This window comes from Prunus avium, chromosome 5 (genome assembly GCF_965620075.1).
Source record: "Prunus avium chromosome 5, drPruAviu1.hap1.1, whole genome shotgun sequence".
NCBI classification, from domain to species: domain Eukaryota; kingdom Viridiplantae; phylum Streptophyta; class Magnoliopsida; order Rosales; family Rosaceae; genus Prunus; species Prunus avium.
The window spans coordinates 14,199,246-14,270,495 of NC_142288.1; the positions used below are offsets into that span (position 1 = coordinate 14,199,246).

The 71,250-nt window shown below is 37.8% G+C and overlaps 3 protein-coding genes and 2 pseudogenes across 3 annotated transcripts; all 5 read right to left on the reverse strand.

Annotated features, from left to right (window-relative positions):
* Positions 1-8,650: 8,650 nt before the first annotated feature.
* CUC3 (NAC (No Apical Meristem) domain transcriptional regulator superfamily protein) lies at positions 8,651-11,595 on the reverse strand. Its single transcript, XM_021969657.2, has 3 exons — positions 11,009-11,595; positions 10,236-10,516; positions 8,651-9,673 (listed from the first exon to the last, which is right to left on the reverse strand). The coding sequence occupies exons 1-3, from the start codon at positions 11,211-11,213 to the stop codon at positions 8,852-8,854; spliced, it is 1,308 nt and encodes a 435-aa protein (XP_021825349.1). The 5' UTR covers positions 11,214-11,595; the 3' UTR covers positions 8,651-8,851.
* Positions 11,596-21,369: 9,774 nt separating this feature from the next.
* LOC148294369 (secreted RxLR effector protein 161 pseudogene) lies at positions 21,370-22,358 on the reverse strand (annotated as a pseudogene).
* A 6,416-nt stretch (positions 22,359-28,774) lies between these two features.
* Positions 28,775-29,533, reverse strand: LOC148294370 (uncharacterized). Its single transcript, XM_088253723.1, has one exon. The coding sequence runs from the start codon at positions 29,531-29,533 to the stop codon at positions 28,775-28,777; it is 759 nt and encodes a 252-aa protein (XP_088109849.1).
* A 651-nt stretch (positions 29,534-30,184) lies between these two features.
* On the reverse strand, positions 30,185-38,080 carry LOC110747979 (putative inorganic phosphate transporter 1-8 pseudogene; annotated as a pseudogene).
* Positions 38,081-67,839: 29,759 nt separating this feature from the next.
* LOC110755092 (putative inorganic phosphate transporter 1-9) lies at positions 67,840-70,381 on the reverse strand. Its single transcript, XM_021956253.2, has 2 exons — positions 69,424-70,381; positions 67,840-68,942 (listed from the first exon to the last, which is right to left on the reverse strand). The coding sequence occupies exons 1-2, from the start codon at positions 70,143-70,145 to the stop codon at positions 68,141-68,143; spliced, it is 1,524 nt and encodes a 507-aa protein (XP_021811945.2). The 5' UTR covers positions 70,146-70,381; the 3' UTR covers positions 67,840-68,140.
* Between the last annotated feature and the right edge of the window lie 869 nt (positions 70,382-71,250).

The window sequence follows — 71,250 nt, forward strand, 5'->3', positions numbered from 1 at the left end:
TTTATTTTCCTAGGAAATTTTGGGTTGAAATCAAAATTGTGAGGTATAAGGTCACATATTGGATGCTATATTGAAGCATGAATCGATTGAGTGAGAACCGTACTGTTATTGGTTGGCATGGTCTGGACTGGATTAGTTTCACTTCAAAATCGTGGTTGAATCAATTACAATAAAACGGTTTGATTTGGTTCAATTTTGAAAAAAAATCACGGAGGAAAACAAACCAAACCAATTTAAGACGGTTTTGTTCGGCCGGTTTGGGCCAAAGCCAAATTCTCTTTCTTTTTGCATTTTTTCAACATTGTTAACCCAATTACAACAACAAAAAATTCACAATTTGCTACATTTTTTTTTTTTTTCATTTTCTAGCGTATCAAGCCATCCTAAAATCAACATGCCATAAAACTTCAAATTTTAATAACAAATATAACCACGATTCAAATATCAATAACTCCAAGGGTCTATAAAATTTCAATTTCACATCATATTTAGTTATCATACAAGTAGACGGTTCAGTTCGATTTAGATAGGTTTACAAAGGTCAAAATCGAACCAAATCAAACCATATACAGTCTAGTTTAGTTTTTAAACCGTTTGACTTTTTCTTGGTCAAAACCAAACGAAACTGGTAACTACGGTTTGGATGCCCACCCTTACGTATTGTGACTTTGGATGGCAAGGAAACGTAATCAAGATAATATATATGGTGAGTTGTTGATTTCATTTTAATTTGGTTTGGCCTTTTAATATTTCTTATACCTCACAATTTCGATTTGAACTTAAGATTTCCCCCAATTTATTAAACCCTAATAGCACAATATACCCTAACTCATTGAGTTAGATGAAGAAAATTGAAGATATTTCCTATAAAAAAAACCAAAAAAAAACTGCACTTAACAGAAAACAACTGAATGTCCATAAATTGTAAACTTTGGGAAACACAATGAACAATTTGGTTAAATTTTTTTCTCAATGACCAAAATGAATTTTTGTGTAATATCCATCGACCGAAAAAGTATTTAATTCAATATAATAATATAATTGATTTCTTCATGTCAATGCCGCTTTTTCTTTTTGTCAATAATTTCATTTCAATATTAATGTACACAAATTTACACCACACTACATCAAAATATAAAACCTTTGAATAGATGCTCGGAAAAGAATATGTCTACACCTTATAAACGAAAAGTGTACTCATATCCAAGTACAACCACTTTGCAATGTAGTCATGGCCGATTCTAACTTTTGGGTGGCCGGGGATATAAATTAAAATGAGGCCCTTCTCCTTTGTATACAAGCAAGATTTAACAAGAAATAAAGAAAAAAATTCTACAAATCTTTCCAAAACTTACTCCAAAGAGGATGATACATTGCAAATCTACAAAGAAAAAATTATAGTTAAATCATGCAGTTCATAATACATATCTTTAATCACACCTTAGCTACATGTCCTTTATCTTTATCTTTTTTTTTTTGTCAATAAAGCTTCATTATGCACCCACAAAAGGCCAACAAAACAAGAATAATAGAGCCACCAACCAAAGAAAAACATAAAATCCAGATCGCCAGTGAATAAATTTGGAGAAATTTATATGAATTTGATGTAGCATATGGTTTTTGCAATAAAGATTTTATAAATAATGTCTTCACAAACAAAATGTCTGGTATGTAATTGCAAGAACAGTAAAAAAAAATAAAAAAAATTTAAAGGATAGAAATCAGATTACCTTTAGAGAACTTACATATACCAAGATCACAAAAAAAATAAGTGGTGAATTTTTGGTTGAGAGATCAAAGAAAAAGATTGAGGAGTCCAAGAGGAGCTCGAGAAGATTTTTTTATGGAGGTACGAGCGTGGTTTGAGAGGAACGAGAAGAGAGATTACTACAAACAAAATTTTCTTCTCGTTCATCTGAGACCACGCGCGTGGTATGTTGGTTCATTGATATTAGAGGCTCTGGGCAAAAATGAAAATGAGGCCTTTTTTGTTTAACACTTACCTCATTTTGAACAAAAAATATAATAAAAAGTTTCAAACATAGATGGTAAGTAAGTTAGTTTAAGTATAAAATAAAAAAAAGGCCCATTATATGAAAAATAAAGAAAAATGCCCAAAAAAGTTCAAAATAAAGCCAAAAAAGCATTAGTTTCACATATAAAGGCCTTTTTTTTTTTGCTAGTATACTTATTGGACTGGAGGTGTGTAAGAAGCCACAATTTTTTGGGGGACCTGTGCCGTCGCCCAGCCGTGTGGGTCGGGCTTGAACTATCGTTTGTATTAAAAAAAAATCCATACCTAATCTAAAAACAAGGCTTTATTTAAGGTAGAAAGACATTTAACGACAATTTTACTCTCTTTCAAAATTACTACAAATGAAATAAATATTTTATTTATGTAAGGGTGTTTTGCGAATATGATAAGGTGTGTTGAGTACACGTTTATTTGTTTTTTTAATTTTAAATTTCACTCTTAGGAGTGTTTTCCATCTGGACTCAAACTAGTAGAATCATTTGCCCTTACGCCAATAAATGTCACGAGTTCAATTTTGTCCTCCCTTTCCTCTTAATGAATTCAAAAAATTGCAAATGAGAGTGGTGAATGTTGTGAATTTTAGATAACTTGAAAAATGGAGATTATAAAGATTAGTCTAAACACAAATTATACTCGCAAGTGCACAAGATCAATCGTAATATAATATGGCAAATATGAGGTCATTCCCACGAGGATTGAGTTCAACTTCCAATTAGTCTAACCTAATTAATTTACTTCACAAAATACTTTAACTACTCTAAGGGGGGTGTATCCAATTCTAACTTTTAATGACTTTTAATGAGTTTACAAGTCTGAAGGTATTCAATTGTGACTTTTAAATAGTCTTTAAAAGTTTAGTTGTATTCAATTGTGAGTTTTAAAGAGTATTTAAAAGTTTTGAGGTATCCAAAATGTTAATGACTTTTTAAAACTTTGTTAAATAAATGACTTTTCAATACTTTTAAAGCTAATTCTTACTACCAAAAGTCTTGCTAATTTACACCAGACTTTATAAAAGTATTGAAAAGCTAAAAAGATTGAAACAAAACGTCTCATATGCTATACTATTAGCATATCATCAAGCTATGAAGCTTCAAGTAGATTTTATTGCTGCTCAACCAATTTCTATCAGCAATCTGTAGTTCCTTTGTCTCGGGTGCATGACTTTAGCAACCGCAATCTTACAATACTTTGTGACTTTGATTTGGCATGCACTGCTTTTGATTCTGCTGCCATATTGGCTGAGATTGCAATCATATCAGCCTTTTCAAACCCAACTTGCTCGGATGCCATCAACAGACTTAAGGAGCACATGGGATGTTCTTTCAACCCAATACACTGAACAATTTGAACAATGTGTAGAAAGCATTGTGGCCAGTGAGAGAGGTTTGATCAAAACTAATTATTAAGACTTGATTAGTCTAAACAAGAAATTAAACACGTAGCATACTCACGTAAACACAAAAGGGTTTGTGAAAAAATGATTTAATTACCAACGAAATTAAAAGACAAAACAAGTAGAAAGTCATGAAACACAAGAATGAGAAATTCAAATTGATAGAAGCACTAGGACAATGAATTCACCACTAGTAATCCAATCTAGCCTCTTGTTCACTTACCTATTAACTAACCATTTGATGTCGCAACTTAGTTTTCATTTTTCATGAATTACCTATGGTATTTAGGCTAACATGCAATTTGCCTATGGTATTTAGGTCAAATATCAACACATAGAAACTCATTAAGATCAGTGAAAACCTCCAACAAGCATGTAAACCCTAGGAGTATGGTATTTACCCTAGACGAATTAAAAATCCTAATCACAAGAAGCAAGCCTCAAATTAAGTATGGTATTTACTCTAATTTGCATCCGATTAACTCAATTAAAAGTCTAGATGGTGATCAAGCATCAAGGTAATCAACCAAGTTATTAAGCACAGTGATTAAGAATCCAACATCAAACAGCAATCAATAAATAAGTAAAATAAGAAAACTAGATTATCATACTAGGTCTACATAGGGCAAAAGAAAATTAGTTACACATAATCATAGAATTCGACATAAACAAAAACATAAGGAAGAAACAATAAAACTTAGTCAATTGCGGTACTCTTCTGACGTCTCCAATTTCTCCTAGACTTTGCGTGTGTAACCCTCAAAGGAGTTGTTTCTCATGCTTAAATAAAACACCACACGTCTGTTCCTACCCTAACTAGGCTTTTATAGCAGGCCAAAAATAAAGAAAACCTAATTAAAACATAAATCCAAAATGGGTAAGTAATTGACTAAACCTAATTAAAACATAAATCCAAAATGGGTAAGTAATTGACTCCTCTTCCTCTTGGACTGGGATAACACGTCAGTTACTTTGCACGCACGTTTGGGGTTGTTCCTCCACCAAGAAAATTAGGGAAAAATATGTAAATTGTAGATTTTTGTCTTATCTTTCTAGCCATATATCGTACGCCTTGAGGAAAAATCAGGAAAGTCTTCAAATAATCATTCTTCCACAGCAGCACAGTTTTGAAGGGATTGCATCTTATGCTGACTTAACTTCAAAGACTGCTCTCATTGGCTGCTCCGAAAATTCTAGAAAAATTCCACAATCATCTTCAAGATCTTAGCTTTCATCTCCAACTAGTATTGTACTAAAACTCCACCAAAAAGTCATATTTCCGTTGAAAACAAATTACTTGCTATGGAAAGCTGAAAATTGACAAAATAAAGTAAGAAGTCCTTTTTAAATCAAATTCTCCTACGAAAACTAAGTATAAAGAGTACATAAATGTGTAAATTTATGGACTTATCAGTGAATATTGTTAAAAATTCCTAATATTTTGTAACAAACCTAAATGTTGTGCCTTGGAAATCTAATATTACCAATGGCCTCCGAAGTACTGTTGATGTTGGCTTACTTTAAAGATGGGGAAGGATTGATGGAAATGGGCAGTCAAACGAGTTGCAGATGTGTTGATTGGGTTTTGGTGCTCGAGCGGTAGAGGGAAGTTTTTCGTCCAAGCGCAGGCACTCGAGCACCTGCTCGAGCGGCAGAACTCAGACTTGAGGGAAATCATGCGTTTGAGCGAGACACGCGAATCTAGCGCGTATCCATGTCGTATCTGGACATATTTTCTCCTAGTTTTAGGGTCCTTTAAGTTTTCTATTCCTTGTATAATTGTACTAAAGCCCTATGACATATAAATAGGGACTTTAGCGCTAGGTTTTGATAACGTGAGAAAGCTAAGGCATCAAATTGGGTTTGAGTCAAGGGTGAGAGAAAAGAGAGCTAGGGTTTGTGAGAGAGCAAAGGGAGTTCTCCATTGTAACTAATGGGGTTCTTTCATACTAGTAAATTTCTTGGGGATCACCAAGAGGACATAGACACAATGTTGAACCTTTATAAATTCTTGTGTTCTTTGTGTGCTTGTTTACTTTTCAGTTTGTGTGTGCTTTATCTTTGTGTGGCTTGTGTGTGATAGTTGCGTAGTCCATCAATGATAAAGTCTTGTAGTGTTTTCGCACAATAAATACTACACGGGACAGCCCAAATTGTTCATGTTATAGATTTTAAAGTGTCATTCTTGCAAAAGTTAGCTAGCTCAAACAAAAAAAAAAAGTTTGCCATTTGATATGATCATGATTGCCTTAGTGTTCACTTTGTTTTGTTGGAAATTGTTTTAATGTTTATTAGAAATATTGTATTCCTCTATCTATTTATTCGCAATTAGATAACTAAATAGTAAGTAAATTTGGTAAATTTTTGTAGAGTTGATCACATATATAGATGTCCTTACATATATATATATATATATAAGGATGCCTATTTAAGAAGCTCTATAGTCATTGGGGTGTAACTCAGTTAGTTGAACTCTTTCACCTCCATCCATATAAGTAGAGGTTTGAAACCTTGAAGCACAGGATGAATATTTGTGTAAACCCCCCTCCCTTAATCGTTTGTACTAAAAATAAAAATGAAAGCTCCCTCATCTTTTAATTTTTAAATTACATTTTTTTAAAGAATAAACGACTTATTGATAAACAAAGAAAAGTACATTTTAAAGAAAAGTTCATTTATTATTAAAATCAAATTCTTAAATTTATGTTACATATTGTTAGAAAGAATGTATATCTTGTTACATATATAGTTTTCTCATAACTAGCCTTTAGTCTAGTGGTATTTGTCTCCAATTGATTGGAGAATGTCTCATGTTATAGTTTTTAGATATTCTGTCAAAGATTATATATGCAAAAAAATACTTGAATTCAAAACCATATGAGCACTCAATTAGATGGTTGTTATTATAGCATTTTCTTGAAGCACCATGTTAGTCTATTTTATTGATCCCAATTAGATGCCTTAATGATTTTCAATTTGCATGATTTTTTAAAGATTTGAAAAATAGACGGTTTGAATTGTTCAAATTTTTTTTGTAGAAGACCCTAAAAGATATCCCTCAAATAAAATTATTTAATAAATCCCTTAATAATAAAAGGTAATATGTGAAATCCTCCTTCCTGTCAATGTTAATGTTAAAAAAAGAGATATCTGAATTTCTTCTCAACCATTTGTCCAAGAGAAGGTAATATTTTCTCTACTTGTCAGTATTAGATTAAGATGATTTGCATCACAAATTTTATAATAGGGTAGTCAACAAAGAGACGAATTAAAAGAAAAAGGAAAGAGGGTTAGGTATGCAGAGGTTGTAGGGAGCCTTTTTAGCATAAGAAAACAAAACAAAACAAATTTTAATTGCAATAAATCTGAAGCAATGCATCATTATAAAATATCAATTTTATGAAAGACCAAATAAAAAAAGAAAAAAAAAAGATTATTATATATCAAAGAGGAAAGAAGATTAAGAAGGGATCTACCTTTCAAAGGGCATAATGGTTCTGAGTTTGTAATGGGTGACCATTAGCTGAAAATTTACATGCAATGCAACGTGGTGACTCGTGAGATTGAGAGGAGTACTTGTCCCTCCACCACCGCACTCCACACATATGCTTGCATGTGTGTGTGCTCTGTCTTGAATCTAATTCCAGTAGAGTTCTGTAGTCTCTGTATTTGTGTTCAAACTTGAAACCAATTACTAAACAAATGGGCGTTGAATATATGCCACGTTGTGTCTAAGTTAGGCACATGGGACCCAGATTTGGAATTGTTCCACTTCTGCATTGACTCAGAGGTTGCTCTTTGGAGTTTGGTAGCAAATCCACATCCCCATCCCCAGAATCAACAAGTTCATATAAACCTTTTTCCACACGGATTTACGTTTCCATAAAATAATCATGGTTTCAGACGCCATGTTACTGCTGCTTTTTTTTTTGGGTACAACACGTGTTGCAACTTTGAAGTTAAAATTGTTTCTTATATGAAAATGTCATGTTTGTTATAAAATAGATAGAACATCAACCTACCATTAACTATTAGGGTGAGATTGTATTTGCTTTTCTGGTATTATATTGATAGAATTTTCTCAGATTTCTCACTCACTTTTTCTATTCAGATTGGTGTCTCTAGCTTCATCAGATGAGGATTCCTTCTATAGGCAAAATTTACAACTACCGCAATGAATTTGATAAGCAATTCGCCGACTGTAGTAAACATTTTCTACACTTTATCTTAACTCTAGTCTTTTCACTTTCACCTACAATACACAAAAGTCTTCATCCTAATAATTTTGGGCCATCCACGTATTTACAATACTCCCCCTTAGATGTCCACTAGTCCCTTGATTGGTTACCTCATTAAAACCTTGATAGGAAAAATCTAGTGAAAAAAAAAAACTAGGCAAAGGAAAAAAAGTACAACTTCATTTGGGACTTGATACAATGTTGGACGTGATTATGTTGCCTCGTTAAAACCTTGTTAGGAAAAATCTAGTGTGTCGATGACTATTGTAGTGCTAAGTGGATGAGCCTTATCTATGCCAAATTGCTTCAATACTTTTTCAGTATAAGTTAATTGATGTACCAAAATTCCACTAGCACTATACTCAATATGTAAGCCGAGACAATACTTTGTCTTCCCAAATTTTTGCATAAACAAATATCTTTTTGCTTTTTTGGTAAATTGTGGTGATACAATTATTAAGTTTGATGGTTGCCTTGCTTTCGACCCAAAAAAAAAAGATGGTTGCCCCTATATCACATGTCAGAGTAATATGTGATCCGTGATTCACATGCTTGGAATCTTGGATCCATGATCCATGTATGCCTTCAACATACCCATTTGTCAATTGTCAAACATTCGGTGTGCAACTAAAACATGTGAATGATGTTTCCTTAATCAACAATCCATGACTTGAGCGCATATAATGCTCTGCTTAATTCGCATATATATGCAGCTTCCTTTGTCTCCCACCCTTAACAAGGAAAGAGACAAAAACCTTCCTATGCCACTGAGTGACTGAGAGAGAGAGAAGGAGAGCATGCATTCAAAGTTCAAAGCAAAAGGGACTCAATACCAATCATACATAAAGATATTCAATCCCATTCCATTCATGGCATCGTCACATCAAACAGAACAGAACAGAACAGAACTTGCCCTCTCTGCCCATTCTCCACCTCTCTCTACAGGGTTTTGAATAACTCCAGTTAATTAGCTCCCCATTGATAATTAAAGTTAGTTAATTATTCTATTAATTAGGGTACTAGAAATATTCAACAGTTAATACATAGATTTGATTGAAAACTACAAGTACAGCTAGCTAGCTACATCACATACATACACAATAGCTATAGATGGAGTCGAGTCGAAGGAGCACACTATACGTAGTAAAGATAAAGGTCAAAAGTAGATGGAACTGGAACATGTTACTTAGCATCCATGATGTAATCCAAAGGCCAAGATTCTCCGGTTACTTTGATGGGAGGAAGGTCTAGCACGGTCTGAAAGCCGGCCCTGTTGAAAGCAGTTGAAGGACACGTGTCATGCTCATGAACAGTTGTAGCAGTACCGGCGGCATCTGAGAAGCCCAACACACTATAATCCAAACAATCAAAAAGCAAAGGATCATTTGGATGATTATTGTATTGATGGCAGGGGGTGTTTGGCTGATGATGATGATTCTTTTCCATCAAGTTCAACAAGTTCAAGTCACAATTATTATTATAATTATTATTAATAGCTGGTGTTTGAAAATGGGAAAAGTAGTTGGGCTCTGTCTTGCACTGTTTGGGAATAGTATTATTGCAATCTTGGTCATGGGAAGAGAAGAGGGATTTGAAGAGGAGGGATTGCAAAGGTGATGGGTTTTTTTCATTTGTTAATGATGCTGAGTTGTTGTTGTTGGTTGGTGAAAAGGAGGGTTGGGTTTGGAAGGCATTTATTGGGAAGGAGGAAAAGAGGTGGGGTTGGGAGACAACTGGGTTGATGAGGCTTTTGAGGTCATTTTCTTGGTGCTGAAACAGAAAAGGAGGAAGAGGAGGAGGAGATTGCATTTGCATTGGGTTGTGAGATTGATGAGGACATTGTCCTTGTTGCAAGAATGTAGGTTTTACTGCTGTTGGAGATTCCAGCAATGGAGGCAGGCAATTGCAATTGGATGAAGCAGCTTCAACTTCTACTCGATCAAGTTGTAGTGGGTTTTTTTTGTCCCCTGTTTTGTGATTTATTCTGCATATCACCCATTCATCCTGCATAATTCAATTTAGTAAACAAAATACTTGTGAGGAATTAGGGTTCTAATTATAGTATATAAAATCAAATATTTTTGAAGCACATGATCTACTGACCTAGATAGGTAGGGTAGGGATTGTTAAATCAATCAGATGATGACATGAATTAAAAAAGAAGATCCAAAGGTTAAAAATCAAAGTGAAAATGGTCTAGTCGGCATACTGAATAATACTGACTATACAAGAAAAGTCAACCCCAGAAAGTGACAAAAGAGAGGGTGAAATTTAGCAGTTGCAGCAGGTAAAATTCCAAAAGCTAGGTAGATAGGTTGATTGGATTCCCACGTACGTATATTAAAGGGTGTGTGCACGTGTGGAGGTAGGGTTGTGCTGGGGTCTACCCTAATACCCTTTTTTCTTTCTCTATTTTTGTTCACCATTGTTAATTGGTGGTGAGCGTTACAACCGCATTAATAGCCAAGGGTGTGTGTGTGCAAGTAGATTAAATCACACTCATCTAGCGGCGCGTGGTGGTAATGCTCACCGCTAGAAAAACTGGAAATGAAATGATTAAAATGACCTTGCAGGCGTGGCCGCCGTAGGAGGAGAGGTGGCCGTGGAGGCGGTACTCGTGCATGACCCACTTGGTCTTGTGGCCGCGGGGAGCTCGGCCTTTGTAGAAAACAAGAGTCTTCTTCATGCCAAGCAAGGCTCCAGTGGATGCGCTGTAAACCTGTCTATCTTTGCCAGTGGCTTTCCAGTAACCAGCTCCGGTGGCTCTGTTGGTTCTTAACCCTGTTGGGTACTTCCTGTCCCTCAAGCTGAAGAAGTACCACTCTCTCTCCCCCATCTTTGCCACATCTGCACCATTCATCATCATCATCACTTAAATCATCACATATACATCAACGGCTAGATTTGTCAGTACAGTACACTCATTTAATGAATGAAAAAAATTGTCAGATGTTGAGGTGCCCTAGATTTTCTGGTTAAGAAATATATGGGTTTGGTGAGAGAGAGTCAGATATATGGAAGGAATGCATTTACTCTTGGTCAGAAAGAGAGATGGGAGAAATGATTGTGTGTCTTAACAGACATTCATTTATTATTTATTTTCTTAAGTTTGCTAAATAAATGTAAAGTGTACCTAACAAATCTGAGACGACATTTTTATCATCAAGCAAAAGCTTTGAGCCATGCAATTAATTATGAGAGAAATATGACTATGACTGCAGCAAGGGGACCATGAAAATGATAGAGCTTCATAGCTCTTAAGTTATAAATCATAATTAATTAATTTAATGACATGAATATGTTAATTAATGAGAAGGGTAGGAGGAGAGAATATCATGCCTGGAAGCTCCCAGGGCTCGCATCTGTTGAGGTCAACCTCAGCAATGTCGACGCCGCAGAAAGAGCCGTTGTAGACCTTGGAAGCCAGATAGAAGGTTATGAGCTCCTCGTCAGTTGGGTGGAACCTAAACCCTGGCGGCAAACCCTGCTCGTTTATGTCTTCCCCAATCAGCTCACTCATAACTGCGTCTTCCATTCCCAACATTACTTACTTTTGATTTTGATTTTTCAGACAAAAACAACCAAGTTAAGGTAGAGAAAAAACAAAGTTGGGTTTTGGGTGCTCTCAAGTCTAAAGCACTCAAGAAGCTTAGCGAAAGTTGTGGTTGTAATGCGTAAAGTGTGATGTATAATATATATAGAGGAGGGGTTAAGGGGTTTATCTTGGATTTGGAGGAGGAGCACTGAAACCGAAGGAGAAAGAAAGGATAGTGAATGAATTGAGGAGAGAGAGAGAGAGGTTTTGGGGTTTGGAAATGGACGATCATAAAAAAATGGAAGGGTATGTGGTGGAGCCCGTTGGAAGGACTTGAAGCCCACCTGAAAGGGTTCCAATTCCAAACAGGCTGATTAAAAAAATCAAATTAAATTTGAGAGATTGTTGTTGTTTTGTGGTGATGACTGTGGAGTGATGAGAGGGGGTGAGAGGGAGAGGCCCGAGGAGATGGAGGAGAGGTAAACTAGTAATTAATGGAAAAGTTGATAGCAGAGATTTATGCGTGCGGGTGTAGGCATGTATAATCTTTCTTTAGATCCAAATACAGTCGGGCAGGCTCAGATACAACAACACTAGGGAACCCTAGTCTCTGCTCTCTAGCCTACCCTAGCCTACCCTAGCTTAGCGTATCAACAGTGACGCGATATATATGTATATATATATATATATATCTGTTTGCTCAACTTTTAACTTTTAACACAAACAGATCATAATAATAACATCACCAAAAAAGGCAAAAGTAATACTTTGATACAAAATATTCGCATACTCCTTTGAGCAATCCAGGTGGTAGAACATTTACACATAACATGTTCAATATAATTCAATGGAGTTAATTTTACTACAGAATAAAACCTATTAAACTATTAGTCGCATGCATGCAATGATGTAAATTTGTGAGGGACACGGACACCCCTATACCTACTGTATTACAGTAGGGGTGTGTAGCGTAGCTTAGTTGTGGACCCCACCTCTCACTGTGAGGAAGAACTTCTCTCTCTACTGCCTACTACTACTACTACTACTACTACTAGGTGGTGGGGGTGGTGGGGTTGTTGATCATCAGATTTTCTGTTGAGGGGAGTTGGTCCTGTTGTCAATTTTCCTTGGCTAAACGTAATTAATTTTGGGGGAGGAGGGACCAATAAAATTCAATGGCGTCGGCGCTGCACGTGCACGCAGTACTTCTATATGATCAGCTAATAAAAGGTTTTTTTTTTTTTTTTTTTTTTCTGGGCCTGCTTTGCTTTTGTTTCCTTTACTTTTGCTTCTTCTTATGAATCGATCGTGAGCCCTCTCTCTCTCTCTCTCTTTAGCCATCCTCACAAGTAAAAGATAACAACGGCCATCTAGACTAGCTTACATAAGCCTACCTGATCTGTCATTCTTAATTAGCCCTGCGTTTTCTTGTTTTACTTACTTAGGATTAACTAAAATCCCTAACTTTTAGGCTCATTATTGTAAGAGCATCTCCGAGGGATAAGACAAAAGAGTAAGCAAACCTCATTTGCTTTGCTATATAAGCATTTTCATGCTCCAAGGAAAGAGACAAATGGGTAGGCCAAATATATCTACGCTATCTAACAAGGCAATATTGTCTACTTCAAAATGAAAAGTTATATTGCACCCCACTTGCTTTTTATAATAAAATATCATCTCCACTCTCTCACATACTTTGTATAAAATATAATAGTAAATGTAATTAAGGAAGAATATAGACGTTGTGTTATAAATTGGAGGATTACGAAGGACTATTTCATAAGAGGTTGATGCCTAAAACCTACCTCCAGTAATTTTACTATTTTGAACAGATTAGTGAGGATAAGTTTTAGACATTAACCTCATATAAGTAGTCCACCTTAATGCTTAAGTTAGAAGACAACATCCATATTCTTCTTTAATGACACATGAAATCTAATTTGGTTTAGTCCAATCTAATCCTCCATATTAAACGTGACCTAACGTATTGAAAGTACTACATAAGCTAAATCCTCTGGTGATTTCAAATGATAAAGGCATATGAAAGGAGAGCAAAAACGAGGACAAAAGATCTAGAGTCGACACTGAAATGATATGATAATGGTATGCAATTGCATTCATTTATGTCGACACATTTATTGGACTGCAATCCTGCAATTAGTTATATATCTTTCGTAATGTTAATACGTACGCATACCTCCTCCTCTTGTCTTTGGTCAGATAATCATAATTATACGCTGATCATAGTGGCCTGTTAGTTGTTCATTTGTGGACACCAATATCCATGCATGCACATTGACGTTTTTTTAGTAGTGGGCAATTTGCAAAACATAATTATGAAATTCGTTATAATTTACTAATTAGGTTCAAAATTTGAAATTAAAGGCAATTCCAAAACACTTATTCAAATTCTAAGATCCAAGTTCAATTTCATGGAGACTAAGTTCAATTGTTCAACATATTTATGAATGACTTCCAAATTGGTAAAATTGGATAGAATTTTCACAAAATCAATATGGTTGTAGACTCTATCAAAGTTAGGTCATACACTCTTCATAATATTTGTATTTGGTTTAGTCAGTTTCCTTATTAATTATGTGTTACATATGTTAACTCTAGATCTTTTTGGTTTAAAAAAATTATTAATTGGGTTGACGACAAGTAAGCATGAGGTGTAAGGAGGATGAGGGGAGTAGAGCACCACCTCTCTCTCTCTCTCTCTCTCTCTCTCTCTCTCTCTCTCTTATATATATATATATATATTGTATTGTACATAATTCTGAAGGGAGAAGTCAGGATTTTACGGGTCTGGCAGTCTAGCACCACCGACCTACTGCTGAACTTCCTGCCCGAGAGAGACTGGGACTGAGAGAGAGACTGAGGGTGGTTCCACCAAGCAAAAGCCAGTCCTATTTATACATTTATTATTATTATTATTTTGGCAAAGGAGTTATGTTAGACATTATTTATTACATTCTGCAAATCTAAAAACGAAATGCAATGGAACTGAATTGAGATTTAATGCCAACTCTTTTTTCATAAATAATTGAGATGGCCACTTTTCTGTCCCTACCGTGCATGATGCATTAATATTTATTTGGAACAGGGATACTCTTATCTGAATGGGAACAATATGCACCTTTTTAATTTTTTATATATTTATATTATTGATTAATCCAAGGCTACTTGTTTAGGAAGCATTTTTTCTTATAAATGCCTCTAGCAAAAACGATATTATAAAAACGTTGACATTTTCATAAGAAGCACTTCTAAATATTTTTATCAAATGCTATCATAAGTAATTTTAGTTGTCAGATTGCTCTGTCTAGAGTGACAAATTTTGAGGTGTTTTTGGGTTTTGTCTATTTGGATTAGCAACATATACACACACACATATATATATATATATATATATAGGGGGATTGATAGAACTTGCCCCGAATTTCTCGGAATCTATGACTGATCCTGTGGTTTTATTCGACATCCAACCGATGCCGGGCCCACTTACTAAAAACAAACATCCTCTTCTCCTAAAACGAAGGAGAAGATGGCCGAGACTTTTACTGAAATTTCGGCAGAGTCTCCCCTGAAAAACGGACTTTACCAAAATTTTCAATATGTCAAAAACACAGTTTAAAATCACTAAGCTTCAGCATGCACAAAGTACGTCACATACAACAAACAAACAGGCCTCTGGCCTCATAACCAAACATTTTCTAAAATGTTATTGCTTTTGAACTTCTTTGTAAATCCATACACCTGTATCAAATATCGTAATAGCAATCAGAAAAGACTTTTCTCCATCCAAAATTCAATTCCACACTTAGAACAATACAAGCACAGCTCAAACAGTTTATTTTGCGACTGCACTTAGGTTAAGCCCTAGGCTACCTATGTACCCCTTTGTGAGGGATCAAGCCACACGTAATTCTTATGACAAAAAGAATCACAATTTAGAAACGTATAGATATTGCCCAAGTAAAACCCACAATTTAATTTAGATTCATTTTCAACTTCAATTCCCACAAGGCACATAACTAAATATTTTGACAACTCTTTTCTTCCATGATTCATAACTCAAAATCATTTCCCTGTAAAAACTCACATGTTCTATCAATAACTCTTAAAAGTAACTGTTTACTCTGAACTCAAATTACTTTTCCAAAATCATTTCTTTCCCGCAACCATAACCTATCCAAGGTGTATATTGCAACACAACACTGTCCAAACATCATAATAATGATCACACATGTGCAGAGCACTCACCATGCACATGCTCAAGAAACCCCAACCCGGAAACAAATCCACATATTTTCCCACATATATTAATATATATATATATATATATATACACACACACACACACCCCACACCATCATCATGTACTAGGGGAAAATAATCCAACCGGGGGATTGCCACTCAACAACACACACGCCGGAAAAATCCAACGTCACGTATGGCCAATCTAAGTCCTACACATGCTGACTGCTCGTCAAGGCCTACGACACACCAGACCAAAGGTGCTCAGATTTTTACCACACGTTGAAAAATCCAACGCCACGCGCGGTAAAGTGATAGTAACTAAGTGAGCCCGTATGTCGGAAAATCCAACGCCCCGTGTGGCTAAACCAAACCATGTCGTATGCTCGACTGCCTGGCTAAGGCCTACAATACACCCGACCAAAGGTGCCCGGATCTTTACCACACGCCGAAAAATCCAACGCCAAGTGTGGGTAAAGTAAACAGGGAAGGTACGTATGATGGTGAAATTCACAACCCATAAATATATAATATAAAAATAATATACCATCTCTTAATTCAATTTTCTCAAATTCTCAATATTCCAATGTACCCAAATATTTTTTCATACTATAGAAAATAGACTCTCACAAGCATAAATTCCATAAAGACCCAAAATATTCATAGTCTCAATAATCAAAATAATCCAAAGTATATAAATATGCAAGACAATCCATAAAACACTTTCATAATCAAACCCCATATCACCCAATTCATATATTTTAATAATAACCATAATAATAATAATAATAATCTCTGGAAAAACCATCACATTCCGATAAAATCATAGCCGAGTCCCAAGACTCGCTTTCAAAACCAATCAATCAAGTATCCCATAATCATATATTCCATAACTTCAAATATTGCATAAACTTCAAATAACAATATAACATCCGATAACCCCACAATTAAAATAATAAAATAATCTCATAATCCCAACATAATTAAAATAACTCAAATAACAATCTAGACTCGTTTTTAAGGTCATCATCATCATCCCACCTTTAGAAAATCACTATAAATCAAGTTTACATCCAACAAATCCCAAACTTTCCAGATTAGAACTAGACATACCAAGCCTCATTATTCCAAAATTTCATTGAATTTAGAGTTAGGGAAGCATGTCAAACAGATTCCTGAAACAGACCATGCAGCAGGAACTGCACAGCTCCAACAGCTTAACCCTTACTTTGAAATTCCACCGAAAATTCATTTTTGCTTCAAGTGACGCAAGACCTTGAGAATTTCATTTTCATGTCTCAAAAGCTCTAACTCAGATTCGAAAAGAAACATTTCAAAAGTTCAAAAAACAGCCAGCAAGCTACGCTGAGATATTTTGACAAACACTTGGCATGCATTACCCAAGTGAGCTTGTATAACTCTTGTTTATCACCAAGCTAGAATCCTAAACTAGAAGCTCAATCTCCGAATTCGATTTCTAGTTCACAAATTCTGGGAAATACAGAGGAACTCAGGTATGTAAGCATAGAAAACAAGCATGCAACAATTTGAGAATTTGTTTGACATGCTTGAAAAAAGAAGAAGATATATTTGGCTGAAAAAAAAATTGCATACAAAGTTGTATGTTGGAGATCTCTTATATTGGGCAACATGAAAATCAAATCAATACTAAATAGGAATAGGAAAAAAAAATATAATTTGAGAATTTGAGAGAGAGAGAGAGAGAGAGAGAGAGAGAGTTGAGTGGTTGAAGACTGAAGCTTTAAAAAAGAAGATATATTTGGCTGGAAAAAAGAAATTGCATACAAAGTTGTATATTGGAGATCTCTTATATTGGGCAACATGAAAATCAAATCAATATTAAATAGGAATAGGAAAAATTAACATTAATATTATCCTATTAATATAGAAGAAGCCAAAGCAATCGATACCAATTTATAATAAACACACATCAATAAAATAATATTTATTATGGGATCCATATTTCTTTATTTTATATTGAAAGACAAATAAAAAATGAATATTAATATTATTAAATTAATATTTAATGTGGATCCCTGTGCGTTCTGTCACTTTGCTCATGCCAAATGCCTCCCCCGGTTGCTAATAATTGATACAAACTACATATGAGGATTACCATGAATATGTAGATATGATTATATATATATATATATATATATAGTCTTCTTTTATTGAGGGATCTTTTAAATAATTTTATTTGAGGAACACCCTTTAGGGTATCTTACGAATTTTTTTCCAACAATCCAAACCATCTATTTTTTATAAGTTTGCATTCATAGATTATCCTTGCAAAAAATTATACAAATTGGAAATCATTTCGACATCCAATTGTGTCCTACAAAACCAAAGAACACGGTGCTTCAAGAAAGTACTAAACTTTCAATAACACAATTGAGTGGTCAAACGATATCGGATTCAAGTGATTTTTTGTAGAGATGATCTTTGAATGATTATCTAAAACGTAGATAGTTTGGATTAGTGAAATATAATGCAAAGTGAGCCCTACAAAGGTGTTCCTCAAATAAGCTAATTTGAGGGATCCCTCAATGTAAGTTCTCTGTATATATATATACACGATCGTAATCATATCGGGTTTGAATTTGAACAAATATTATTGTAAATATGTATGTTCAATGCATATATATACATTTATATTGTAATGCATATATACACATTACGTACGTTTTGCAATTGTTAATAGAATGGCTCGCTAATTGGATTGACATTGGGGCTACTTGTCCCATGATTCTAGGAGAGATGCGGATCCATTGTTAGACTTTGATCAGCAAGAATTGTACTAAGGATTATCATTTGATTTATTAAACATGAAATTAAATAATTAATGATGAAATATTATATATATATATATATATATATATATATATATATATATATATATATATATATATATTTCATTTTCATTTTCATGCAAGGAATTATGACTCTAGTCTTCTTGGTCTCTTGATGGGTATGGTTCATGCTGTTTGAATATATGCGGAGCAATCAGTGGCCCAAGTAGTTTTCAGCTGCAGCGTGCACACACCGACCTTACTGGACTCAGTAAATATCAGTGCATGCGTCTGATAGGTCAAGTTGTTTGATTTTATGGAATTTTTTTATGGCTTGCGATCGATTAAGTTTTGTTTTGTATGTGTGTGTATTTTTTAATTGCGATTAAAAACGCCAAAATCAAACAAATGGGATTTTCCCAATAGTGTTGTTCTACCCCTATTGAAACCTCATTCAAGGGGGTACATTAACCTTAGACAAATTCAGACCAAAGAGGACACAGGGGGCTAGTCAATTTTTTGTTCAAAGTGTCTTATATTTGAGAACGGAAGCTTCACGTTACTGGTTTAAAAATCATGGGTTTTGAACCGTTATAAATCAGTTTATTCAACAAATCAAACTGAACCGCTATAAAATCATCAATTCAATTGAACTGACTTGTTAGAGTATCTGCAATGATTAGGATTAATACAATTTTATTGCATGAAATTGAACTAAAATAGTAAACTCTCACTTGCAATGGTGTGATTTAGTTCATTGCAATATAGGGTGCTATATTATAAACCCTCTATTGCAATTGCAATAGGCTAATTATGGGACCTACATGTTAATTAAAAATAGAAAAAATAAAGCAATTAATGCATTATGCCATTAAGAGCATCCACAATGGTTGTTCAATAGTTCAATGCAATAGAAAAAGAGTAATGCTATACTTACCACATTTTTATCCCACATTTCTATATCACATGATGTGGCATGTCCATATTATATGCCACATCAATTAAATCAATGAAGTGTATTTTAATTAAGATAATTAGAAAAACAAATACTGGAACGAATCATAAAAGAAAAGAAAATATTAAATAATTTTAATTGATGTGGCTGTCCACCTTAGCTGCCACACAAGATGGTATAAGGATGTGGTATACAAATGTGGTAAGAGTAGCATTATTCATAGAAAAAATACAGCAATTAATATATATTTTAAAAATATATTCAAAATTGGTCTCTTTTTAAAGATCTCTTTGAGAATATTTCAATGATAAAATTTTTAGTGTTATTAAATTTATCCATTTTATTTTATTTGAGTATGTAAAAAAAACATGTAAGAAGATATAATATTGATTTGAAGCTATTGAACTGCACCATTGCAAATAAAATTGTAATTCAATTCAATAGATGCCAAAATAGGTCAATAAATTGAACTATTGCATTGAATTATTGAACAACCATTGCAGATGCTCCAAATATTACAAAATTGTGCAACAAGGAGGAGTTGAACCCCCTGAAGGTTTTTTTATTTTATTTTGGTAATAAAGTCCTCATACCACTGGAGTAATTAGTTTTCTTGTGAAATATATAGGTATAATGAGGATAGTTAATGACTTCCTAGAAGAATTAAACAACCGACAACGGCGGTATAGTGGCGGTTTCAATTTTGTCTCCCTTCTAACAATCGTTGGTCTGTCGGCGGTATTCGCCATTTAGTTTGGTTACCTAACCGAGCCCAGACCTAGTCTTGAGTATCCTATACCGGAGAATGGAAGTTTGTGTAAAGAGTCCTACATTGAAGAATAAGTATATCCCAAAAAATAACTTCAGTTTTTTTTAATACATGTCTAAACTATTAATCTACTCTACAAAAAGCGGAATTTGAACTTGAGTATAAGGAGGCAGGCTCACTGCCCCCTGACGTAACTTTAGTTTTTATAGTTTACTTTATTTTTGTGTTATTTATTTATTAATTTCAATCAAGATCTGTAACTGTTGACTCCTTGTGGTTCAGATTGGATGTAAGCTTGTATTGAATTTACGGTGCTTATTCCCTTGATATATTTCATCTTAATTCAATTCAACTAATGTCTCAACTGCACCACAGAAATGGTTGAAGTCCCTTGTTGGTTGAAGGCATATAAAAGTATCAAGTCACTTCCCCACTCAATTCACAATGGCTTGATTCATAGGTTATATTATGTGGTGCCATGGTGTCGATCGATGGTTGAAGGTGGTGATGTCTGGCAGTGGTGGCTAGTTGTGAAACGTGGCAACGATGTCCCCAACCAAATAGGCTTAGGAACAAAGTGGTAATGTCTTAACATTTCGTTAAGCATACGGGCCAGCTGACAAGAGATGCTTGTCGCATATTCTATCTAAAAAAATTAGCTTTTGCTTGATGTCTAATGTAGAAAAAACTAGGTCAAGTAAACAATGACCCAATACTGCAGATGGGGTCTTAGCTTAGTGGTAGAGCTGGTTGCATGCTGGCTATTGGTATGTGGTTCGATTTTCATGAAATTGTGTGAGAATACCCCTTTCCCCTTCCTAACTGTGGCAAAAAGGAGACCGAAACTGGTATTTAATGCATAATTTCCTATATAGTATATATAAATTCACTAATAATATACTTTTTCCTCATGACGGCTCCCTCAAAAAAAAAAAAGAAAAAAAAGTAGGCTGAGGTTTGAGGGAGCCATCCATGAGGAAAAAGTATATTATTAGTGAACCCATATATATATATATATATTCTATAGAGGAAGTTATGCATTAAATACAAGTTTCGGTCTCCTTTTTTTGCCACAGTTATGTTACTGTATTAAGAAATTCTTTGATAATGGGAGGTAAGACATGTTTATTAAATAGAATCCTTGGCTAATATATAGCCTTACAGAACAAGATAAACTGAAAGCAACCCACTTTGTAACCAATCCTAAATGTGGTAAAAGACTAAGTCAAATAACAAAAGGATCCCATAACAAACAGGATTATTAAGCAAGGCACCAACAACCTGCTTATCTAGACCTACAAAATAGGACCACTAAACCTGATGAAAACGGCTAGTACTTTTAACATCCTCCCTTAAACTGAATCTTCAAGATTAGATTACTATAGTATCACTACAGACTCCAAGCAATCCACGCAGCCTTGTGAAGTCTTCACCCTTTAATGGCTTAGTCAAGATATCAGCTGCTTGTTCTTGACTTTGACAGAAACTAAGCTCCACAATCCTATCTCTTGCTAAGTCATGGAGAAAATGAAATCGAACATCTATATGCTTGCTCCTCCCATGCATCATAGGATTCTTCAAAAGTTTGATTGCAGAACTGTTATCACAATAAATCACTATTGGATTATTCTGAGCATAGTACATTTCTTCAAGTAAACTTCTTATCCAAACACCTTGGCAAGCACAGGTTGTAGCTGCAATGAATTCAGCCTCAATAGTTGACAGTGTCACCATCAATTGTTTCTTTGAAGACCAAGACACTGCTCCAGAACTAAGTTTAAAAACATAACCAGTAGTACTCTTTTGATCATCTAAATCTCCTGCATAATCACTGTCACTATAAGCAATCAACTCCCCTGTTTTTCCCTTCTTGTAAAACAAACCAAAATTAGTTGTCCCTTTAACATAACGAAGCACTCTCTTTGCAGCTTGAAGATGTGAGATTGTTGGTGACTCCAAGTACCTGCTAATGAGACTAACTACATACATCAAGTCTGGACGAGTGGTTGTTAGGTACATGAGGCTAGTTACAATCTGTTTGTAAAAAGTTGCATCCACCTTATTTTCACCTGAGTTCTTCACCAGTTTAACCCCAAGAACAATTGGGTTCTGAACTAGATTACAATCCACTATTTGAAACCTCTCAAGAATTTTAGATGCATATTTTTTCTGTCCAATGAAGATCCCTTTGGTTGTCTACATAACTTCTATTCCAAGAAAATACCTCATCCTTCCCAAATCACTCCTATCAAACTCTTCCATCATTGATTTCTTAAACTTTGCAAAAATGTGCTCATTATTCCCAATAAATATAAGATCATCAACATAAAGGCAAACAATCTGAAAATTACCTCCTTCATCGGCTTTAATGAATAGTATATGCTCATAAGGACACTTTTGAAACCCTCCTTTATGAAGTAAGACTCTATTCGAATATACCAAGCTCGAGGAGCTTGCTTAAGTCCGTAGAGTGCCTTCTTGAGTTTATAAACTTTCTGCTATTGTTCCTTCTTCTCATAGCCAAGAGGTTGATCTACATTAACATCTTCATTGAGCTTTCCATGCAAAAATGCTGATTTTACATCAAGTTGATATATATTACAACCATTTTTTGCTACCAAAGAAATGACCAATCGAATTGTATCGAGTTGAGCCACAGGTGTGAATACTTTTGCATAGTCAATTCCATATCTTTGGTTATACCCTTTTGCTACAAGTCGTGCCTTGTATTTGTAACATCCTGACCCAATTTAAGGGCTTATTTAATTATTTAATTGTGGAATTACATTTTTGCCCTTGCGTGTAGGGGCAATTTAGTCACCTTTTGTTTGGGAAGGATTTTGGGGGTTTGACTGGCACAATTGTGTAGAGCTCGATGATACTAGTTCGTAGACATGCGGCACACTCAATTCCGAGTTGTAACGAATGAGGAAAGGTCTAGAAACGAAAAGGATGAAAGTGGAATTTTTAAATTTTGCACTGTAGCTACAGTACACATGCTACAATAATCCTATTTCTCTTCTTCTCCCTCGCGAGAAAACCAGCTGGTTCTCTCTCTCTCTCTCTCTCTCTCTCTCTCTCTCTCTCTCTCCACCGCGCACACTCAATTTCAATTGGCGATTTCGTCTCCGTCCGGTGTCTGATTCGAGTGAAATTAGTTGCAAAAGTTTGGTATCGATGTTCTCTACCTAACCCAGCCCATTTCCTGGCTCAAAAACCCAAGGATTCGTAGCTGGAAAGACTGGAAGTTTCCGACGCCTTTTCCGGCGACTCTGGCCACCGTTTTCGTCGAGTGAGGTATGAAACTTCATCTACTCTTCGTGCTCTATCTGTTTGTGTAGGTATTGTAGATTGATTTTGAAGTTTTACAGATCGTTCAATATACCCATATTATGCCGATAGTTTCGGCTAGTTCTGGTTAGTTTTTGACCGCGGACCAAGAACAAAAATCACTCCCCTTGTTAGTCTGAACAAAAAAGACACCCATGCGCGAGCGGATTTACGCATATTAGGCGATATCCGGGTTAGACAGGTTCGGGCCGTTGGATCGGTTCCAACTTCAAATATCTCGTTCCTCATGCCTCTGGGATCTTGTAGGAATTCGTGGATCGAGAATCGGAGTCCCAGATACTCCGAATCTTTAAGTCTAGGGTTAGGGGAAGTGATCGCCATCCGATCGTGCGATTGGTTTAAATATAACCGCTCGATCGAGACCAAACTTTTAGGTCGTGTTCAGTAGACCTTGTTGGACCTCTAGGAACTTTCAGATTTGGAATCGGAGGTTGTGGGCCCCGCCGGCCCCGTTGACCGAAAATGGAAAGTTTGACCAAACCGTTGACCATGGGGCTTTTGAGACCGTCCCGTTCTTTGGAAAGTACTAGAATAGCCTTTGGACCTTTCTAAGGTGGTGGGTCCACGTTAAGTTCCGGGAACTAGGGTTTGATTTTAAATGCGCGGTTGAGACCGTATAACGAGTTTTGGTAGTGTTTGGACATTTGTTTTAGTGTGTGTTACTCTCTGAACATTTGAAAGGTACGTTTATAGTGCTTTAATTTTGAGATTATAGATTATAATATTATTAATTGTGGTTTTTGGCTATCATATTGATATAAATGAAGCTTTGGGGATGGTGTGAATTGATGCATGAGTTGATGTTGAATGATGATAATTCCTGAGGGAATCTGGAAATCAATTATGATTGGGAAAACCGAATCAGTTGGTATTTAATATTTTAGTTTGAGGTTATGAATGTGTGAGGTTGGAATATATGCTTTTGAGAATTGCTGTTTATACTACGAATGTTTTGAGTTATGGAAGATATAATTATGGGATTTCCAGGGATTACTATTGTTAGTATTATTATTATTATTATCATTGTTATTATCATTAATATTATTATTATCGTTTTATTTTGATGATTGTTATCATAATTCACTATTTACTTGATAGAGGGGTTTGGTGTCAGTAAGGATCTAATTAAATGTCGATTACATGTTTACACTCAAATATATGTCTAGGTGTTTGGGTTGTGGGTACTTTGGATATCGATGTGGGTTTTAAAAGGTTGTCGTGGAAAGTGAATAATAAAGGTTATGAATTCTGGTTTGCTAATTGGTATACTATATGTATGTGGAATTGATTTGAGAATGGAAGTTGAAAGTTATGCGTGATCTAATTCAATCTAGTGAATTTTTAGGATGGAATACGTGATTATGGGAATTTCAGGAATGCTTATTATTACTATTATTATTGGTGCTATTAATATTATTTATAAGGGATTATGGTGACTTTGGGTATGATATGGATTTTGGTTTTGGTGCATTAGTTTATGTGGTTATCGGACTTTGAATTTCAATATCTTCGAGAATTTCGGAATTGGTATGTATATATTGATGGGCTAAGGTTTTGTGAATTTTAAATATGGTGTTTTGGATTTTATTATCTTGTCTTATGATATTTTCAGAGGTTGTATATTTCCTAAGTATATGAATAGTGTTTTGAATATTAATAAAATCGAATGGGCTTATTTAGTCTTGGTGTTTTTCTTAATTATGGTTTTAATATGGTTTTCAAAAAGGAAGTATGGGTATTATTTTATTATATATATTTATGTTATATGGAAACGATTTGTTTTGGAAATTGGATTTTGAGAATATTATCTTTATTATATATTAGTTTAGAAAGTGAATTTTGGATCTTTGCGATGACACGTCATGTCATGTACACCCCCCCCCCCCTCTCTTTTGGATACTGATACTAGAATTGATGGATAATGGATACTTGGAAACTGTGGTTATGGTTTGGATATGATCGGAAATCGGGCACCCTTGACGAGGTGTTTCGTAAACCCTTAGCGGGGTAGTCTGCACGCCTAGGACTTGTCACAGGCATACGAGTATTGAGGATTCTACTATGCGTGCTGAGAGCCCAGTCCCCCTGTTGGAAGGCTCGTCCCTGGCCACATGGTTGTTGAGGATTCCTTCGTGTGGTTCAGCCAAACGATCCCCGGTTGGATTGTTTCCCTTCCTCGACTTGGATACTTGGATATGGATACTCGGATATATTGGAACCCGGGCATCCTTGGCGGGTGTTTCGTAGACCTTTTGAGGGGTAGTCCGCGCATGTAGGACTTGTTACAGGCACACGAGTATTGAGGATTCTGCTTTGCGTGTTGGGAGCCCAATCCCTCGATTGGACGACTCGTCCCTGGCCACATGGTTGTTGAGGATTCCTCCATGTGGTCTAGTCAAACGATCCTCGAATTGGATTGTTTTCCCCTGGTATATGATGATGGTGTGAGGTGTGTGTATATATATATGTTGATTCGTTTTGGAAACTGAGAATTGATATGGGTTTTGTGCTCGTTTACGTTGAAACTACGATTGGTGTTATTTTGTCATAATAAAATTGGTCGAAGTTGTCTTTGATTTGAAGTTGTGAATACCAAAAACTATTGATTATACAAGCAAGTGGATATGGCACTTGTGGCTCCATATGGAAAGTGTTGTTCGGCAACATACGCCTTGGATAGGGTATGGTTGTGGGAAAGAACTGATAAAAGGAAAGGAACTTATATAAAGTGTTTAGTGTGTGTTTTGTTGAATTTGATGTAGTAAATGAATCTAAATTAATCGTTGGTATTACTTTAAATTATCGTATATTATCTAAATCGTGATTGTTGATTTGAGAACTACGTGTGGCTTGGTCCCTCACCAAGGGGTACGTAGGTAGCCTGTGGTTTCACCTAGGTGCAGCTGCGTTTTAAACTATTGCTTTTATTGAGTTTGGTTTTGATTATTGTCGGTGGCCTGAAGCCCGATTGAAACTTAGGTGAGATTAAATGCTTGTTTACATTCCAGAATTATTGAATGGTTGTGGTTAAAATGTGTTTGTGGTTGTGACGGGTCTGAAACCTATTTTGGATTGATGTTTGAGTTTGGTCTGAGTCTTTAGAACAGCTTGCGATTGTACGTAATGGTTTTAATTTCATGCTTTGATCGACATCGTTTTACAAAACAGTGGGGTTAGTATGTTGAAACTTTGTTTTTATCCACTCACGAATTTTTTTTTCTATTTTGCGCCCTCAGGCTGTAGTTGACGCGAACCGAGCAGTCAGGCTAAGCCTTCCTCCTCTTGTGCCTCAGCTTAATTGTAGGACACTTGTACATTTCTTGAAACTTTTACTTTGGCTATTTAACTAGAGATTCTATGACTGCTCTGACATTGCTCGTGTAAGGTTGAAGTTAAGGCCAGAGGCCTATTTTGAAATCTGTGTGCTGTTGCTTTGTGTTCGTTGGCAGTTGGTATTCTTTTTCTCTTGTTTTTAACAGGTTGAAAAATTTGGTAAAGTCAGTTTTTCAGGGGAGGCTCGGCCGAAATTTCGGTAGAAAGTCTCGAGCCTCTTTTCCTTTGTTTTCGGAGAAGAGGATGTTGTTAGTAAGTGGGTCCGGCATCGGTTTGATGTCGGAAAACCACAGGGTTTGTCACGGAATTTCAAGGAATTTGGGGCTGGTCTTGTCAGTACTTGTCAATTTTCTCATTTTCCTTGAGCTTAGTTTTGAACATCCATTCTACTCCAATGGATTTTTCCCTTGCAGGCAAATCGGTGAGTTCCCAAGTGTTGTTTTTCTCAATAGCTTCTATTTCTAAATCCATGGGTTTTCTCCATTTTTTTCTTCTTTTATCGCATCGTCAAATCCTACTGGATCACTGTCTACATATATAGCAAAATGTTCTGTATTTTCTTCTTCCGAAAACTCTTCACCACTAACATAATCTTGCATCCAAGCTGGCTGTCTTTTTGTTCCAGCGTCACCAGTTCTTGATGGAGAGGCTATAACTTTTTCTTCTGTATGACTTAACTCTTCTCCATCAGTTCCTCCATCTTCTGTATCATTGCTAGAACCCATTTCTATGCTTGCCTTTCCTTCATTGCTCTCTAAATCAACATGAATGGTCTTTTGGTTGCTGCTTTCACTCCATTCCCAGCCTTGCCCTTCATCACATCTCACATCACGGCTAATTAAAATCTTTTGAGTGATTGGATCATAAAGCCCATATGCTTTAGACTCCTCACTTACTCCGACCAGCACACACTTCATGCTCTTGTCTTCGAGCTTACTTCTCTTGTGATCAGGTACTTGGACATATGCTAAGCATCCAAAAACACGAAAATGCTCAACAGATGGTTTGTGACCACTCCATGCCTCTTCTGGTGTTGACTTCTTCACTATGAATGTTGGACTACGATTCAGAACATGTACACTACAATTTACTGCCTCCGGCCAAAAGGTTTTTGGAACTTTCTTCTCAACAAGCATGCATTGAACCATATTCATAATGTTACGATTTTTCCTCTCAGCAACCCCGTTTTGTTGTGGGGTGTAGGCAACAGTAAGTTGTCTACGAATACCATTCATCTCACAAAAGTTAGTAAATTCACCACCACGATCAGTACGTAGACACTTTATGTTTAATCCAATTTCCTTCTCAACAACGTTCTTAAATCTTACAAACATATCAAAGGCTTCTGATTTCTCCTTCAAAAAATAAACCCATGCTTTCCTACTAAAATCATCAATAAAAGTAAGCAAATACATTTTGTTACTATTTGAAGTAGGATTAATGGGTCCATAAATATCTGAATGAACCAGCTCCAATGCTTGTGTTGCTTTCCATCTGCTTTCCTTCGGAAACTCATCCCTGTGTTGTTTCCCTATCAAGCAATCCTCACACATCCTTGTTGGAGACTCGAGCTGAGGAAGTCCTCTCACCATTTTCTTTTGTTGCAACGTTTTAAGTCCTCTAAAACTCAAGTGTCCGTACCTGTTGTGCCACAACCACGCAGTGTCTTGTGTGGTGGAAGCAAGACAAGTTTGGTCTTGAGTTTGACTTTGTGTGTGAAGAGAACATTCAGTTTGATGACATTGTGCTTGAACAATGAGACCTTTTGTTGGATGAAAGATCTTACACTTGTTTTTTTGAATGAGTACAGTGAGCCCCTTCTCTTGTAATTGACCAATGCTTATAAGATTGCTCTTCAGCCCAGGCACATAGAAAATTCCAGTGATGGTTTGCATACTGTCATTCATTCGAATTCTGATATTGCCCTTCCCTTTCATGGCAAGACTTGTGTCATTTCCCAGTTTGACTTGTTCTCTGGAACTCGAATCAATTTCAGAAAACAAGGCTCTGTTTCTACACATGTGGTTACTGCACCCTGAATCCAAGTACCAAGTGTCATGGTGCTTAGATTCCTTGAACTCCATGTAAGCCATCAACAACATTTCTTCTTCAGCTTCTGTGAAATTCGACTTAAACTCCTTCGGAGGGCTTCATATTGAAAATGTCCCAATTCATGGCAATAATAGCATTCAACTGTTGATTTGTCAAAATCACTAGATCTGCCCCTACCTCTTCCACGTCCTCGACTGCCACGTCCCCTTCCTCTTCCTCCTGAGGTTCCCTCATGAACAATCTGTAGGGCTTGTTCCTCTATCACATGAAAATTCATACGTTGTTCATGAACCAACAAGCTACTTTGAAGTGCATCAATCGAGAGACTATCTATGTCATTTGATTCCTCTATGAAACAAACAACATAGTCATACTTGGCAGTTAGTGAACGAAGAATCTTTTCTATAACAGCCACATCATCCATCGTTCCTCCATGCATACGCATCTTATTGACCACTGTGAGAGTTCTAGCAAAATACTCATTTACAAATTCTCCTCCCTTCATATGCAACATCTCGAACTCCTTCCGAAGGGCTTGAAGTTGTGCTATCTTCACCTTTGTTGTTCCTTGATACTTCTGCTTCAATGAGTCCCATATGTTCTTGGCAGTATCCTTCTTCAGAATAGTTTCAAGAATAGACCGGTCAATAGCTTGAAATAGATAATTCTTGGTCTTTAGATCCTTGAGTCTCTGATCCTCCACCTCTTTAGTCTGCTCAGGTGATGCTCCCTCTGCAAGCGCTGAAACTCCATGCTCCACTAAATGCCAATATTCCTTTGATCTCAGAAAGTTTTCCATCAGCATGCTCCAGTGGTCGTAATGACCATCAAACTTAGGAATTGCTGGGTTGAACAAAGTTGCTCTATGTCATCATGTCTACTTGCTACTACAAGAATTCAAGCTACTGCTTCAATCATTATGATCAAGCCCTGGGTGGGCTCTGATATCACTTGTTACTGTATTAAGAAATTATTTGATAATGGGAGGTAAAACATGTTTATTGAATAGAACCCTTGGCTAATATATAGCCTTACAGAACAAGATAAACTGAAAGCAACCCACGTTGTAACCAATCCTAAACGTGGTAAAAGACTAAGTCAAATAACAAAAGGATCCCATAACAAACGAGATTATTAAGTAAGGCACCAACAACTTGCTTATCTAGACCTACAAAATAGGACCACTAAAACTGATGAAAACAGCTTGTAGTTTTAACAAGTTAGGAAGGGGGAGGGAGTATTCTCACACAATTTCATGGGGATCGAACAACATACCAATAGCCTACTATGAACATGAGATAGAGGGAGAATACAGTACAGAGTGCTTCTACATAAACACACGTAGTTAAAGAAAAAATTGATTGAATTTCTAATTAATTGTAGCAATAACTTCATCTGCACCGTCTGCAAACTATAAACTAAGAACTATGAATAGTAGCAGCATTTTGACCTCACTAGTTATGAAACAAACATCTGAGTATTTAATAAATGTTTCCTCATCATTCCTCATTCTCTTCTAGCGATCTACCATTCGTTTCTGGTGTGAAAAAATACGTTACCGCCAATCCCAAAAGACAAACTCCGCCAATCCCAATACGTTACCATTCGTTTTTAAATGAACCTATTTTTTCTCTAAATAATGTACCTTTTTTTTTTCTTTAAATAATGTACCTTTTTTTCCTCTGAATAAAGTACCTATTATTTGTTTTATGAAAAATAATTTGATCATCTTTTTATTGTTTGTTTTATGAAAAACAATTTTATTTTAAATGAACCTATTTTCTCTCTCCAAATAGTGTACCTATATTTTTTTTCTCCAATAATGTACCTAGTAAAACAATGTACCTATTGTTTTTTTTTTTTTTTTTTAAATGAACCTATTTTTCCTCTCCAAATAATGTACCTATACACATTTATAGGTATATTGTAAAATAATTTCCCTATGAGTAAATAATGCACCTATATTTTCTATAAATTATGATGTACCTATTTTTAATTTATGAAAAATGTACAGAAATTTCAATTACAAAGTAACTGACTTAGTTTTTTGTTTTTAATTTTTTTTTTGGTAAATAATATACTTATATTTTATTTAAATAATATATTTATATTTTTATACGTATATATCTATATATATAAAGCAAAAGGCAGAGAATGGTGAAACATTCAAAATGCCAGAAAATGCCCTTGGTTAATTCAAACATTAAGAATTGAAATTATTAATTAAATGAGGATAATATGGTAAATTCATTTTTTTCATATTAAAAAAAATAAAAATAAATAAAATTAGATAATAGGTCCTACTTTTATGGAACATAACTACCTATGTCATCTTATCTTAATTCTAAAAAGAAAATAAAAAAGAAAAAAGAAAACTCATGCATGTGCCAAGGGACTAGTTTGTATTTATATTTTTCATAGGTACATTATTGGATACATAATTTACATATATATATTTTTTGGGTTTGCAATTTTAGGGGCCAATATGTGAGAGGGAATGATAACCGAGAGAAATGGGGTGATTGATATGCTATTAATAGAGAGTATTAATTACAATTATGGCAGTTAATGCAGTTAATGTAATACTTCAAATAAATTATAAATAAAATATGAAGTCTGATGACAACAATGTAAAAACATAGTAATAGTATGACTTCTTATATTCTACTAGTCATTTAAGTTTGAAATTGGGTTTTACACATAGATTTATAGAGTGATGGGTATATGTCTAGGAAATAGAAAATGTAGGAATCTATATTCAACAAGTCCATATAAATAAAATCCAACCCAAAATGTCAAACAAATGATAATCAATATAGTAAATAATTAATTTAGAGTAAATAAAAATAATTAGTTACCTGGCAGTATCAGGCATCATCATACGCCAATAATAGGTCATGGCAGCAGGAATTGCACCCAGCATCAGTATCAACCTCCATGCGACGTCAGCTTCACTCGGAGTCTTCTCCTTGGGGTTGGGATGGGACGCTGACGCTGCGTTGAAGATCCCGCACACCACCATCGTCACGATCGAGCTCGCCAAAATCCCAAACCCTTGCATTGAGAACACGGCCGCTATGAACGAGCCACGTGTCCTCTTGTTGGCAAACTCCGACATGATGGTCGCTGACAGCGGATAGTCCCCGCCAATCCCAACCCCGAGCAGGAACCTGAAGAATCCGAGACTCACCAGAACGCAGATCGGCGAGGTGCATATGGAGAAGCCGCAGCCTAGTGCGCTGAGAACCATCACCATGAGGGACAGGCCGTACACGCGGAGCCTCCCGATTCGGTCCCCGAGCCTGCCGAAGACCAGCTGGCCAATGATGTGTTAGCAATATTGGCTTCTTGTGTGATTGTCCTTTGTGGAACACAAAGACATGAAACACAAGACACCCCTTGTCTCATGGCACTTGTCTCATTCCTTGTTTTAGGGAATACTTTTCTTGAGCAATGTAATCCTTGTTTTAGGGAATGTTTCATGGAATGTCTTAGGGAATGTTTCATGGAATGTTTTAGGGTTATTACATGTATATATGTTTTGATGTGTAATAGAATGAACATATGTTGAAATCAGAAAATATGCATAGCTCCCAAAATTCTCTACACTCTCCATTATCTCTACTCAACCTTCAATATTTCTCCTTAATTTGACATGGTATCAGAGCAGCGATCTTACTGACTCTAGTCTCGAATCGTTGCTGCAATCATGGGAGAAAACGATTTCTTTCCCACTGAAAGTAGCACCACCGACCCGGCTACTCCTTATCAACCTACCTTCACAGAATTTGCTACTCAAATGGCTGAGTTGATGAAGACACAAGCATCAACATCGACTACGACTCCGACTCCGACAATTACCTACGAAACCTCCTCTGTACAAATTGGCATTAAATTGGATGGCTCCAACTATGCCTTATGGTCTCAAGTTATTGAGATGTATGTTGCTGGCAAAGACAAGCTGGGATATCTCACGGGTGAGCTCCCAGCACCTCCTCAGACAGACTCTACATTCAACCGATGGCGGACAGAAAATGCAATTGTGAAAGGGTGGCTAATCAACTCCATGGAGCCAAGGTTGACTGGCAACTTCATTAGATTCCCGACGGCCAAAGGAGTATGGGATGCAATTGCCACAACTTACTTTGATGGCACTGACACCTCCCAGGTGTATGATCTTAAAAGGCGAATCTCCCGTATGCGACAAGGGGGAGGTTCGATTGAAACTTACTACAATGATCTCCAAGGCTTATGGAGAGAAGTCGATTTTCGTCGTCCAAATGAAATGAAGTGTGAGCTGGATATCAAGAAATACTATGATATCATCCAAGAAGATCGAGTTTATATTTTCTTGGATGGTTTGGATGACCGACTTGACAAAGCCCGAAGTGATGTGCTCCAAATGAGTCCATTCCCTACAGTAGAGCAAGCCTATGCTCATGTTCGACGAGAAGATATTCGACAAGCTGTGATGTTAGGAGCTCCAACACCAACCGGAGTAGGATTGGCAACAAAAGGAACATACCGACCCTCTCGCCCAACTACAACCCCAGTTGCTGCTTCTCTCCAACTACAGACCACTACCAACAAGTCGATTACTCCACCATCCTCTCGACCCAAGGCTCCCACAAATGGGAATGGTTGCACTCACTGCGGGAATCCAAAACACACTCGAGAAACCTGTTTTAAACTACATGGCTATCCAGAATGGTGGGAGGGTCTCAAGGCTCGTAAACTTGCTACTGGAGGAACGGGTCGTGCTGCCCTTGTCACCATGGACTCTCCGGTAACATTAATTCCTCATGAAGAATCTACCTCAGCACCAGAAAAGAACTCTCCATCTTTTAGTGACTCAGGTAACTGTGGATATGTATTTCATACATCATATACAAGTGACTCCACATGTTGGATTATTGATTCAGGAGCCACAGATCATATGACGTTCGATCCAACTGATTTTCTAAGTACAACTACACCACAACGAACAAGTATTGCCAACGCAAATGGTGTTACCTCTCCCGTGGTCGGTGCTGGAACCATTGGCCTCTCTCCATCCCTTACTCTTCAAAATACTTTGCTTGTCCCATCGTTGTCTAATAAATTGATGTCTGTTGGCCAAGCTACTGAGCAACTAAATTGTTGTGTACTCATGTATCCCAATTTCTGTCTATTTCAGGATATTCTCACGAAGGAGATCATTGGTCGTGGTACTAAGAGAGGGGGGTTGTACTATGTGGATGATTTCAGTATGGGAAAGGCACATAGTGTGAAGCACTCATCGACTTGGAAGGATCGACAACTTTGGCTATGGCACCGACGTTTGGGGCATCCGTCTTTTGGCTATATGAGACATCTATTTCCTGATTTGTTTTCAAATTCCTGTACCACTGATTTCCAATGTGATACTTGTATCTTGGCCAAGAGCCACAGAGCCTCTTATCCATTAAGTACAAATAAAAGTGGTGCTCCATTTGCTTTGATACATTCTGATGTTTGGGGTCCTTCACCTATCTCCACAACTTCTGGCTTCCGATGGTTTATTACCTTTGTGGATGATTGTACTCGCATGACTTGGCTCTTCATGATGAAAAATAAAACTGATGTGTTCCCTATATTTCAGTCATTTCATAAGCAAATTGACACTCAATTCTCTACCAAGATTCAAGTCCTCCGTTCTGACAATGGAGGTGAATATATCAACCATGATTTTCAGACCTACTTTCAAATGCATGGCATCATTCATGAGACCACTTGTCCTCAAACTCCTCAACAGAATGGTGTTGCGGAAAGAAAAAATCGACACCTCCTTGAAACAGCACGAGCTCTTTTGATTGGAGCTCATGTTCCTCGCCATCATTGGGATGATGCTATAGTCACTGCAGTCTACCTCATCAACCGAATGCCTTCCAAAGTTTTAGACTTCCGGACTCCATTACAAGCACTTGCCCAACATGGGCCCTTGCCCTCTGTTCAAATGCTTCCGCCCCGAGTCTTTGGTTGTGTGGCATTCGTACACCTCCATAAGAATCAACGTGGCAAGCTTGATCCATGTGCTATCAGATGTGTCTTTGTAGGCTATGCTGCCCATCAGAAGGGATATCGATGTTATCACCCCTCCAGTCGTCGTACATATGTCACTTTGGATGTCACTTTTATGGAATCGGAAATGTTTTTTCATGATCCGATGTCCAACTCTCCGCCTCACAGAGACATACAAAGAGAACCACTAGGCAAGGAGGCCCTGGAAATTCAAGAACTTGAAGATTGGAGCAAAACGGATCCCAAAAGTCCAGAAGAAAATGTAACCTGCCCAAAAGCGACCGGTCGCCAGGAGCCTAGCGACCGGTCGCTCAGAAGTTCTGAAGGAGAAAATCGAATCTGTACAGAAACGACCGGTCGCCAGGAGCCCAGCGACCGGTCGCCTCCAAGCGCTGAAGCTGAAATACGAACCTGTACAAAAACGACCGGTCGCCAGGAGCCCAACGACCGGTCGCTTCCAAGAGCTGAAGATGAGTTTCGAATCTGTACAGAAACGACCGGTCGCCAGGAGCCCAGCGACCGGTCGCTTCCAAGCGCTGAAGATGAGTTTCGAATCTGTACAAAAGCGACCGGTCGCCAGGAGCCCAGCGACCGGTCGCTCCACAGCAGAGAGCACAATATTTTTTCCTACTTCGCCGACGATAATGATGAAGACCCCTCTCACATCTCAGTACCAGCTGATCAATCTCCTGAGAATACTCCTGAGGTACGTGATTCTACTACATCTAATGTTTTAGTTGATAACACTGTTAGCTATCAATTACCCAATAGACAGAACCGTGGAAAACCACCAATTCGGTATTCACCGGATAATGGCAAAGCATCGAAGTATCCAATTGCAAACTATGTTTCTGCTGAAAAATTATCTGCACCTCTCCAAGGCTTTGTGCACCAATTATCTGCAATTTATATTCCAACCAAAGTGAGTGAGGCATTGAAGGATCCAAAATGGGTTCACGCAATGAAGGAAGAGATGCATGCTCTGGAGAAAAATCACACATGGACACTAGAGAGTTTACCTCGGGGAAAAAGGACTGTCGGATGCAGATGGGTTTACACCTTGAAATACAATGCTGATGGGTCAATTGAACGCTACAAAGCACGACTTGTGGCAAAGGGTTACACGCAAACATATGGTATTGACTATGAAGAAACCTTTGCCCCGGTTGCAAAACTTAACACTGTTCGAGTGCTATTGTCCCTTGCAACAAATCTTGATTGGCCTCTCCACCAATTTGATGTGAAGAATGCCTTTCTCCATGGAGAACTCACAGAAGAAGTCTACATGGATATCCCACCAGGATATGTTACATCTACTCCTGCTAATGTGGTGTGCAGATTACGGAAGGCATTATATGGATTGAAACAGTCTCCCCGGGCATGATTTGGGCGTTTTACCTTGGCAATGAAGAATTATGGTTTTAAGCAGAGTAATTCTGACCATACTCTGTTCTTAAAACACAAGGGAGGAAAGGTAACAGCTCTTATCATTTATGTTGATGATATGATTATTACTGGGAATGATAAGCAGGAAATTTCTCAACTCCAACAACGTTTAGCAAAGGAGTTTGAAATGAAAAATCTTGGTGGACTCAAGTACTTCTTGGGCATTGAAGTTGCTCGATCAAAGCAAGGCATTTTTCTCTCCCAAAGGAAGTATGTTCTAGATTTATTGGCAGAAACGGGAATGTTGGATTGCAAACCTGTGGACACTCCAATCGTTCAGAATCACCGCCTTGGGGAATATCCCAATCAAGTACCCACTAACAAAGAAAGATATCAGAGATTGGTGGGACGACTGATCTACCTATCCCATACCCGACCCGACATTGCGTATGCTGTAAGTGTTGCTAGTCAGTTTATGCATTGTCCGAGTGAAGATCATATGGATGCGGTTCTTAGAATTCTTAAATATTTGAAGTCCGCACCGGGTAAAGGACTTATGTTCTCTAAAAATGGTCATCTAAATATCAGTGGCTATACAGATGCAGATTGGGCAGGGAATGTCACTGATAGACGATCAACTTCAGGGTACTTCACATTTGTTGGTGGTAACTTGGTTACTTGGAGAAGCAAGAAACAGAATGTTGTTGCTTTGTCTAGTGCAGAAGCCGAATTCAGAGGCATGACCAAAGGAATTTGCGAACTCCTTTGGTTAAAGAAATTGCTTACAGAGATTGGATATGCACCTACATTAGGAATGCATCTACAGTGTGATAACAAGGCTTCAATATCCATTGCACACAATCCAGTCCAACATGATCGTACTAAACATGTTGAAGTGGATCGGCACTTCATTAAAGAAAAACTTGACAATAAAGAAATTCAGCTTCCGTTTGTCAGGTCCGAAGACCAGCTGGCCGATATTTTGACAAAAGCAGTTTCTAGCAGGGTATTCCACAACTCACTGGTCAAGTTGGGCATTGGTGATATCTATGCACCAACTTGAGGGGGAGTGTTAGCAATATTGGCTTCTTGTGTGATTGTCCTTTGTGGAACACAAAGACATGAAACACAAGACACCCCTTGTCTCATGGCACTTGTCTCATTCCTTGTTTTAGGGAATACTTTTCTTGAGCAATGTAATCCTTGTTTTAGGGAATGTTTCATGGAATGTCTTAGGGAATGTTTCATGGAATGTTTTAGGGTTATTACATGTATATATGTTTTGATGTGTAATAGAATGAACATATGTTGAAATCAGAAAATATGCATAGCTCCCAAAATTCTCTACACTCTCCATTATCTCTACTCAACCTTCAATATTTCTCCTTAATTTGACATGATGGTGCCCAGGAAAGCCACGCCCAGGAGGATGACGAAGTTGTCGTCGTTGGTGGGATGGTGTGGTTTTTGGTAGTAGATGCGGCCGAGGAGCCTGAGGATGGGAGGGATGCAGAAGAGGTCGTAGGCGTCGGAGAAGAGGCCCATGCCGGCGATGATGATGGCCTTGAAGTGGTACCATTGGGTCCTCGCCGTGTCGAGGGCAGAAAGGATTTTTAACGCCATCACTACGACGTACTAATTAAGCTTTGCTATATGCTACTAAGACGAGCTAATAATGCTTACATCTATATATTTATAGAGAGGGGGAGAGAGAGGAATTATGTGGAGATAAGGTTCAGGAAAGGAAGGTATGGGGTAATTTCGCAGAGGAGGACATTTGCTGTGATAAAAGTGGACGGACTGCTAATACGAGAATGTGATTCCAAGGTCCAAGGACATGCGGAATCATATGGTTTCAACAATTAATTTGTTTGCGTCCTTTATTGTATATTATTAATTTTATTATAAATGCGATAGGTGATCGGCCCAGAAGTTTGGTGTACATTATGTTTCTTCACCTCTGCATTGCTTGCTCTCATTGATAGTTCTTGTTTTTGTGTTTGTTTGGTAGGTGCGTGTTGGACTTATACAAATACATGAACAGAGATGGTGGTGTTGACTTGCGATTTAATTAATTTTTGACATTTGACAATTCTAATTGGATTTCGCTCTAAGTTTCTTCTTCGGTTTTAGGTAGCTAGTCTTTATTGGTTTGTAAGGATATGTTGAGGCAAACACCAGCTGCCACATGAGCTAGCTTGACCTTATCGGAGCCCGGTCCATACGTCCTAGGAGGAATGTAATTATTTTAGTGACAGTCATTGCCATGCTATTGAGTAATTATTTTGAATGAGTTTTGAATCACAAAAAAGAAAGACTTCCATGAAACGGGATAACAGTATTTTGCTATTCTCATTCAATAACGCTATGACGTACGTGATAACACTTTCACGTGACATAGTTTTATTGACCATGATAGCAAAATAATGGTATCCCCGTTGCAACTAAGCTTTTTCTCCACATGATAAGTGATAGAGTAGTTTTCTAGAACATGATAACTCTAACCCTCACTTCTACCAGAAAGGATCGTAGTTGTAATTTAATGAACCTTGGGCCCTCAAATATTAAATATGAAAATCACAATCTGGTGTCGTGTGAGAGCTGACAATATTGTACACAACTCGTTAACACGATACGAATTCATCCGAAAAATTCAGTATTTGGATATGAGTTATTGTGTCGTGTTAATATCGTGTTGACCCATTAGTGTGAAAGCTTTAAAAGAAGCTGTCTCTCTCTTATCGTGTTGACCCATTAGTGTTGACCCAATCTTGACATGGTTGCTAACCTGTTTACAACAATTGATTCAAGTACCAGAACAGAATTATGATTGGAAATTTTACTGTCTCTTTGGCTCCTGTTGTTCTTTATTTGTGTTTGGTTGGGCCATATCTCACCTTGTTCAGGAAGCATGAACTACAGCACAAATCACTTTTCAAGAGGGGTGGGCATCAAAACTGGAATACTGATACCGTCCCGAAACCGTGCCATTCCGTGTCAAACTCGTGCCAAACCGTTTGATGTTGATGCTTAAACTGGATGAAACCGTGTCATCCCGTTACTGTTTGGCACGACACCGGTATCAGATTTGTGATCCCGTTTGGTGCCATACCGTACCGTACAGTAACTAATTAATATTAAATAATAAATATTAAAATATTATTTCCAAAATTTCTGATTTAGTATATCTCTCACATCTCTCTCTCTCTCACGAACGAACGAAACTTAGGAAAGATTTTTCAGATCCAGAAGCTTTTTTCCTCTCTCCTTCCCTTCCCTCCACCATCAATCGATCCATCTCAATTCTCAATCTCCTCTTCTTCTCCTCCTCTCTCTCTCTCTCTCTCTCTCTCTCTCTCTCTCTCTCTCTCTCTCTCTCTCTCTGTTGAAGTGGAACCCTAATAACCAAACATCTCTGTGTCGAAGTCGAATCGAACCCTAATAACCATCTCTCTTTGTTTGACATCAAACGTGCTTCTCCTCTCTCTGCCTGCCTATCATGTGCATCTGGAGCTTGGCAATTTGGAATGGTATTGATTGAAATTGAAGTTTTGTTTGTTAGGCTTGATCTTGAACTTGAAGTTTGAACAGGTTTTTACTTTTTAGTATGATGAAAACATTGTGTATTTGATTGATTTGGCAGCTATTGCAAAAACTGAAGTTATTTGGCAGCTGCAAAAACTGAAGAAAAAAAATTCAAATTTTAGCCTAAGGTGAACGGTATCAGTTTTGATACCGAACCATACCGGTCCCAGTTGGGGACGGTATGGTTTGAACATGTTTTGAAAATCCCCCATCCCGTGTCATACCGTCCCGATTCTCCTATTCGGGATTGACACCGGGATGACCTCCATCCCGTGTCATCCCGTACCATGCCCACCCCTACTTTTCAATAAGCACAAAATTTCATGCTATTTTTTCATAGATACATGGAACTGATGATTTTGGAATTAGGTATTGTTTTAGGTTTTCTGATGATAAATTTGTTGAATATTTACTGTTTTCTTATATATTTATAAACACAAGATTTATTAAGAGGAAAGACAAGATATACAAGAAGCATGGACAATCAGTTCATGAAACACCTAAAACAATAGAAGAAACGGAAAAACCCAAAGAGAAAACCTAAACCAGCAGACAGAACACCATCCTGGAAAGCCCTCAATACAAAATTTCCCTCCAATCAAGTTGAATATTTACTGTTTTCTAATAATTTTCTGAGAAAAGCTATGTCTTTGTTTCTTCCTTTAACTTCTCATCTAGGTTTTAGTTTCTTTTATGTAAAAAGTAGTTATCTTTGTTTGGTATTGTCTTTTTTTAATCCCCTTCCAGTTACACACTCATAGAGCTTTGAGGCTAAATATTATGCTTCTTTGAATATTCCCTCTTTTGGGTTTACAAGTTAAGCAAGAGAACCAAAATGGTTCCTAAAATTTAACCACAAAAGAAAAAATTCTTTGATTTCAGACTTAAGTTTCTGTATCTTCACCTCTCATGCTCCGCCACTAAACTTAATCGCAACCCAAAAGAAAAATATCCTGAGAGCTTCAACCTTCGAGCTCTAAGAAATATTTTCACAGTTTAAAATAACGAAAGCAACACCAAACCCTCTACTCTATTTGAGCAAATTCAAGAACCAGATAGCAAAATAATGAATCAAATAAACATTCAGTAAATGGTCTGTTTGGTTTCATGGATTTGGCAATGCATTTTGCCATCGGCCCTTACAGTGCCGAATTCACAATTGATGGATTTCAAGCTGGAATTAAATTCCAATGCCAAAGTGCCCCATTTATCAAGAAATTCAAAATTCAAAATTTCTTCTGGATGATTGTTACAACCAAATCTGTTTGCCTCAGTCCTCCTTTCCAGATCAACAGCGACCGCAACTCAAAGGTGCAAGCCCTAGTAATTCATGCTAAAACATGAGAAGTTAGAATATGAAAATATAAGAGAATATGAAAATGAGAGAAGATAATTTTCTGGGTTTTCAAGTTGTATCAGTTTTTATTACTTACAACATATTTATACAAGTCCTACAACTACAAACAAGAAAACAAGGTTTCCATGAAACAAGGAAACAATGTTCCCATAAAACATGGAAATAATGTTCCCATAAAACAAGGAAACATAGCTTTAGCTAACAGTTCAACCCCTCTCTCTCTCTCTCTCTCTGGAAGCTCTAATTGTAAGATGACGATGACTAAGCAGGTGGTGCACGCTCAGAAGAGGGTTTTTATTATTTTACGCCAAAAGTCAGAAATGGTTACTCTAGTTTACCGTAACCATGTCATCTTAAACTTTATAAATTTTTCCATTTTAATTATTTTCAATTTGCTAAAATCGTCTTGTAAATACGGTGGATGCCTCATATTAAGCTAGTGATTAGGGGACAAAGGCAACAAATTATCTGCAATGATGCCTCATATTATTATTACTATTTACTCTTTTCATGTACCTTATAAACATAGGGATCAATCTCAATGAAAATAATCACTTACTTGTCCATATTGCTATGATTCTCTCATTTTTCTCTTCCTATACGATTATACCACAAATTGATCCTTGTAATTGTCACGTATTTTGCCTTTGTTGTTTACTTATGTTATCAATTTTAGGCCAATGTTTTTTCTTTTCAAATTTTTAGGCATATGTTCAATGTCCATCAGTTTATATAACTTGGCATCCACGTCTAGGTCACGCACAAGGAATTATAGTTTCTTTTTGTCCAATCTTCATCAGTTGGAAGTAATGCTCCTTTTCCTCCAAGTAAACCGAAAAACTTGGTTAGAAATCCATGCGTGCGATGCGAGTGTACCAGGAAAAAAGATAAAATAGCTACCATTTAATCAAATAGTTAAATTTTGTTGAATTTGGTGATTTTTTTGCAAAATCTACAAAGAATACCTAAAATAATGATGGCTCATATGGTTAAGTTACGTAGATAATGAGCCTTGCAAAGATGTCCTCAAATAATTATTTTATGTAGTGTGGTTAATATATTTCTTTTTAATGTCATCATTAAACTCGACTACACTTTAGAAAATTGTAGTCAATCCTAACATGTGTGTGTATGTATATATAATTCAACCTTAATGTGTGTGTATGTATACATGTATATAAGAGTGCTCAAGTGCTCACTAGTTAGTAAGTTAATACGTCAACAACCACTCGTTTGAGTTAACTTTAACTGTTCAAGTTTTATGTCCTCATTATAAGGTCATCCCTGCAAATTTTATCCAAATTATCGATCGTTTAGTCACTTGATTATTATCACGAATATTTTCTTGTTTAGAGCATCCACAATCAGGCTCCTTATTTTTTAGTTTAAATTAAGGTAAAAACACTATAAAGCTATTTTAGGAGCTCTCTATAAAATTTTAAGTCCAATCATACTCTCTAGTTTAGGTCCTTAGGTGAGCATGACTCATTAACAGATATCCCACTTTTAACTCCATGATCACTTGGACTAGTGGCATCTAGGCTTCACTTTGTTGGAGGAGGTTCTAAGTTCAAATTGTATAGAGTATTGTTGGATAAAAGAAAAACCACTCACATTCTCTCTTCTACAATTTCCTATAATTGTTGAAACCACTCACATTCTCTTTTCTCACACACACTGGTGTGATGGGGTTCAGACATGTGACCACTCATCTGCAAGTCAATACCCTTTTTTATTGGGTTAAATGATTGATTTGGAGGAAACATAAGGAAGAGTGCATAATGAATTTTTTGGAGTGCCAATAATAAAATTATTTGAGGGATCCCTCATGAAGGAAGTTGAGGTTCCACCCCAAAACCAATTGGCAATGGGGGGAAGTAGCCCAACTCCTTATAAGCCCTTTCTTGGTTTCTCAACTTTCCAATGTTGTTCAATTGACTGGGAGAAGATGAGAACATCTTTGATATACACTATAGAGAATTCACTGAATTGATTGAAGATTTCATTTATTATATTATGAAATTCACTAGGTGCGTTTTTCAAGTCAAATGGCATGACATTTCATTCGTAATGGCCAAAAGGGGTAACGAAAGCAGTTTTGTATCTATCACTTTCTTGGATTTGTATTTGCCAAAATCCACTTTTTATGTCAAATTTTGAAAAATGACTGAGTTGCTTAATCTTTTGATTAGATCTCTTTTTTTAGGGATCGGGTATCTAATCCATTCTAACACATTGTTGAGAGGTTTGTAATTTATTACTAGTCTGGGTGCTCCTCATTCTCACTATTTTGGACATAGAAGGCTGGACAAGACCAAGGAGATTTGCTTTTTCGAATTATTTTCTTATGAAGCAATTCTGTATTATCTTTTTTGTTCGTGTTGAATCGCTCTGAGGTTGAGCTTAGACTTATTTTTTGAGAAGGGGTTTTTCAAACTTTTATGATCCCTGACTAATAACCTTTTTAAGCTTTGTTAAATACTCAGACTTTAATTCTGGATTTTCGAGTTTACTAATTAAATCAATTAATAATTCTTCTTTTCCTTCTTGTTTTGTAAGAACATTTATCGTCTTGGTGTTGCAACAATCATGTTTACATCCAAATTGAATATTTGGTGAGTATGACGGGTAATCAGAAGAACTGTAACCTTCTGAACTTGTTACTGAAATTTCTTTTTCATTTTCACTTGAGTCTGAACTCCTTATTTCAAGGGCTTTAATTAACTGATTTTTTTCTTCCTCTGAGATTTTTAATTGTTTTATTGTATTTTTTACATTGCATTCATGAGCATAATGTCCAAATCTTTTACATTTCCAGCACTCAATTTTTCTTTTATCAGTGTTTTTACTGAATATATTGTTTTTAAATTTCATGGGTTTTTTGGACCAATTTCCCCTTTTGCTTTTATTATAAATTCGTTATTATTTTTAGTGAGATGTCTTCTTTTTCTAAAATGTCTAGTTTTACTAGTTTGACCATCGTATGTTTTATTTTTTCTAGACAGGGGAATTGGTGTTAGACCGTATTGTTCACAAAAGTTTCCTAATTCATACTTAGTCGTTTTTCTATCTGACTGTATTTGTTTATTGATTTTCATGTCGATACATAATTTCATTCCGACTTGGTTAATTGTGTTTATTATGTTACCATAGGTAAGGCTATCAAAATCTATGTGACCATTTTCATTACTCAAAACTGTTCTTATTTTGTGAGCAAATAGATTAGGTAAACCCTTAATGAATTTTTCTTTCCAGAACGGTTGATTACTGTCAGCCCTTAACATGACCCTGGATAAAAAGACATCTTTCTACCATATGAAATCACTTAGTTTTGGACTTCTAAAATTATTTCCATCTTTTCTATGTTTTTTTTTATTGATTCCAGATTAAGTAACTGGCATGCTTCATGTTCTTTACTAAGGGCATAGACTTGCTCTACTGTTTTTATGTGGGCTGTGCTTTTAAAGGCAGAGATTGACCATTTTTTCTTGTAAATTTTGATACTGGGGACTCTGGGAATATTCCAATCATTGAAATCAATATTATCGTTTACTTGATACTCAATTTGTTCTTCGTTTACTATATCTGGGATTTCACTTATACTGGCTCTAGAATTGCTACTAGTACAAGAGTTAGATCTGAAAAGGGTTCAGGGTTTGGGGTTCATCTGTTTCTACAGTTCATTCATTGTTTATCTGTTATCGTTATTCTCTTTCAAAGCAAACAGTAATATCTGTTTCTACAGTAGATTTAATAGCTATTCATCTTTCCTAGAAGAGTAATGCTATTTGGACACACAACATTGACACACTTAGTTGACACCCGCTGATGTGTCAATGTATCATTTGCTCTTTGCTTTGAAAGAGAATAACGGTAACAGATAAACAATGAATGAACTGTAGAAACAGATATTACTCTTCAACACTTACGACTCTGATACCAGGAGGGTAGTTGAGGTTCCACCCCAAAACCAATTGGTAATGGGGGGAGTAGCCCAACTCCTTATAAGCCCTTGCTAGGTTTCTCAACTTTCCAATGTGGGACTCTTTACCTTCACATTCGGTGCAGTGAAGGGGACTGTATATATATATATATATACACAATCCCCTTCTATTGAGGGATCTCTCAAATATTTTTATATGAGGGACCTTGCAGGATCCCTCAAATATTTTTATTTGAGGGACGCCTTTTAGGGTACCCTACAAATTTTTTTCCAACAATCGAAACCATCTATTTTTTAAGTCTTTATTCATAGATCATTCTTGCAAAAAATTAGACAAATCGGAAACCATTTAGACATCTAATGGTGTCCTATAGAATCAATGAACACGATGCTTCAAGAAAGTACTAAAATTTCAATAATTTAATGGAGTGGTTAAATGATATCGGATTCAAGTATTTTTTGTAGAGATGATCTTCGAATGAATATCTACAAAATAAACGGTTTGGATTAATGAAATACAATGTATGGTGTGGCTGTACAATGGTGTCCCTGAGGGATCCCTCAACCGAAGCTCACTATATATATATATATATTGATGTATCAATAACAGCTCCATATATGCATATATAATTGTTCACATCCACAAAGCTTCTCTTATCAATGTTTTTTTTCCTAACAACCAACATGAAATTATCATTTTGAGAGAAAATAAGTGCATATTAAGTTAGGAAAAAATAATTTTGAAGAAATAGTTTTGCTCGTTAAGTGTTTTTAGATTACATCACAATCTAAAAGGAAATAAAAGTAAAGAGATAAATTTTGCACCTCAAACCCTAGAATACAAAATCCTGCAACATCAACTTAAAATATGCAATAAGTTCTACATTGTACTCTAGAGCACAAAATCTGCAATATCAACTTTAAATTCATTTCAACTTCCTTATTTATAATTGATTGAGAGAGCTTTAGAGAGAGAGGCTCCCCCTTCTCTCTAGAACTTCTCTCCTTTCCCACCGCCCTCTTCTGAGCTGCTGGTGTCTATGCCGCCGCCCTTCGGGGCGGCTCTTCCGCCACCTCTTGTGTGGCTTCTCTGCCATCCTTTGGTGTGGCTTTCTTTTCCTTTATTTTCAGTTTGCTTTGGCTTGCCCTCCCTCTCATGTTTTTCCAGATGTAGGCCCAGATCTCCTCCATATCTCCTCCCTCACTACTCCATTTCACCTCTCTCACCCTTTTTCCCTTTCATACACTCACCCCCCATCAGTCCTTTTCTCTCCCCCTCCCAGGAAAACTCAAACCCTTAAAATCCTCCTCTTTCCCTAGAATTTTTTTGGTCGTCTACTTGTTTGTTGCTGCTGTTGTTTCTCCCCTACAAACCAACCTCAGATCTGATATCAGGTCATGGAGGTGCTGGCTTGTAGTTTAATGGTCCATTTGGACCAATACCTGCTCCTGGATCGCTTGAGCATGATGCATGTTGGTGGCTTGCTCCCCCAAACCCACGCTCTACAGATCCCCTTTGTTGGTTCCCCTGAACCTTCTTGTTCTTCTGGCTGCGGCGGCGGCGGCGGCGGCGGCGGCGACAGATTAGGTGGCGACGGCTGCTTGGTGTTTCTAGGGTTTGATTCTAGGGTTTTTGTATTTTGGGGTTTTTTAGTTGTTTTGGGCCTTTTTGTATATTGGATTGGGGCTTGTATTTTGTTTAGTTGGGCCTTGTTTTATATTTCTCACTTTTGTATTGGGCCTTTATGTAAAACTCTATGGTAATGACATGTTCATTCCTTTGACCAAAAAAAAAAAACTTTAAATTCATTTCAACACAACCCAATTGCTAACTTATTCATTAATTTTGAGAGTTCTAGATGACGTGTTGCATGTAGGCCTAGGTATGGATCGATTCGGTTCAAGAAAGAACTCAATTAGTTAGCCAAATCGAACTTTCGGTAGACAAAAACTCTTTAATTAACCGATATTTTATGCATGGACTAAACTTTTGGTTTGGTTTGGTTCACTACATATGTTGACGCTCGGTATAAACCGAGCCCAAGTAGGTTTCAGCTGCAGCGTGCACACCGACCTTACTAGACTCAGTAAACATCAGTGCATGCGTTTGATAGGTCAAGTTTGATTTTGAAGAATATTTTTATGGCTTGCGATCAATTAAGTTTTGTTTTGTATGTGTGTGTTTTTTTTAAATTGCGATTAAAAACGCCAAAATCAAACAAATGGGATTTTCCCAATAGTGTTCTACCCCTATTGAAACCTCATACAAGGGGGGACATTAACCCCGAACCCTAAATCCTAAACTCTGAATTGACTTGTTAGAGTATCTGCAATAATTAGGATCAATTCAATTTTATTGTATGAAATTGAACTAAAACAATAAATTCTCACTTCCAATGGTGTGATTTAGTTCATTGCAATAAATGCAATTGCAATACAGGATGCTATATGATGAACCCTCTATTGCAATTGCAAAAGGGTAACCATAGGACCCACATGTTAATTAAAAATAGAAAAAATAAAGCAATTAATGCATTATGCCATTAATAGCATCCGCAATGGTTGTTCAATAGTTCAATGCAATAGAAAAAATATAGCATTCAAAATTGGTCTCTTTTTAAAGATCTCTTTGAGAATATTTCAATGGTAAAAAATTTAGTCTTATTAAATTTAACCATTTTATTTTATTTGAGTATGTAAAAAAAACATGTAAGAAGATATAACTATTGATTTGAGAGTTCAATTTTCCTGTTACCAAATCCCCTATTCTCCCCTGTTTCTTTCTTAGTTTTGTGACATGTGGCACACAACTTAACAATAATTTAACTTTGTTAACTCTCTTCAGCTCTTTTTAAAAAAAATAATTAAAATATATTAAAATACATGTTTGACAAAAGAAATTGAAGTACAAAAATAAAATCACAGCACCCACCCATCGAACTTCAACAGCCACCCAGCACATGACCACCACCCATCCTCCACAACCTAATCCAATTTTCCCGAGTCACATCACATCCAGGTAACCAACCATTCACCAGTAAAAAGCATATAATCATACACAAATAACAAATCCAACCCCAATATTCCCGATTCATTTTCGACTTTCACGACCTGAAAAGATGACACATTGAATAGAAATCCAAAACCCAATATCTTCCTGCTCAATCTCCGATAATATTCACCCAAACAAACCCACATATAGTAAGCCCCAAAATTTCTATCCCACTTCCAAAATGGTCAAATGCACAATCTTTTTCTTTTCCTCTGTTTCAGAAGATACCCAATAGTTCATACAGCTAAAGATTTCAAATTTGCAATGCAACAAACAATGCACACCAGTCAACAGTCAACTCTACTACCATTAACATAAACACAAACTCCCATCCAATAATTCCAAACAAAAAGCACAAAAGAACGAAATTAAAAAGTGAATTTGAGAATAAAAGAAGAAGATAAGAAACCCAGAGAGAACAAAATGAACCCAAATTCCCGATCCCATCAAGTGATACTGATGTGTCTCTCCCTCATCAGAAGGGGAGATTGACGACATTGTTTGGGGCAGAGGAGGAGGAGGAGGAAGAAGAAGGGTTATGAGGACGGTGGTCACTGGGATTGACGGAGCGAGAAGCGAAGAGCATGAGGGGTCGGTCGTGGGCCTCTTCTTAGTTCATTTCGTGGTCGTCGAAGGTGGAGAGGTTGATGCTGGGGTTGGGTTGTGGAGGATAGGGGGTTGACGCCACTGGAGTTGGGTGGTGGTCATGTGCTGGGTGGCTGTTGAAGTTCCATCGGTAGGTGCTGGGATTTATTTTTTTACTTCAATTTCTTTTGTCAAGGAATGCCTTTGTTCAAGGAATACAAATTCAGGATAATATTGTGGTTGCTCATGAGGTTTATCACTACTTGAGGCTGAAACGAAAAGGAAGAAAATTTGAAGCAAGCTTAAAGATGGATATGAGCAAGGCTTATGACAGAGTCGAATGGGATTTTTTGAGAGCTGTTATGGCTAAAATGGGCTTCAGTAACTTTTGGATACATCTAGTGATGACCTGTATCTCTTCTGTCTCATTCTCTGTCCTGCTGAATGGCAAACCTGGCACTCCTTTCTCTCCTTCTCGTGGCCTTAGACAAGGAGACCCTCTGTCTCCATATCTGTTTTTAATCATTTGTGAAGCCTTGTCCCAGAATCTAAGGAAACTCGTCAACGATGGAGTTATAAAAGGGATAAAAATGGGCTGTGGGGGTCCGATTTTGTCGCATTTGTTTTTTGCTGATGATGCTCTGTTTTTCTTCAGGGCGGAAAGATCTAATTGTTTTCAATTAAAGAAGCTTTTCAAAGATTACTGCCATGCGTCAGGGCAAGAGATTAACTTTGACAAATCTTGCGTTTTTTTTTCAGCAACAATACTCCCACGGAATGGCAAGCTGGCATCTGTTCTGTTTTTGGCATAAAAGGTGTTGTTAATCCAGGGGTCTACCTGGGTCTTCCGTCTATATGGGGAAGATCAAAAAAATATGCTCTTAGTTATATCAAAGAAAGAATGAGAAAGAAAGTGCAAGGCTGGAAATCTAGCTCCCTCTCTTTAGCAGGAAAAGAGGTCCTCATTAAAGCTTTGGCTATGGCAATTCCTGCTTATCCAATGATGTGCTTTAAATTCCCTGCTAGTTTATGCAAAGAAATCAACAGTGTTATTGCGAGATTTTGGTGGGCAAAGAAATCAACAGTGTTATTGCGAGATTCAGGTATGCATTGGAAAGCTTGGCACACCCTGTGCATGAGTAAGATGAATGGGGGGTTAGGCTTTCGTGACTTACAGGATTTCAACCTTGCCTTACTCGGCAAACAGTGCTGGCGTTTAATCCAAAACCAACATGCCCTATGGGCTCAAGTTCTTAAAGCGCGCTATTTCCAGGATGTGGATTTTTGGAAAGCTAAGAAAGGTCATCATGCCTCCTGGATTTGGGCAAGTCTTATCGCAGGAAGAGATGAGGTGCTAAATCATGCTAGGGTCCAGATCTTGAGTGGTGAAAATACTAACATTTGGACGGATAAATGTCTTCCTGCGTCTCATTGCGGAGTCATTCATCCAACCAGTTCTGTCCCTGCGAATTCACCCCAGTTGGTGGCAGATATAATGGACAAAGTCTCCCACCAATGGAACTTCCAAAATGTAGGTATGGTTCTTGATCGTGAAACTATGGATGCAATCAGGAGCATTCCCATTGGTAATGTTGGTAATCCAGACCGTATAGTGTGGCCCTGGAGTGCTAATGGCGAATACTCTGTTAAGTCTGGGTACCGCAGAATTCATGCTCTAAGATCTGATCTGTCTGGAGTCAGTGCTCACTCTTCTCATATCATCAACCCGGTGGTGTGGAAAGAGTTGTGGAGTTTGGTTTCACAACCAAAAATTAAAATGTTCCTTTGGAGACTGCTCTCTCGCTCTCTGGCTACGTGTCTCAATCTCTTTCGAAGAAAAATTAGGGAGTCTCTTTTATGCCCTATCTGTGAGGAATTGGAAGAATCAGAGGAACATTTGTTTTTCTTGTGCCCTTGGGTCCGAACAGTTTGGTTTGGCTCTGAGTTAAACTATAGAATCAATCCCCAAAGCTTTCGAACCTTTGATCAGTGGTTTCTTAACTTCACCCAAATGGAGTTCTTGTCTAAAGTAGATAAAAATTGGTGCTTAACCTATATAAGCTTTATCTTGTGGGCTGTTTGGAAAAGCAGGTGTCGTTTTATTTTTGAAGGAGTTAATCTGGAGCCTATTGAAGTGTTGAGGTCTTCCTCCTCTTCAACAAGGGATTTTATGGAGATTCAAAGAACTGCAGCTCAAGCTTCTTTTGTCAGTCGAAGTGTGGATAACCTCTCTAACCGTTGGTCTCCTCCAAGGAGAGGTTGGTTTAAAGTAAATTCTGATGCGGCTTGGAGAAAGGAAACCAATCATGCTGGTCTTGGAGTGATGATTTGTGACTCGGAAGGACTGCTATGCGGTGGTTCAGCGGAAAGTATAATCTGTCCTTCGGTGTTGTTGGCGGAGGCAAAAGCGGCTTTGGGTGGGCTTAAGCTGGCTTTGGACTCGAATTATCGTAAGGTTAATATGGAGACTGATTCTCTTGTCCTCAAGGCTGGTGTTGATGGGAAGTATGAAAACCGCGCTTGGGAAATTCTTCCTATCATTCTGGAAATCAGGCGCATGGAAGCTTTGTTTGATGCTGTCGAGTGGAGTTGGATCCTTCGCAAAAAGAACCGGGCGGCTCACGCTGCGGCTTCGTTTGGTACAAGAGCGGTGCATAGGGTCACCTGGCTGGATCAGCCACCACCGTCTCTTATGGGTGTTTTAACCTCTGATGGGCTTCCTTGCCCCCCTGTCATTTAATATTCTGTTTTGCTGGGTTAGGTTTCCTATACTAAGCTGTGTCCAGCATGTGCTCCTTTCCCAGCGTATGCTTTTCTTGTATTCTCCTTTTGGCTCCCCTGTTTGGGGTTAATGAAGTATCCTTTATGACCAAAAAAAAAAACATGTATTTTAATATATTTTAATTATTTTTGTTTTAAAAAGAGCTGAAGAGAGTTAACAGAGTTAAATTATTGATAAGTTGTGTGCCACATGTCACAAAATTAAGAAGGAAATACGGGGGCACAGGGGATTTGGTAATAGGAAAATTGAACTCTTGATTTGAAGCTACTGAACTGTACCATTGCAAATAAAATTGTAGTTCAATTCAATAGATGCCAAAATTGAACAACCATTGCAGATGCTCCAAATATTACAAAATTATGCAACGAGGAGGAGCTGAACCCCGTGAAGGTTTTTTTATTTATTTTGGTAACAAAGTCCTCATAGCACTGGAGTAATTAGTTTTGTTGTGAAATATATAGGTATAATGAGGATAGTTAATGACTTCCTGGAAGAATTAAACAACTAACAACAGTGGTATGGTGGTGTTTTCGATTTTGTCTCCCTTCTAACAGTCGTTGGTAAGCGGTATTGGCCATTCAGTTCGGTTACCTAACCAAGCCCAAACCTAGTCTTGAGTATCTTATAACGGAGAATGGAAGTTTGTGTAAAGAGTCCAACACTGAAGAATAAGTATATCCCAAAAGATAACTTCAGTTTTTTTTTAATATTATACATGCAATAGTCTAAACTATTAATTTACTCTACAGAAAGCAGAATTTAAACTTGAGTGTAAAGAGGCAGGCTCACTGCCCTTGACGTAACTTTAGTTTTTATATTTTACTTTATTTTTGTGTTATTTATCTATTAATTTCAATCAAGATCTGTAACTGTTGACTCCTTGTGGTTTAGATTGGATTTAAGCTTGTATTGAATTTACGATGCTTGTTCCCTTTATATATTTTATCTTAATTAAATTCAACTAATGTCTCAACTGCTAGTGAGATCCTAGCTTAATTAGGATATTTATTTCCTAGTCTATTAGGACTTTATTTCTTTCCTTTTTGTACAGACATTGTGTAATTAGGATTTTATCTTATTTCATTGTATAACCCTACTAGGGTTACAACTTTGTATTATTAATACCTTATTTTGGAGAATGAAATATATCTGAAAATATTCTACCTATATTGTTTGACTTGGTATCAGAGACAACTTTTTTGGTGACTTGTGTGTTGTGCCCACTCGTGTTCTAGCCCCATATTATATTTTTTCTACCTGTGCTGTGTGTGCCCTCCTGGGTTTGTGTATAGTGTTGTCGTGGTCGTGCCTCTACTACGTTCGTTCCTGTCTTTGTGCATCTACTGTATTTGTGCCTCTGCTATGTTCCGTTGTGTACTCTGTCATGATCTATTGAGATTCTGCTGCAATCATGGGTGATAACTCTATTATTGGTGCTATTGCTGCTGCTTTTGCAAATTTGTGTGTTTCTGACTCTATTCCAGGTAATGGCTCCAATACTTGGATAATTGACATTGGTGCTTCTGATCATATGACTTATGATGCTAATTTTTTGATGAGTTATCTAGTAAAACTCTTGACCCATACATAACTAGTGCTAATGCTAGCCCTCTCCCATTACTAGCGAGGGCACAATCTCTCTCACTCCTACTCTGTCCTTGTCTCATGCGTTACTCGTTCCCAATATCCATTATAACTTGTTATCTGTTGGTCGATTTCTTGATACACTTAATGCTTCTGCTACTTTCTATCATACACATTGCTCTTTTAAGGATCTCAAGACTCATGAGACGATTGGGCATGGTAAACTGGATGAGAGGGTTATATTATTTGACATTGCCTTCTACACCAGTTCGTGATCGTGTTATTAATATTGTTCAAAGTTGCAATGTCAAAGACAAACAACAAATTTGGTTATGGCATCGTCGCTTAGGACACCCGTCGTTTGGCTACCTTAAGCGTCTGTTTCCATCTTTATTCCGTTTTTGTGATGAGTCCAGTTTTAAGTGTGAGACATGTATTTTGGCCAAGAATCATTGCATTGTGTTTCCTTTAAGTGACAGTAACGCTGCAAAGCCTTTTGATTTAGTGCATTCTTATGTGTGGGGTCCGGTGTAACACCTCGACCTAATTTTAATTATTCGTTTAATTAATTTAATTTAATTAATTATGAATTTATAATTTTGCCCTCGGGGACAGGGTTTTTTAATCCGGAAGGATTTTGGGGAAATGAATGGCACCATGACGTAGATCGCGTCAAGATGAGTCCGTAGACACGTAGTGGGCTCAAATCGGAGTTGTAACGAGAAAGTTATGATCAAAGGAAGCATAGTGGTAAAATCGTAAATATTTCGAATGAGTTTGTTAAAAATCAGATTTCTGCGTTTGGTGACTCGATTTATCATTTAAAGTTTGGCCGGTTTTTGGCTCGTGATTCCGACAAGTTCCGGTCACTTTTTGGCCATGGTCCAAGAACAAGAGTTGCTCTACTCATTGTCCTAATCATGTAGGTATAGGTCTTGACCGGTGGTTTGGAGATTTTCCGATCACCAGAATTTCTCTAGATACCCACGCCCTGCCGGCGTGTGGGCACCATTTGGGTGGCCCATTTGGTCCTAAAATGATCCTCATGTCGTCCCAAGCATGAGGTGTTGCAATGCAATGCCTTGATGGAGATCGAGTTCGGTTGGTCGTCTTCCTCCTGAAGGGAAATGCTTATCATTGGTGGAAGACTGTTCGGAGAGGGTATGATGATCCTATTGCCATCACTTGGGTGGAGTTTCAGCGCATTTTCTTTAAGCAATTCTACTTGCATTCGTATCGAAATGCAAAGAAGTTTGAGGTCCTACATCTAAAACAAGGGTCAATGTCCGTGCTGGAGTACGAGCACAAGTTCAACGAATTATCTAGATTTGCTCCTGACCTGATACCCAATGAGGAAGAGAAGTGCAGAAGCTTTGAGGAGGGTTTGTGGCTAGACGTTCAGGCAGTGGTCACTGCCACCACATATCCTACTATGAGGGCATTGGCCCAAGCGGCGGACAGAGTAGCGAAGAAGTTTAGTGCAGGTGCAGGTAGGCGTCACAGGGATGCATTTGGCTTTGGTGGACCGAGTCAGGGTCCATCAAAGAGAGGTGGATCCAGCTCCAGCTCAACAGGCAGTGGATGGTCTGGAGGATGTGGGTCCAGTTCTGGTAGTGGGAGATCTGGGCTTAGGCCAACTTGGAGTCAGCAGTCTATGGCCAGTACGGCCAGGGATCCTTCTCGATAGACAGGCACCACCTGTCATAACTGTGGACAGGTAGGACATTTTAGGAGAGATTGCCCACAGCTTGGGTAGGGTGGTGGTCCCAGCCAGAGGAGTAGTGAAGGATATTTTTACTGTGGTCAGGTGGGGCACTTTAAGAGTGAGTGCCCTCTTCTTTCTCTTGGTGGTACCGCTAGGCAAGAGACTGGAGCCTAGCAGGGGCAAGGTGGTTGAGGCCAGAGCCAGAGCCAGAGCTAAAGTCAGAGTGGCGCGTCTTCTTCTGCGGCAAGTCTTTTATCTAGAAGTGGGGTTCAGTCCACCTTCCGTGGACGAGGTGGTAGACACCAAAGGGGTCAATCTGGGCGTTCTACTACTCAGGCCCGTGTACTCTCAATGACTCAGCAAGAGGCACAGGCTACATCCGATGTCATTACCGGTATGATTCCTGTTTTTGGGTAATTTGCACGTGTTTTGATAGATCTCGGGGCCACACACTCATTCATTGCACATAGTTTTGTGCCGTATGCAACTATCAGACCTACACCAATTGTCGGGAGCTTTAGCATTTCCAAACATACGGGGGATGTCCTTTTTGTGGACATGGTATTTAGAGATTGTTATGTTCAAGTGGGTGTCAGACCTAGTTGGTTGCTCCCTCGGAAGGTAGAAGCAGTAGTGAATTGGGTGCAACCAACTAGTGTGACGGAAGTACGGAGTTTTCTAGGGTTGGCAGGTTACTATCGTCGATTTGTGGAAGGGTTCTCTACGATAGATGCACCTCTTACTCAGTTAACAAGGAAATGAGTGAAGTTTGTGTGGACGGATGAGTGTGAACAGAGTTTTCAGGAGTTGAAGAAGCGGTTAATTACCGCACCTATTTTGGCTCTTCCTGACAACACAGGGAAGTTTGTGATCTACAGTGATGCATCATTACAAGGTTTGGGATGTGTATTGTTGCAACATGATCAAGTGATTGCTTATGCCTCGAGGCAACTCAAGAAGCACGAGCAGAATTATCCTACACATGACTTGGAACTTGCTGCAGTGGTGTTTGCCCTTAAAATTTGGCGACATTACTTGTATTGTGAGACCTGTAAGATCTTATCTGATCACAAAATCCTCAAGTATCTTTTCACTCATAAGGAGCTAAACTTGAGACAAAGGCATTGGCTAGAGTTGATTAAAGACTATGATTGCACAATTGAGTATCATCCTGGCCAAGCGAATGTTGTGGCTGATGCTTTGAGTAGGAAGTCTAGTGGAAGCTGTTAAGCTCATAATTTCATACATATACATGCCCTATTTACTTACTTCTTTTGCTTAGTTTCCTAGATTTCTATGTTATTTGCCTATCTTTGTGTGTTTTGTAGGCCAAAAGAGCAAGAGAGCATAATTCATGCAATTCAAGCATGTTAAGGCCTAATTTGGATGAATCAATGAAGAGTTTAAAGACAATGATGCCTTGCAGATTAATGAAGCATGCAACCTTGGTATGTTCTTAAGTTACTTGTTTTTCCTTCCAATTCTTCCATTTCCCCTAAACCTTAGCCTTTCATTACAACCTTGTGAAAGACCTAGCTGATCTTTGAGGATGTATTCATGGGTGCTGGTATGTATATGTGTATCTATTTTCTTAGCATTTGATTCCTTTCATGAGATCTAACCAAATTTGTGCTTCTATTTCATACACTCACTTATGCTTTCTTGAGAGAATTAAACCATAGGTTCTGAGTGATTGAGTGTTATCTGTGAGAATTAGAGTCGAAGCATGTTCTCTATTCAAGGTTTGAGTGTGCTTGCTTTGAAACCGTGTGCCTTTGAGCTATAGCTTCCACTTGTACACACTGATTGATCACCTATCTTGGCAACTCTATGGTGTTGGAGGTATGACTAAAGTTTTCTTTCATTTTCATTAGTTGATTTCAAAGTTAATTTTTCTAACCACTTTGTTTTGTAGACTCAGTAAAACGTTTGTGGGTATCGTATCTGTTAAACCCTCAGGAGACACAACTCCTCCTACTAGGGATGCCTAGAGGTTTAAAGGCTTGTTGCATATGCTCAATGCAATCGAGTTACCTACGAAAGTGGTCTAGTTAACTTCTTGTTTTGTTTTTATCTTTGTTTTTCTTTTGTTTTGCTCGAGGACTAGCAAAATCTAAGTTTGGGGGTGTGTTAAGCTCATAATTTCATACATATACATGCCCTATTTACTTACTTCTTTTGCTTAGTTTCCTAGATTTCTATGTTATTTGCCTATCTTTGTGTGTTTTGTAGGCCAAAAGAGCAAGAGAGCATAATTCATGCAATTCAAGCATGTTAAGGCCTAATTTGGATGAATCGATGAAGAGTTTAAAGACAAACTCATTTTGGCTACAGCCCCCTGCCAGTCCAGTTTCGTAGGTCATATTGCAAGCTTTGTTTCAGCAACCTACATAGCTCGGATGAGGCAACCTTCTTCATGAAAGTTGTTCCAATGGGTGTATATTATAACATATCCAAAATTCAGCCCCATTGGATAAATATGGAGTCTGTTACCTAGCAAACACAGAACCATGCTCAGGATGGATTTTGTCAGCGAGCAAAAACGAGTTAGCAATTTGTTTTGGCCTTAACTTCTTCATCCTCGCTTGGATTGGGCCAATACTTGTGTGGTTGGATCAGACACATTCTGAACTTCAATTTGGAGTGCTTAAAGTCGTCATTTGCTTAAGAGAAGCCCAATTTGTAAGCCCTTGAAGTTGCTGGTCATGCTGACCTCAGGATGAGCTATTGTTTCTGGTTGGAAGCTTGGTCATGGTGAGCTAGGCATGAGCTATTGTAGCTGGTTGGAAGCTTGGTCATGGTGACATGAAGATGAGCTAGGGCTGCTGGTGGGATTTATTGGTGAAGTGCATCAACCAATTCAGATTTTCTAATACAAGTGCATCAACCAATTCATATTTTCTAATACAAGTGTTGTATGCATTAGCCATATCAAATTCAGATTTTCACTTCCCCTAGGCCTATAAATAGGGATGCTCTCTAAGCTTGTAAATACACCCCAAGGGGGGGAGCTCTCAAACACTTCTCTAGAGCTCCCTTCCCTTCTCTCCCTCAAATTCTCTCAATTTTGCTTTCTAGTTCTCAATTCTAGCTTTCCTTTTGCTTCTTAGTTGTAGTTTATTTTTCTTTGTAATGTAAATTCTTTTCTTAAGTTTTCAAGTTGAATTAGTTTCCAAGTTTCAATTATGGTTTTTGTTCTTATTCATTATGCTTATAAGTTAATATGCTAGTTTGAATGATTGATCACCATTTAGGCTTGCATGTTAGCTATCTTGGTTTGAATTAAGAGTATACACCATGCTTTAATTCGAATTGAACTATGAATAGGAAGAGTATGTATGGACATTCGACAACAGGGATTAGATACATGCTTGGTTGTTTAAATTGTTCTTCTATGCTTAATGGGTTCCTAATGCTTAATTTTAGGTTAGACAACAAATGATCAAATTAGGGAATTAGGAACACAAGGTTATGACCAAACACCATGGCTTAATCATACTTTAGCTAGAATCAATCCGTTAATCTAATTGAACTTGGAAACTTATTTGCTTGAGTTATTTCTTCCTTGTTTTATTTATTTCCTTTATTTTTCATTTCTGTTTTGTGTAGGGAAAATGAATTGGATCATTCAATCACCAATCCTCGTGGGATCGACCTCGCACTTACATATGCTATACTACCAAACGGCTCGTGCACTTGCGAGTATCATAAGTTGAGGATGCAACTGAATCCATTTTGGTGCAGCTGTATCTACACAACAGAAGCCTAGCTCATCTCAGAATGGCTTATCTTCCATTACTGGTGGAATTGTAGAAAGATGGAGTAGAACTGGGAATGAGTCAACAGGTTGGGCTACTCGCTAGTTTACATGTAAGGCCTATTCTAGTTGAGCAGGTGATTGTAGCTCAATTAGAGGATCCTACTCTTTGCATGATAAGGTTGGAAGTAGAGAATGGTACACAGACGGATTATGCAGTGAGAGAAGACGGGGCCTTGGTAACTAGAACGCGTCTATGTGTACCCAAGAACAACGACTTGAAGAGAGAAATCATGGAAGAGGCTCACTGTTCAACCTATTCTATGCACCCGGTAGTACTAAGATGTATTGGACACTACATGAGTACTACTCGTGGCCGCATATGAAGGGAGACATTGCTAGATATGTGAGCAGGTGTCTGATTTGCCAACAAGTGAAGGAGGGGCAATAGAGACCATCTGGGCTTATGCAACCACTTTCAATCCCTGAATGGAAGTGGGAGCATATCACGATCGATTCCGTTTTCAAACTTCCACGCACTTTGAGAGGGCATGACGGAATTTGGGTGATAGTTGACCGACTCACCAAATCTGCCCACTTTCTACCTATCAAAGAAACTTACTCCTTAGTGAAGCTTGCTAAGCTATTTGAAGATGAAATTGTGAGGTTGCACGGAACACTCGTGTCCATTGTGTCGGACAGGGATACAAGGTTCACATCTCGTTTCTGGAAGTGTTTACACGATGCTATGGTACTAAGTTACTATTTAGTACTGCCTTTCATCCACAAACCGATGGACAGTCGCAAAGAACATTTCAAACCTTGGAAGACATGTTGAGATCTTGTGTATTACAGCTTAAGGATGGTTGGGATACTTATCTTGCCTTGGTGGAATTTGCTTATAAAAAAGAGTTATCATTCAAGCATCGGAATGGCTCCATATGAAGCTTTGTATGGAAGGCAGTGTAGAACTCCTATATGTTGAAATGAGGTGGGTAATAGGAAATTGGAGAAGGTAGAAAATATCCGAGAAACAATCGAGAAGGTGAAAATGATCAGAGAAAGACTTAAAACTGCACAAGACCGACAGAAAAGTTATGCAGACAACAGGTCCAAAGATCTTGAATTTGCAGTTTGGGATTGGGTGTTCTTGAAGCTATCTGCTTGGAAGGGTGTGATGAGGTTTGGAAAACGTGGGAAGTTAAGCCCTCGTTATATCAGACCTTATGAGATCACAGAATGCATCATACTCCTTGCCTATCGACTTGCCTTACATCCAGAACTATCTCGGATCCATAACGTATTTCACGTATCCATGTTACGGAAGTACGTACTTGATCCTTCTCATATCCTGAAATATCAACCCGTAGAGTTGAGAGAAGATTTGACGTATGAGGAACAACCAGTGCAAATTCTGGATAGAAAGGAGCAAGTGCTGCGCTCTAGAACTATTCCAGTAGTGAAGGTATTGTGGAGGAGTCAAACCATTGAAGAAGCTACTTGGGAACACGAGGTGCAAATGTGGGCCAAATACCTGTATCTCTTCAATTGACAAGTACAAAAATTTTGAGAACGAAATTTTTATAAGGGGGGTAGGTTGTAACACCCCAACCCAATTTTAATTATTCGTTTAATTTATTTAATTTATGAATTTACAATTTTGCCCTCGGGGATAGGGTTATTTTGGTCAACTTTTATCCGGAATGATTTTGGAAGAAATGAATGGCACCATGACATAGATCGCGTCGAGATGAGTCCGTGGACACATAGTGGGCTCAAATCGGAGTTGTAACGAGAAAGTTATGATCAAAGTAAGCATAGTGGCAAAACACCGTAAATATTTCGAATGGGTTTATTAAAAATCAGATTCTCTCTCTCTCTCCCCCCCCCCCCCCCCTCTTGGGTGAGAACAGCCGGCCACCTTGCTTCGTTGCCGCCACGTTCAACCACCAAATCCGGCGGGATTGGTACCAAAACGTCAAGCTCGACTTCTTCTTCCTACCCCACCCCTCAGCCACAGCAATTCGGCACTCTAGTTGTCGGAAAAAGCCAAAACTTGACCAGTTTTTCCCAAAACTTCTTGGAGCTCGTTCCGGCAATTCCGACTTAAAGTTTGGCCAGTTTTCGGCTCGTGATTCATGGAAGTTCCAGTCACTTTTTGGCCATGGTCCAAGAACAAAAGTTGCTCCACTCATTGTCCTGATCATGCAGGTATAGCTCTTGACTGGCGATTTGGAGATTTTTCGGTCATCGAAATTTCTCTAAACACCCACACGCTGCCGGCGCGTGTGGTGGCACATGGGCACTATTTGATTGACCCATTTGGTCCTAAAATGATCCTCATGTCGTCTCGAGCACGACGGTATGCTCGGATTCGAATTTGGTTATCGTTTGACCATCGATCAGATTACGCATATTAGGTGTTATCTGGGTTCGATATATTCGGACCGTTGGATCGACTCCATTTTCATATTTGTTGATATAGGCATATCTAGGATCGTGTAGGAATTCATGGATCGTGAATCGGAGCCCCGAATGCTCCGGTTCAATGACTTAAATTTTTCTTAAAACGATAACCGTCTGATCGTGCGATCGCAAGCGATCCAACCGTTCGATTCGGACCAAACTTACGGGACATGTTTAATAAACCTTGTTGCACCCATAGGAATGTTCGGATCGAAAATCGGAGGTCGTGGGCCCCGCGGGCCCGATTGACCAGATTTGAAAGTTTGACCAACAGGTTGACCGAGCGTCTTCCGAGGCTATTCAACCATTCGAAATGCATAGTCGGACCTTAAGAACTTTTGTTTCGTCGTACACACTTAAATCCCGGGAAAACTAGGATTTTATTTAAAGTTCTTGTTCAAAGAAAGTTATGTTAATCTTGTTCTCGTACTCTGAAATAGGTACTCCGGCTACTCGTACACAGCAGACGGGACCCTCTTAGGGTCAAGCAGTGTGGAACTACTTGTGAGTGGACTTTGTTTTTAAACTATAATTATTATTTTCAATTATGGAAAGTATGCATAATGATTTCTTGGATCATTGAGTTAGAATATATTTAATTGTTGAATATATTGGAAGTATATTTGGATTATGCGGATTTCGATTATATTGAATTGACTTATGCTATTCTTGAGAATTTCTATCTATATTTGAATATGTGTGGGGTACATGGGATGGATAAAGATTGTGGAATGAGATTGGAGTTGAGGTTTATGTCAGTCATGAGTGCTATAAGCACTACCCTATGTACCTCATTGGATATTGAATATTGGAAATTGGATACTTGGTGATATGAGATAATTGGAAGGTTGGAACCCAGGTACCCTTGACGGGGTGTTTCGTAGACCCTTAGGGGTTAGTCTGCGTGCGTAGAACTTGTCACAAGCGTACAAGTATTGAGGATTCTGTTGTATGTGCTGGTGGGCTTAGTCTCAGTTGGACGGCTCGTTCCCTAGCCACATGGTCAATTGAGGATTCTTCCATGTGGACTAGTCAAACAATCACCCGGTTGAATTGTTTTCCCAGTACAAACTTGGTAGTATCACACACACACACACACACACACACACACACACACACACACACACACATATATATATATATATTCAATCATTCTTGTTTATCAGTTAGGATACTTTCTCGCTCGTTGTGCCAATTGGCACGTGGTTCGAGAAAGTAGTTGGGAAAGGTTTTGGAATGGGTTTGGTGATAGTAAACTTTACGGACTTTGGATTTCACGTTGGTTTGACTTGACTATATACGTATAAATAAATATGTCAGTTTTGAATGCATATTGTTTTCAGCATCGTTTTCTAAATGGTGGGGTTATATTATGTTGGTTTCAAATGTGAACTAAACTTTATTTTTGTCCACTCACACTTTTCTGTTTTGCGCTGCCCAGGCAATAGATCATCCTGAATTCGAACGGCCATAGCAAGTCGTGAACTCGAGACGAGTTTATATAGGATAAACTTTCGAATCCTTTCTCTTCTAATGAACATTATTTTCGTTTGTAAACTGAATTCTGTTAGATATGCTCTGATGTCGCCCATGTTAGGGTTGATAGTAAGGCCGAAGGCCATTGATGTTAATTGCATGTTGTTATCTTGTGCATACTGCCTGTTGGGATGTTTAAGTGTGATTTTAACAAGTTGAGAATTTTGGAAATGTTCGTTTTTCAGGATAGACTCTGTCGAAATTTGGGCAGAAAGTCTCGTTTCTTTAGTGAGTGGGCCCGGCATTAGGACGATGTCAGAACTTCCGGATTCGGAGGAGTTCGAGGTGGGTCTTGTCATTCGCTTCGTGTTACTTCGAACGGATTTCGTTGGTTCGTCACATTTTTTGATGATTTTACCCAACTCACTTTGGTTTTTTGCTGAAAAATAAACATGATGTTGCTTCCATCCTTCCAAAGTTTTGTACTATGGTGTCTACTCAGTTTTAAGCTCGGGTCAAAGTATTCCGGATTGATAATGGAGGAGAATATGTGAATAATACTTTGGCTTACTTCTTCCGTGTTCAAGGTATTATTCACCAAACGACAACCCCTTTTACTCCTCAACAAAATGGTGTGTCTAAAAGGAAGAACCGACAATTGCTTGAAGATGCCTGCTCACTGATATTGGATATGGCTGTTCCCCATTATCTTTAGGGCCATGTTGTTTTGTCTGCTGCCTATTTGATTAATTGTACTCCTAGTCGGGTTCTTGATTTCAAGACTCCGCATGATGTGTTTGGTAAACTTGTTTCCCTTGTCTCCGTCTCCAAGTTGCCTCCTAAAGTTTTTGAGTGTGTTGCATATGTTCATGTCTACTCTCATCAACGGAGTAAACTTGATCCTTGTGCTCTGCGTTGTGTATTTATTGGCTACTCTTCTACTCAGAAGGGTTATAAGTGCTATTATCCACCTACCCAGAAAGTGCATGTTACTTTGGACATGACTTTCCATGAAGAAGTGTCTTATTATGTTTCTCCCTCTTTTTCAATTCAGGGGGAAACATGAGTGAATTGGAGAGTCTTGGATTAGAGAATGATGTGTTTGAAGATACTACTCTCGGGAAGAAAACGATTAGTCACACTGAAGGAAACGACCGGTGGCCCATATCTGAAGATGAAACATGTGGTCTCTGTGAAGAAACGACTGGTCGCCCTTTGGAACTCGACCGGTTGTCCATATCTAGAGATGAAGCAGGTGCTCTCTGTGACGAAACGACCGGTCGCACTAAAGCAAGCAACCAGTCGCCTGTATCTGAAAATAGTGACAGTGATTCTTGTATGGATAAGCTCGATACAATAACCCCCTCTACCCTGCCAGTGCCCCATTCTACTCGTGATAATGAATTAAGTGAGGTAATTTCTAATGATCTATCTGTGTCAACTTATCAATTACCCCCACGAACCACTCGTGGAAAACCTAAAGTACAATATTCTCCTGATATACATGCCAAGTCTAAATATCTCATTAGCCATTATGTGTCAACTCATCTTTTGTCTAAGTCATATGCATTATATTTGTGTCAATTATCTAGTGTATGTATACCAACTAAGCTGCAGGATGCTCTTTTTGACCCCAAATGGGTGGATGCTATGAATGTGGAAATGGAAGCTTTGAACAAGAATGAAACTTGGGATTTAGTCCATTTACTAAGAGGGAAGAAAGCTGTTGGGTGCAAATGAGTGTTTACTTTGAAGCATAAAGCTAACGGTTCCATTTACCATTACAAGGCTAGATTGGTAGCAAACGGTTATACTCGTACCTATGGAGTGGATTATTTAAACATCTTTGCTCCAATAGCAAAGCTCAATACTATGCGTGTGCTCTTGCCCCTAGCTGCTAATCGTGATTGGCCCTTGTTACAGTTTGATGTAAATAATGCGTTTCCACATGGTGACCTCAAGGAAGAAATATACATGGATCTTTCTCCTGGTAATTCTTGTGACCTCCAAGGAGGGTGTTGTGTGTAAGCTGGAAAATCCTTATATGGATTAAAACAGTCTCCAAGAGCATGGTTTGGGAGGTTTGTAGCATCTATGAAAAAATTTGGGTATGTGCAGAGTAACTCATACCATACTTTGTTTCTAAAAAGTCATAAAGGTAAATTGACAACTTTAATTATTTACGTTAATGATATGATTGCAACTGGAGATGATTAGGCAGAAATGCAAAATCTTCAGAAGTATCTGGCTTCCGAGTTTGAGATGAAATCATTGGGTGATTTGAAGTACTTTCTTGGAATTGAAGTTGCCAGATCTAAACATGGTATCTTTCTATCCTAAAGAAAGTATATTTGAATTTACTTGCAGAAACTGGAATGTTGGATTGTAAACCAATTGATACCCCTAGTGAACAGAATCATAAGTTGAGGTTGTATCCTGATCAAGTCCCTACTAATAAAGAGCGCTATCAACGACTTGTGGGAAATTGATTTATTTAGCTCAGACACGTCATAATATTGCATATGCAGTGAGTGCAGTGAGTCAATTTATGCATTCTCCTAGTGCAGTGAGTGCAGTGAGTCAATTTTGAGGTATCTGAAAGTCACTTCTAGTAAGGGGTTAACGTTTTCCAAGTATGGTCATACAAATGTGGAAGGGTATACGGATGCTGATTGGGTTGGTTCAGTCACTGATAGACTTTCTATGTTTGGGTATTTCACATTTGTTGGTGGCAAGGTCTAAAATATCGATGGTGTATCGGAAATATAGGTAGTCCAAAAACACGGAAATTTCGATGAAAATATTGGGATATTATTAATATAGATAAAAATTGAATAAAAACCACGGAAATTGTAAGAAAACTTGGAAATTTTTATTGAAACTTTGGAGGATGTTTATTTAGTCAATTATCTGTTAGTTTATCACCCAAAAAAAATGGAAGGAAATTCATTGCATGATGGGTTTAACTAATTTAAGTTGATTATATAGCGAGCTGACAAACGCTATAAGTGTAGAAAATATGTAGTAATTAATGAAAGAAGAGAAAACACATCATAATCATTTGGCTTTTTATCACAAATGGTCCTTGACGTTTATGAAATTATCACGAATGGTCCTTGAGGTTTTTTTGTGACACTAATAGTCCTTAACGTTTGAACTTTTTATCACAAATGGTCCTTGCTGTCAAAAATTCTGTTAAGTGTATGATGTGGAAGATAAGTGGAGCCCACATGTACAATCATATCGTGACATGTGGATTAAATAAATAAATAAATAATTTTTTTTTTATGAAAATCCATTAAAAAACCATTTAGCCTCTCTCTCTCTCTCTCTCTCTCTACTCTCTAAATGGTTTTTTTTAATGGATTTTCATAATAAAAAATATTTATTTATTTATTTAATCCACATGTCACGATGTGATTGTACATGTGGGCTCCACTTATCTTCCACATCATACACATAACAGAATTTTTGACGGCAAGGACCATTTGTGATAAAAAGTCCAAACGTTAAGGACTATTAGTGTCACAAAAAAACCTCAAGGACCATTCGTGATAATTTCGTAAACGTCAAGGACCATTTGTGATAAAAAGCCTAATCATTTATATATAACGATTTACTACAATATTTTACACTTTATACATTGCATGGTAGGATACATGAGTGACTATGAGGTTCAAAAAATTTCAGTATCTTCATCATCTCTATGTGTAGAGTAAGTGTATTGTGAGTAGTCATCAAATGATAAATCCCCAAAATAGTTTTCCATGTAATTGTTAACATGCCACCCATATGGATCCAAGATTGGTTGACGTTGTCCATAAGCAAAATCATTTGAAGATTGGGTTTTGGATTCTTTCCATGAGCCACTCGATTCCATCCCAAAAGGAAAGGTCAAAGACTCACATTCTCATGTGAAAATCTAATTCTTGCAAAAACAGTTCAAAATAAAACAATATAAATATACATATTTTAGCATATTATCACCAAAAAAAAAAAAAAAAGCAACATGATGGTTAACGCGTTGGAGGAGTGAAATGGCACGGGTTTGAATCCCCTTTGAGTGCGTGCTTTGTGTTTTTTTTTTCTTTTTTTCCATTACATCGATATTTTCGATATTATACAAAATATTGCTCAAAATATCGCTGAAGTGTGAGCTAAATTATCGACATCGATATTTTCCGATATTATCGATATTTATACGATGTGTATGGATACATTCCGAAATATCCCTGACCTGAAAAAACGATAATATCCTCGATATTTCGTCCATATTATCAATATTTTAGACTATGGTTGGTGGTAATCTTGTTATTTGGAGGAGTAAAAAGGAAAAAGTGGTGTCTCGGTCTAGTGCCGAAGTCGAGTATCATGGGATGGCTCAAGGTGTGTGCGAGTTACTGTGGTTGAGGAGATTGTTGAGAGATATTGGGTTTGCGCCCCAAAAACCCATGGATTTGTATTGTGATAACAAAGCTGCAATTTCGATTGCTCATAACCCTATGCAACATGATTGTACAAAGCAGGTAGAGGTTGATCGACATTTCATTAAAGAAAAGGTGGATGTTGAGATTGTTTCTTTTCCGTTTATATCATCCAAGTATGAACTGGCAGATGTACTTACGAAAGCTGTGTCTACTATTGTCTTTCTCAACTCGCTTGACAAGTTGGGCATACGTGACATCTTTGCTCCAACTTGAGGGAGAGTGTTAGCGAGATCCTAACTTAATTAGGATATTTATTTCCTAGTCTATTAGGACTCTATTTCTTTCCTTTTTGTACAGATATTGTGTAATTAAGATTTTATCTTATTTCCTTGTACAACCCTACTAGGGTTACAACCTTGTATTATAAATACCTCCTTTTGGTGAATAAAATATATCTAAAAATATTCTACCCATATTGTTTGACTTCAACTGCACTATAGAAATTGTTGAAGTCCCTTGTCGGTTGAAGGCATATAAAAGTATCAAGTCAGTTCCCCACTCAATTCACAATGGCTTGATTCATTGGTTACATGGTGCCATGGTGTCGATTGATGGTTGAAGGTGGTGGTGTCTGGCGGTGGTGGCCAGGTGTGAAACGTGGCAATGATGTCCCCAACCAAATAGGCTTAGGAACAAAGTGGTAATGTCCTAACATTTCGTTAAGCATTGGGGCCAGCTGACAAGAGACGTTTGTCGCATATTCTATCTAAACAAATTAGCTTTTGCTTGATGTCTAAAGTAGAAAAACTAGGTCAAGTAAACAATGACCCAATACTGCAGATGGGGTCTTAGCTCAGTGGTAGAGCTGGTTGCATGCTGGCTATTGGTATGCCGTTCGATCTCCATGAAACTGTGTGAGAATACCCCCTCCCTCTTCTGTGATAAAAAAAGAGACCGAAACTCGTATTTAATGCATAATTTCCTATATAGTATATATAAAATTCACTAGTACTATACTTTTTCCTCATGGCTGGTTCCCTGAAACCTCAGCCTACTATGTACAGGAGATAAAGGGAGATACAGTACAGAGGCTTCTACATAAACACACGTAGTAGAAGAAAAAATTGGTTGAATTTCTAAGTAATTGCAGCAATAACTTCATCACCGTATGCAAACTATAAACTAGGAACTATGAATAGCAGCAGCATTTGACCTCACTAGTTATGAAACAAACATCTGAGCATTTAATAAATGTTTCCTCATCATTCCTCATTCTCTTCTAGCGATCTGCCTTTCGTTTCTGGTGTGAAAAAATACGTTACCGCCAATCCCAAAAGACAAACTCCACCTAAGATCACCAGTAAGATCTTGACTGCTTTAGGATCCTCCTTTTGACCATGTGAGGCCCACCCAAATCCAACTGCGCCAATAATGGCCCCTACCTTCCCAGTCGCCCCGGAAATCCCATGACAGGTTGACCTAAATCTCGCCGGGAAAAGTTCAGCCGGCACTATAAAAGTAGTAGTGTTTGGTCCAAAATTTGCAAAGAAGAAAGTGAGGCCATAGAGGACCATGAAACCTTTATTTATGTGATGTTGCCAATGAGATGTGTAAGGTATCCCAATTGCGAAATAAACCAAGGCCATAATGAGAAAACCCATCATTTGAATCTTGCGCCTTCCGATGCGATCGATGAAATACACAGTGAACCAGTAGCCTGGAATTGTTGAGCATATTGCAACGATGGCTTGAAATAGCGCAACATGTATAGCATCTTCATACACGTTGGATTCGTACTTTTTCCCGAGATATTTTCCGTAAACTTTAGATTGGAAGAGGTTGCTGCTGTAAAAGACTACGTCCACGAGAAACCACGAAGCTGAGCAACCGAAGAGATCGCGGCCGTGTAGGCGTAAGAATTGCTTGGAGAAAAGGGGATAGGACGGTGGATCTTGAGGCAATGTCAATGATTCATCTTCTGCAATTTGACTCAGTGAAACATCCAACACTTTCTCCATGTCCTTAGCCGCTTGTTGGACATTTAGCTCCACCAATGCGGTATATCTAGATCAAACAAAGGAATTGCTTTGTAAGTCAATACTATGTTGTTTGTTACGAAACAGAGGCATGACATGCAATTCAACTAATATGAGTTGAATATGAGTATGAATATATACTCATATGAATATGTACACACGCCTATAATATGAGTATATTAATAATACTATGCGGCAGTGTCACCATCACACCAAAAATTACCAATAGTAAAGAGTCGAGGGAGGGAAAATCAATTCAACTAATTTAACTCTAGGCTTAATTTTTATTTGTCATTGTTAATCCCTGCTGGCCTCTCCCTCCTCATCCACACATCCTACCAAGATTTTTGTTCAAAATTTTACAGCTCACATATACAACCAACCAAGATGAGACGCATAGATGTTGACGAACTCATACATATATAAATAAAATCCAACCCAAAATGTCAAACAAATGATAATCAATATAGTAAATAATTAATTTAGAGTAAATAAAAATAATTAGTTACCTGGCAGTTTCAGGCATCATCATACGCCAATAATAGGTCATGGCAGCAGGAATTGCACCCAGCATCAGTATCAACCTCCATGCGACGTCAGCTTCACTCGGAGTCTTCTCCTTGGGGTTGGGATGGGACGCTGCGTTGAAGATCCCGCACACCACCATCGTCACGATCGAGCTCGCCAAAATCCCAAACCCTTGCATCGAGAACACGGCCGCTATGAACGAGCCACGTGTCCTCTTGTTGGCAAACTCCGACATGATGGTCGCCGACAGTGGATAGTCCCCGCCAATCCCAACCCCGAGCAGGAACCTGAAGAATCCGAGACTCACCAGAACGCAGCTCCGCAAGGTGCATATGGAGAAGCCGCAGCCTAGTGCGCTGAGAATCATCACCATGAGGGACAGGCCGTACACGCGGCGCCTCCCGATTCGGTCCCCGAGCCTGCCGAAGACCAGCTGGCCAATGACGGTGCCGAGGAAAGCCACGCCGAGGAGCGCGGAGTCGACATGCCTGCGGATGACGAAGTTGTCGTCGTCGTTGTTGAATTCGTCGGTGGGAAGGTGTGGTTTTTGGTAGTAGATGCGACCGAGGAGTCTGAGGATGGGAGGGATGCAGAAGAGGTCGTAGGCGTCGGAGAAGAGGCCCATGCCGGCGATGATGATGGCCTTGAAGTGGTACCATTGGGTCCTCGCCGTGTCGAGGGCATAAAGGACTTTTAACGCCATCACTACGATGTACTAATTAAGCTTTGCTATATGCTATTAAGGCGAGCTAATTATACTTACATCTGTGGAGCTATATATATATAGAGAGAGAGAGAGAGAGAGAGAGAGAGAGAGGGTTAGAGAGAAGAATTATGGGGAGATAGGATTCAGGAAAGGAAAGTATGAGGTAATTTCGCAGAGGAAATTTGATGTGATTAAGGTGGACGGCCTGCTAATACGAGTATGTGATTCCAAGGATATGCGGAATCATATGGTTTCAACAATTAATACTTAATTTGTTTGCGTCATTTATTGTATATTTTATATATATTATTAATTTTATTATAAATGTGACAGGTGATCGGCCCATAAGTTTGGTGTACATTATGTTTCTTCGTGCCTCTGCTTGCTTGCTCTGATATACATAAGCTTGATATGCATTGGTTTTTATTTTTGTTTTTATTTGGGAGGGCACGTGTTGGACTTTTGGTAGTAATTAATTTTTGACATTTTGTGGACCATTCTAATTTTTGACGTTTTGTGGACCTTATCGGAGCCACACATCCTAGGATGAATGTAATCATATTCTCAGTCAGAATCGTGGATTTAATTTTAGTGACGGTCATTGCCAGTTGCTATTGCCATGCTATTGAGTAATTATTTTGAATGAGTTTTGAATAAAAAGGAAAGACTTTCATGAAACGGTAATAACACTATTTTGCTATTCCTAGTTAATAGCGCTATGAAATTGTAAAACAGTATTATTTCCGTTACAACTTACAAGTAAGTATTTTTGGTCAATTAGATTAATACTGAGACTACAAGGAGGCCAGGAACGTCAGCACTGCTGCTAATTGGTACTATTTAGTGTGATGGCTTTAAAAGAAGCTGTCTCTCTCTTATCTTTATAAATCAAGTAGCAAGTTACGAATGAGAACATGGAGAGTTACTTCCGCGTGGACCCTTAAATGGTGACACTTTTTTGGACTAATCTTTCATTGATCAAGATTATTAATAGTATTGTCTGACTTAATTAATAACAATAACTGCTTTTGTCTATGCTTTCAGTTTCAGAAATACTGGACTTATACTAGCTAACAACCCAAACTTCGTAGCAAATTCCACT

What these genes read in the sequence shown, in the direction of transcription:
- CUC3 (XM_021969657.2), bottom strand. Translation starts at nt 11,213, where the DNA reads ATGTTGGGAATGGAAGACGCAGTTATGAGTGAGCTGATTGGGGAAGAC. An exon ending in CGAGCCCTGGGAGCTTCCAG is followed by an intron (nt 10,517 to 11,008) that starts GCATGATATTCT and finishes TGAATGGTGCAG; the next exon opens with ATGTGGCAAAGATGGGGGAG. An exon ending in ACGGCGGCCACGCCTGCAAG is followed by an intron (nt 9,674 to 10,235) that starts GTCATTTTAATC and finishes TGAATTATGCAG; the next exon opens with GATGAATGGGTGATATGCAG.
- LOC110755092 (XM_021956253.2), bottom strand. Translation starts at nt 70,145, where the DNA reads ATGGCGTTAAAAGTCCTTTATGCCCTCGACACGGCGAGGACCCAATGG. An exon ending in ATGATGCCTGAAACTGCCAG is followed by an intron (nt 68,943 to 69,423) that starts GTAACTAATTAT and finishes TGTTTGATCTAG; the next exon opens with ATATACCGCATTGGTGGAGC.
- LOC148294370 (XM_088253723.1), bottom strand. Translation starts at nt 29,533, where the DNA reads ATGGAAAACTTTCTGAGATCAAAGGAATATTGGCATTTAGTGGAGCAT.